The 72089-nt window shown below is 36.6% G+C and overlaps 2 protein-coding genes across 7 annotated transcripts; one reads left to right on the top strand and one right to left on the bottom strand.

Moving 5' to 3' along the window:
• The first annotated feature begins 31561 nt into the window (after positions 1-31561).
• Positions 31562-58759, top strand: LOC114317946 (long chain acyl-CoA synthetase 4). Its single transcript, XM_028264749.2, has 19 exons — positions 31562-32176; positions 33157-33220; positions 33326-33415; positions 33960-34016; positions 35501-35549; positions 37385-37461; positions 37735-37774; positions 37856-37950; positions 47977-48144; positions 48325-48435; positions 48509-48596; positions 53515-53581; positions 54067-54142; positions 54241-54358; positions 55979-56224; positions 56325-56464; positions 57568-57750; positions 57858-57977; positions 58409-58759. The coding sequence occupies exons 1-19, from the start codon at positions 32022-32024 to the stop codon at positions 58442-58444; spliced, it is 1980 nt and encodes a 659-aa protein (XP_028120550.2). The 5' UTR covers positions 31562-32021; the 3' UTR covers positions 58445-58759.
• Positions 58760-60856: 2097 nt separating this feature from the next.
• Positions 60857-67578, bottom strand: LOC114317945 (Leucine-rich repeat (LRR) family protein). 6 transcript variants are annotated; one of them, XM_028264746.2, is made up of 6 exons: positions 67225-67578; positions 66240-66394; positions 64454-64671; positions 62849-63458; positions 61349-61873; positions 60857-61261 (listed from the first exon to the last, which is right to left on the bottom strand). In XM_028264746.2, exons 1-6 carry the CDS (start codon positions 67416-67418, stop codon positions 61164-61166), a joined length of 1800 nt encoding a protein of 599 aa, XP_028120547.2. In that variant the 5' UTR covers positions 67419-67578; the 3' UTR covers positions 60857-61163. The 6 variants fall into 6 exon arrangements, with proteins under 6 accessions (XP_028120547.2, XP_082758737.1, XP_082758738.1 ...); XM_082902611.1 differs by having other exon boundaries at positions 66240-66407; positions 67225-67571; XM_082902612.1 differs by having other exon boundaries at positions 64454-64647; positions 66240-66407; positions 67225-67571.
• Positions 67579-72089: the final 4511 nt, after the last annotated feature.

The following is a 72089-nucleotide window of genomic DNA, read 5'->3' as shown; positions in this document are numbered from 1 at the left end:
TACGCTGAGAAACTTATCTTTTCTCTCTTGCATGTGATGTGCTGAACAGTTTTCTCTTGCGTGTGATACGCTGAGAAATTTATCTTTTCTCTCTTGCATGTGATATGCTGAGCAGTTTTCTCTTGCATGTGATACGCTGAGAAATTTATCTTTTCTCTCTTGCATGTGATATGCTGAGAAGTTTTCTCTTGCGTGTGATACGTTGAGAAACTTATCTTTTCTCTCTTGCATGTGATATGCTGAGAGGTTTTCTCTTGCGTGTGATACGCTGAGAAACTTATCTTTTCTCTCTTGCATGTGATGTGCTGAGCAGTTCTCTCTTGCGTGTGATACGCTGAGAAATCTCCCTTTTCTCTCTTGCATGTGATATGCTGAGCAGTTTTCTCTTGCGTATGATACGCTGAGGAATTTGCCTTTCTTCTCTTACGTGTGATACGCTGAGAAGTTTACCTTCCCTCTTTTGCGTATAATACGCTGAAAGGTTTACCTTCTTCCTCTCCTATGTGTGATACGCAGAGAGATGTTGTGTGTTAGACTCTGGGTATTCTCGGTAGTCGATTTTAGCCTTCTCCACGTGAGACGCAGTGAGAATTGCATAATTTTCTTACATCCTTCTGCATGAAATGTAGTTAGATTTGTATTCGCTTGCTTAAAACTGCTGCATGGTATGCTTCGTTACAGCTCTCTTTGCATAATCATAAGTTATGATCAACTGCTTGCATATCATTTTCATTTTGCCCCTGCCTGCGGGCATGCCTGCGGGCACATCTCTGTTTATCTTGCCTGTTTGTCTAAGTCTTCGGCCTTGTCAAAAATGGGTCGTCTCTTGGCTTTGACATTCACTCCCGTCACTTGTGACTTCCGAGTTCTGTCAAAGAGGGGCAACTGTAGACACCCCATTTTTGACCGACCTTAAGACTCAGACGTCACCGATTGAGCGCTTGGTGATGTTGCATAATGTGCTTGTTCAGAAGCTTCAGAGTTGCGGCCGTGAGCCCTGCCTCCGGACTTCCGAACCCTCTTCTGTGCCTTGTCTCGGTTTGCGAACCAGACTCGGTTTTCTCGGTTTCTTTTCCTGAGGGGAGGGAGAGGTCTAGTAGACCATCTCTCAATGTCCGTAGGCAACATTTGGTGGCCGTACGCCATTTTGCCCTTTTCGGAGCCCGGTTTCCGGTTTTCCGGGACCGTCAGGCCGTGTGCCTCGGTTCGGGACCGCCTAACCATCTCCGTTTGCTCTGATTTTTGGCATACTTCCTATTTGATCCCTTTTGAGGGACACTGGGGTCCCGAAAACCCACTTCGTGGTCGAATGCCACTTTCGGTGCTTAACAGCCCATTTTCGGGACCTCGAACTGCGTGTTTTGGCCCCGGAACATTCGTTTTGCAATGGTTTTCGCTCATTTTTGGCAGGTACCTCTGTTTTATCACAGGGAAGGTCACTGAAGGGTGGGAGGCCAGCAATTGTTGCAGCAACCAGTTATTTCTCTTCCGGAGCCTCCCGGCGCCCGTTTTTCGCACTTCCGGGCTAATGTTGAATACCTTAGAGCTAGTGTTGCCAACTTTCAACCACATATCTGTGATCTACACATCTGGGAGGCCACTAAAAGTTGGTGGCCGGCCATTAAGGTCACCTGACCCTTTTGACCCCTTTCTTCCGGGCTAATGTTGAACCCCTTGGACCTTTTTTCTTGAACTTTGAACCACATATCTGTGATGTACACATCTGAGAGGCCCCTAAAAGTTCATGGCCGGCCAGTAAGTCAACTTGACCCTTTTGACCCCCTCTTTCCGAGCCATTGTTGAACCCCTTGGGCCCACTTTCTTGGAATTTCAATTACATGGTTGTGTTGTACACACATAGGGCTACCTCCCCAATATCTGGCCGGCCAGAAAAGCTCCTTGACCCTTTTGACCCCTAGCCGGCCGGCTAGGGGGTGTGGCCGGCCGGCCACCTCCTGTAAAAGTATGAGGCCGGCCGTATTCTCCTCACTGTACCCTTTCCAGCTGTTGGGCAATATCCCCCAAATATTTTCTGTATCCGGGGGATATTTTGTGGGGGAGTTTTCCTCTCCATTTCCCCCACCTTTTACACCCCCTTTTGGCCCTTTTAACCAGCTGATGGCCTCCTCTACAAGGGTTAGAAAAACTTTTCTTAAAAGCTCCATAGCCACCTCCATCTTCTTCTTCTTCAATTCTTCAAAAAACCCTAAGTCCATAACCTTCATTCCTTCTACACCACCAAGCTCTACCAACACCATCTCATTTCCAGCAGCAAGGAGGGATTCTTGAAGGCTAAAGAAGCTGCAAATCCATCCAAGAAGCAACAAAAATTCGAATCTTCAAGGGTAAGTTACACTTTTACCCTTTTGACCCTTTTTCTTGATCCACTTCTAAGCTTCACTTCCTTTTTGTTTCAAGCTCCGGCCCTAACTGAAAAGGGCCATCTTTTGAGCTCATCTTCACTTCTCATTAAGGGCTCAACCCTGTTTGAGCCCTCCATGATACACTTGCTTCATTGACCACCTTGTATGTCATAGTTTTGCATGCTATTTTTGACCCATGAGCAATTTATTTTCGAGCATGTGGTAAACTGATTTAGGGCTTATTTTGAGCCACTCTTCAACATTGGAGAAGGGCTCAACATTGTTTGGTGTCTCCATGTATCACTTGTAGTTCAATCCCCTATTTGGCCCCATTTTTGCATAAGTTGATAGCCCTCTTGGTTTCTGTTTTTGGACCTTGGTCCGAACTGAAAGTGGCCTTATTTTGGCCTATACTTCATGTTTCATTCACACTTTTTTTCTGTTTGGTGATTATTTTATATACTTCATGTTATAGCACCTTTTGGGCCTTGTTTTGCATCCCATTTTTAGCATATTTGTATACTGATTTTGAGGCTGCCATATACTGTAAATGTTCATATTTTTGGTCCATCTTCATTGTTGTAGAAGGAAATTTTTCAGTTTGGGTTTAGCTTATACCACTTGCTTCATTACCCCTATCTTGGCCCCTATTCTTGTACGCTATTTTTGCCATACCTATATTTGCTGTTTGGCCATGTTTATAACTGGAAAAGTGCTTATTTTGGGGCTGTCTAGCTTCTGTCTTTGCATTGCATGTCCATGTTGTGCATGTTTAGCATGGCTATAGGCCATTTCGGGTGCCTAATGTTGCATTTCAGGACAATTTCATGCATCTGGTATCATTTCGCTACATTTCGGGACTGTTTTTCCCCATATTTTGTTGCTGAAATTCTGTTAGTATGCTTGCATATCATTTGTCATTTCCATGTCATTTTAGCATCGCCTCGGTTTGCGTGCCCGTGTGCACGCATTTCGAGGCACTCCATTTTTATCCGACGGCATCCGATGTGAGTGTGGCTGAGGCTCACTCATGTTGGTATAAGCCCATTTGTCATTTCCATGTCATTTTAGCATCGCCTCGGTTTGCGTGCCCGTGTGCACGCATTTCGAGGCACTCCTTTTTTTATCCGACGGCATCCGATGTGAGTGTGGCTGAGGCTCACTCATGTTGGTATAAGCCCATATCATGTTTCCATATCATTTCATCGCATTCTGCCATTGCCTCGGTTTGCGTGCCCGTGTGCACGCATCTCGAGGCACTTCGTTTTTCATTCATCGGCATCTTATGTGAGTGTGGCTGAGGCTCTCTCATGTTAGTATAAGTCCATTTGTCATTTTCCATGTCATTTGCATTGCGTATGCACCGCCTCGGTTTGCGTGCCTGTGTGCACGCATTTCGAGGCACCTCATTTTCTGCCATCGGCATCTTATGTGAGTGTGGCTGAGGCTCTCTCATGTTAGTATAAGTCCATTTTGCATTTTTCATGTCATTTGCATTGCGTATGCACCGCCTCGGTTTGCGTGCCCGTGTGCACGCATTTCGAGGCACTTCATTTTCTGCCATCGGCATCTTATGTGAGTGTGGCTGAGGCTCTCTCATGTTAGTATAAGTCCATGTTGCATTTTTCATGTCATTCGCATCGCTTTCGCATCACCTCGGTTTGCGTGCCCGTGTGCACGCATTTCGAGGCACTTCATTTTCTGCCATCGGCATCTTATGTGAGTGTGGCTGAGGCTCTCTCATGTTAGTATAAGTCCATGTTGCATTTTTCATGACATTCGCATCGCTTTCGCATCGCCTCGGTTTGCGTGCCAGTGTGCACGCATTTCGAGGCACTTCATTTTTATCCGACGGCATCCCATGTGAGTGTGGCTGAGGCTCACTCATGTTGGTATAAGCCCATTTGTCATTCCCATATCATTTCATCATATCATATCATCGCCTCGGTTTGTGTGCCCGCGTGCACGTATTTCGAGACACATATCATCGCCTCAGTTTGTGTGCCCGCGTGCACGTATTTCGAGACACCTATCATCGCCTCAGTTTGCGTGCCCGCATGCACGTATTTTGAGACACCTATCATCGCCTCGATTTGCGTGCCCGCGTGCACATATTTCGAGGCACCTCATTTTCAGTGCATTCTGTCATTTTCTCGGTTTGCGTGCCCGTGTGCACGCATTTCGAGACATCTCATTTTCATAGCATTGTATATGTTAGGATTGCATCTTAGTTGCATTTCACGCATATCATGCATATTGCATCGTGTCCGGAATATGAGTTAGCCCGGGCACGGGAAACGAGGTATGTTTCGTACTCCGAATGACGGAATGTGTCTCAATTCCCCAGTCACCGACACTCCGGATTATCCATGATGGAGTTAGGTTTTAGCTGTAGTTTCATGTGCATTCATCCTATATTGAGTTGTGCATTTCGACTCCTCTGCCATCATGTCTCGGTATGCGTGATTGGTGGCACGAGGATCGAGACATGCATATATTTGTGCAAATACATTGCTATGCCCCTTTCTTGCTCTCTGTTGCAGCAAAATCAGGAATCAGCAACTTTCCGGGACTTGGCACGCTTTTCAAAAAATAACAGGTGTAAACAGAGGCTAATTGGGGCATTCCGGTGGATTTCCGCGCAAGACAGTCCGGACATGCATCATCCACCAGAAGCAAGGCAGTCCCTGGCTTGCACGCCAGTTTATTTGCTTTCTAGTTAATTCATTAATTAATTAGAATTCTGTAATATTTTGGACTGTAATATTCTTTTATTTTGGGGACTGTAATATTTGGACTGTATTATTTATTCGGACCCTCCGAGTGAGGGCACAACTGTAATAAGTGTGCGTGAGTGTGATGTATGTCTTCCAACCCCACGTCTTTCTCCCTTTTATTTATCCGCTTATGAAGATTAGATTAGGGCATATTTCAATTAGCATACAGTATGACAGCATGTTTGCATTATTCATCTGTTTTGCATGCACCGGGCTCGGCGCATCATACTAACTGCATCATACTTTCAATTTCAAAGTTGAATACATGTTAGTTGTAGCATTTCATATGCCATCTTAGAATAGCCGAGCCTACTATAGTTGCATTTTGCATGTGTTGCATTAAGCATTTTTGCATATTTAGGATCATGCATGATTTCTAATGTAGTTTCTGTTTTTGGCTTGGAGTACTCGGTAAGCTTTATGCTTTAGCATCCTCGCATGCGTGTGAATGAATGCCATGATAGCATGCTTACCATGAGGCTATGTGCTTATCTGATATATCTGCCCGAATGCCTGTGGGTGAAGGTTGGGTTATCTGAATTGGAATGAATCATCAAAATGTTTCAAGCCTACCTGCGGGTAGCAAACCATTTTCAAAAACAAACATGAAATGTTTTATTCCAATTCGGGCGACCCGGTCTATACTTATATGCTGTGAGTATCACATAGTAACCTAGGCTAATAACCGGAATAAGAACTCACAATGTTTTCAAAAATTGATATCATGGTTAGTAGAGGCCGGTCTATGACCGGGCGAGCGGGGGTGCTCACGAAGTGACCTTCCCCAATCGTACCCAAGTTCCCGAGCCGAGGCAACTTTGGTAATGACGGACACGTGGCCTTTTGGCACCGAGTCAGGGTTTCCTAAATTTCCCAAAATAAAATATTTAGGTGGCGACTCTGTATCTGGCAAAGCAGTCCATGTTTGGCACTTCTTTCAAAAATCTGTTTTCTCAAAACGATTTGCCGAATTTGGACTCTTTGGTTCAGACTTAGAACCGTGACTACGAAAAGTCGAGTCCGAGCTGTAGCGAGGTCCCCCCGCGGGCTTGTTACACCAAGTTGCATTTCATATGACATTCTAGAATAGCCGAGCCTATTTTAGTTGCATTCTCGCATGTGTTGCATTAGCCATCTTAACATGAACTAAGATCATGCATGATTTCTAACTAGTTCTCTATTTTGGCACGGAGTACACTGTGAGTGTTTACGCTTTAGCATACTGCATGTGTGTTAATATTGCCCTGAAAGCATGCTTGCCATGAGGCTAACTGCTTTTTTGATATAACTGCCTGCATACTTGTGGGTGAAGGTTATATTACCTGAATTAGAACAATTCATTGAAATTCGTATTTTAGCCTACTCGCGAGTAGCAAACTTCAAACCATTTTTCAAACAAACGGATATGCGATACTTTGTTCCAAATTAGGCGATCTAGTCTATACTTGTTTGCTGAGCGCATCACATAGTAAGATTAGCTAATTAATCGGAATAAGAGTACATGTGTTTTCAAAAATAAAATATCATGTTTAGTATAGGACGATCCCTATCGTACCCAAGTTCCCGAGCCGAGGCAACTTTGGTGATGACGGACACGTGGCCTTAGGCGCGAGTCAGGATTTTCTAAATTCTCCCAAAATAAAATATTTAGGTGGCGACTCTGTATCTGGCAAAGCAGTCCATGTTTGGCACTTCTTTATAAAAATTAATTTTCCAAAACGATTTGCCGGATTTGGACTCTTTGGTGATTTATCGGTCTCACATCGCACATTGGGAGATTAGATTCAAAACCGTGACATTTGAGTCTGAACTGTAGTAGCTCAAGAGAACCAAACGAGGTTCCCTCGGGTAGTTCTCTGGAGCGCGTCTACAGATTCGCATGATGTGTATGAATTGGGCCTGAGACCATTTGATATGCATGATATGTATGAATTCGGCTTGAGGCCGTTTGATATGCATGATATGTATGAATTGGGCCTGAAGACGTTTGATATGTTTGAATTGGGCCTGAGACCGTTTGATACGTTTGGATATTTTGATGGGCCAAAGGCCATTTGAATAAAGTTGATCATGAATATGAAATGTGCATAAAGATAAATACGGAAAATAATGGGCCTGAGGCCATTTGATGAATAATGGGCCAGAGGCTATTTGATATGTTTGATAAGGATCAAAATGGGCCGAGACCGTTTGACATGTACAATAAATAACAGAATGGGCCTAAGGCCGTTTGTATTTGAAATTCACAGGTTCGACGTATTTAAAATGAGTCTCATTCATATAACCCCTTTACTTTGGTATTATTCGCTAGGCGTTAACTCACTCTTATTTATATGTGTGCATGTGAGCAAAGGAACGTTCAACCCCAGTCTTAGTGGAGTTTGAGAAAGGAACCCGAGTTTTGTGGAATCAGCCCAGGTACCTCACGTAAGAGACTTTGTTTATGATCTTTTGTATTTCTTTTGTTACTCCCATTGGTCATGATAGACCATTTATGTGTATAAGCTTTTGGTATAGCTGATTATATGTTTGAATGATTCTAGGTGTAAAAGATGTTAATTTTGGTTTATGGTGTGAGTTATTATCAATATATGGAAAATGTTTTTGTTATGCCATGTAAGCACAACTCATTGAACAAAATTTTTGCAAGTCTGTTTCCATTTAGGCCCTTTTATTACTATTGAGATACGTTTAATCTTGTTTGAGGCCGTAGGGAATCTCATGATTACTGGCTGGCTATGACCTTAATCCATAGGGGCCGGTTCAGGTCATGGTAGATAGGATTAGGATGAAGTTTGAAGAAAATGGTTAATTGTATCATTATGGGATGTCTACTGAGCAAAATAGTGTGTTTGAAATAGTGCTGCTATTAACATCCTAATAAATACTTTGGACTACCCTTTTTTTTTATTACAATAATAACCTTAATTGAAATTACAAAAAAGACATCATAATTAAACCCACACCCACCTTTTCATAACATAAAGTTTACGGGAGCAGCCCACCTCCATCATTACTCAATATTTGAAACATTCAAAACTTACCCACCTTTAAAACCTCCAGCAACTTCCAACACCTCTAGTGGCAATAGCGAAAATAGTGGCAACAGTGGAAACGGTGACAACTAATCCATATCACACACTTCTCTGATAATGACAATGAGTGAAACTTTTTTTTAGCAACTCCAATACCTTGAGAGAAATGGAGTATCACAATGTACGCTTTGGTTAGGTTCACAGTTTAGATGGTGTTCACAACTTGGAAGAGTTTGACAATGTAATGGTAAGTTTTTTTAAAAACACAAAAAATTTGTGTTTTGTTCAGAACTGAATTCTTGAACAAAGGACAAGAATTTGGTAACACAAAGCCGAACATTATTCATAAGTTCAGGACCTTTGATATGAACTTTTATATTTTGTTTGGACCTATTTTACCGAGCACATTTTTAAATTTAATTTGTATTATTGTGTATTTTAAGGTGATGATAGTGAAGAGATTGACGGTGAGACAACAAACAGAAGGGCTATCGAAGAGATGGACGGTGACGAGATTGATGCAGAAGGAGAGATGTCGGCGGTAAGAGTACACTAGTGAGAGTACGTCAATGGAGCAAGTCGAATGAGTAATGGAAGCGAGTTGACAAAGAGATTATTTCAAACCGTGAGACATTGATGGAACAGAGTGTTTGGTTTTGGAAGATGAAAAGGGTTTATGGGGTGTGCTGAGTGGTGTATGTGATGTTTTTTTAATGATAATCTTAGTATTATTTGGAGGGTGGTTAGGCATTATTAGGGTTTTAAAATTTTTAGGTGAGAGTTTAAAGAAATAGGGGGTTCAAAGTCCTTATTAGGGTGTTAATACTGGTACTTATTTAAAACCATTAATTATGTATACTGAGTAAGGATGTGTACATATCTATAGTTATAAAGTTGTGTATTGAGGTTGGGACAACATTTCATAGTCATCATTTTTCCATTTAGGCTATTTGAGATAACTTAAATAAGTTATATTTGTTTTCAAATTTTTTGTCTTTAGTGATAATTTTTTGTATTTTTTCGGTTCATCTTGTGTAGACGAATTTAAAAAGTAATTTAAAAAAAATCTAAAAATTTAAAAATAAATTTTATGTTTTCTATTTTATTTTATTTTTTGGAATATGCCAAAAACAAAAAAAACAAGCATGATTATTTAAGACACATTGGCCGTTTAAATTGTTTCACTTTGGAACTGTACCGAACACTTGCCAAGTGCATTAATTTTTGTACTCCTAAAACTATGTATTTGAATCCAAAACAAACAAGACCATAACATCAATCATAAGGAATTATGCAATTTTGGTTTTTTTTTTTTTTTTTAATCACCCAATATTTGCACCAACTTACTAGCACCTTCATTAATTTTGAAAATTTGAAATTAAAGACTAAATAAATTTTTAATAACTTTTGAAATGACTCGAATTAGAAATCTAAAAGAAATTATATAATTAACAAGAAAAAAAAAATTCAATTATAGTTCATAAAACCCAAGTATATAGATTGTCGACAGAGAAAGCAATTGTCAATTCACAAAAAGAAAGATATCGAAAGCCAATATATATTTTGTACATCCTTTGCTTAAAACCTTTGAATGCATATTTTTGTTTTGAGCATTGCTAGATGTTAGACTTATTTTTCTAAATTTAGTGATATATCAAGAAAATGATTAATAATTATCAATCAATCATCTTCTTGACATATCACTAAATTTAGAAAGTAAGTTTAAAAAAACGACTTTTATATCATTTTATTTTTGTTTTTGCACATATTGTTACTTCATTTTTTTTTAACAGAATATTATTTCTTCGTTTGAAAACATGACTTGGATCAATAAGAATTTTTGGTTTTATTAGCTTTTCAAGTGTAACAAACTATTACTATCAACTTTGAATAAATATAATTTTTTATTTATATTTAACAAAAAAAAAAATGTAAGCAACTTTTTTAAAGGTCTATTTTTATTTTTTAAAAAGATTGTAAATAACTTATTTAAATTTATTAAATTCTTATAACAACAAAAATAATTAATTTTACTTATTTGGAAATAATTTTTCATTCATTTCACAATCTCGTTTCCATGTGATCACTATCCACCACTCATCACTGCAAATCACCACATTAGGTTGCCCATGATTATGACCACCATGGTTGAAAATCATCTCTTTGCCAAATAGTATTTTCAATGGTTGGCCATCATTTCCAAGTGTCAGCATTCACAATTACTTTCGACCGCCTATCTCATTTATGTACAAAATATATGCATATGAAGCGCTAGTTTGGAAAACTAAATAAGTTCATTTATTGACTTTTTATGAATTATGAGTTAGGTTTGGGTTGGGTTTGAAGTGATGTGTTAGAGAGGTGATGTGATTTAAATAAGATGATGTGACTTAAATAGGATAGTGACTTTTTAACTTTTTGTCTTTTTTCAATCATGCCAAACTTGGCCTAAATCTTGTTACTCAAAAGATAACTTACGAGGGAAGTAAATTAGATTTTTACAAATAAAATAATAATATCTTAATAAAAATTATGATTAATATAATAAATAAATATAGTTAATAAAATAAAAATAATTAAAATAAGTGTTCTGCCAACTATATCAATTAATGATTTTAGCAAAATAAAAATATGAAATATAGTTATGGTAATTTAAATAAAATAAAGAGATAAGGGAGAGAGAGACAAACAAATTTATAGTGGTTCGGTTTCAACTCGGCCGACGTCCACTCCTCAAGTTTCACTTGAGATTTTTCACTATTCTCTAGCTTCACATGGTGCTAGCAACCTTTTCACAGATGGAGCAATCCTCCATGGATTTTACACAGTTTCTAAGTCCAAAAAACACTAAGAGTACTACTGTTAGAATTTCCCATCTTTACCTTCACCTACTCCACTACACACTCCACTTCACCTACCTCCACTTCACCACACACTCCACTTCACCTAACCCACTATCACCTCCACTACACCTACTACCACATTTTCTTCTATATATAGATTGTATAGGAATTGTAATAAATCAATCTTGTAATATAACAATCAATACAAATCAATCAATAATACATATACTTTTTCATGGTATCAGAGCTGAGCTAAGACTCTAATAATTTCGCTTCACCGGCGGGCGGCAACCGAATCGTCTTAGGCCGCCCGCCGGACCTCTACACATACCCATCTCAGTCTCATCAGTGGAAGAATTCATCAAGCGCTACTACTACCTCACAAGTTCCGTCTTCTCCGGGCCTCACTGGATCCACTAGATCTCGTCCTCCATCTTTTGTCTGTGCCACCTCTCCATGGAAGGATTCGAATTTGATGCACCATCGCCGTACACGGCGGCCGACGAGACCAATGACTTCTGCAACTCAATCATCACTCGATTCAGCTCCTCCACGGAGGACCACCACCACCGCCTCTGCGCCATCATCGGCGCAATGTCTCAGGAGCTCAAAGACCAACCGATGGCTTAAGGGATAGAAACGAAAAGGATTCATACAATTTCTATCAGGCTGTTGATGGTCAGCACCTAATCCTTCATCCTTTAAACATGAAATGTCTTCTACACCATCATGGGAGCTATGATATGCTTCCACACAGAATCAGTGGAAAGATTTTACAATTGGAGACAGTAACTCAATCAGAGGCCATAAGGAGGCGTTACCGTTTCTTAAGCCATTTTTCTTTGACAACAACATTTCAGCTTTGTGAAATTGATCTCAGTGATTTGTTGCCTCCTGATGCTCTTTCTCCATTTATGGATGAAATTAAGAATCGGGAAAAGCAGAGAAAGCGTCTTGCGAGGAAGGAACGGGAGGAGAAAAACAGGGCTGAGGTTGTTTCAACACATTGTGTGCTCGTACCATCTAATTTTGCACAATGCTCTCGCGATACTTCCCCTACCTTCTCCATGGATGACTTTGAAGCTTTGGGAAGTTCTGTTACTCCTTCTTGTGATTCAACCTTATTCAGATCTAAGGCTCTCAATCCTTCTTTATCGAACAAACCCAGCTGTAGCAACACTTTTACACTATTATAATATATTATCATACACCCAACACACCACTCACACATACACGGTTGAGAGAGAGAGAGAGAGAGAGAGAGCAACACTTTTTATTTTACTACTTTTTTTATTTATTTATTTATTTATTATTATTTTTTTTTTAAGATAAAAAAAAAAAAAAAAAAAAAAATCTTTTTCAAATCATGTCTCCCACCAAAACAATTACTTTCCGACCCACCAACACACATGCTTTCCTCCTTAATATATTATTCTTATTATTATTATTATTATTATTATTAAAACCAAAAAAAAAAATATATATATATATATATACCGAACACCATTACCGATTTCAAATATATTTTTATTATTTCTTTCTTTATTTTTCTTTCCCATTATTTTTAATTTTTTTCACATTCCATTCATACCATATAGCTTTGCACACCACACCATATTTTATTCATCTCAAGGATCAACCCCGATCACAATTTTACACAAAAAAAAAAAAAAAAAAAAAACAAACAAACAAACAAACAAAACAAAACAAAACCAACACAAATCGGAACAGTGAGCTTTTTCTTCTCTACTCTGCCGCCGGTCTTTTCTTCTTGCCTCCGTCCTGGGCAGCCCTTGCCGGTATTGTCTCCATATTTCCCACTCCACTGGGCACGATCACTATTCCCTGCTCCTCCACTGCAGCATATGGCGGCCCTCCAAATCGGAACATCACGGTGGCCTTCCGCTTCAGCTCCTTGTTTTCTGCCCTTAGCACGCTTATCTCTGCTCGCGCATCCTTATACATGCGTTGGAGCAGAGCCAGCTGGGAATTTAAATGCTGCACCTCATTTGTCCTACTCTGCAGCCGGTTCGACAAATTTGTGACCGCCGTCATGGTTTCCACGCATGACTTCAGAGTATACTGATTAGCCTCAATATCAGTTTGCACCGCCATTTTTTGCTCCACCGACCGCATCGGAAAGTTCAATGGAGCAAAACCAGAGGTGTTTGGTTGAGGTTCACTGGCCACCGCACCAGTTATTTCTCTTGTGGGCTCGTTCAGTTCTGGAAAGAGCGTGAGCAGGTTCTGGGTAGCTGGACGGGAAGAAGAGGCCATGTTTTTGGGTTGCTAAGTGTTTCGGAAGGGTTGGTGACAGAATGGCAACAAAGTGTTCCACAGTTTCTCTCTCCGCAGAGGCAGAGTTTTTTTCAGCGAAGGGTTGGTTTCAGAGGTTTCAGAATGGTATGCCTCAGCCTCAGCCTCAGCCTTCGTCTTGGATAAATAGCCGAGGCAGCCACGCGTATCGCGCGCCTCTTGCCGCCCGACAAACTGGCACGCCTTTTCATGGCACATCTTTTGACAAAGTGGACACGCCTTTTGATGGCACGCCTTTTGATGGCACGCCTTTTGATGAATTGGGCACGCCTTTTGATGGCACGCCTTTTGACAAAATTGGGCACACCTTTTGAGGGTGCCACTTTTACAAGGGTCCGACAAGACTCTATAAACTGTCCCGACATTTGATACCGGTTAGCTTTTTCAAGGGTCCGACAAGACTCTGTAAACTGTCCCGACATTGATTCCGGTTAGCTCCTTTATGGGTCCGACAAGACTCTGTAAACTGTCCCGACATAGATTCCGGTTAGTTTCTACAAGGGTCCGACAAGACTCTGTAAACTGTCCCGACATTGATTCCGGTTAGTTTCTACAAGGGTCCAGCAAGACTCCGTAAACTGTCACACCATTGTCTTCTACAACGGTCCGACATGACCCCATAAACTGTCTTCTACAACGGTCCGACATGACCCCATAAACTGTCTTCTACATCGGTCTGACACCACCATACAGTGTCCTCTACAACGTTATGACACCCCATACAGTGTCTTCACCAACGGTCTGACACGATCATACAGTGTCTCCTATCCTTTTTTATTTTTATGTATTTTCTTGTTTTGTTACTCTCTCCAAACTCAAGTTGGTTAGTTTCTCTCCTCCTTGAGTTTGCGGGGGGCTGTTAGAATTTCCCATCTTTACCTTCACCTACTCCACTACACACTCCACTTCACCTACCTCCACTTCACCACACACTCCACTTCACCTAACCCACTATCACCTCCACTACACCTACTACCACATTTTCTTCTATATATAGATTGTATAGGAATTGTAATAAATCAATCTTGTAATATAACAATCAATACAAATCAATCAATAATACATATATTTTTTCAACTACACTTTTACAAGATTGAAAAGAATGTGTTTTTGCTTTCACAGAAAGTTACAAGAATTATCCCTCAAAGATAGATATAAAAATGAGACTCTGATTTTTCTGTAATCCTCGCACAGGAAAGATGGGTTTAAAGCTATACGACTTAATGTATAATCTCTGAGAGAAGATGTAAACAAAAATTGAAGAACACTTCTCAGAAAATTTTTCAGAGAATAGATGAGAGTGATTTTTTATCAAAGAATATTTTCTGGTTTCTGTAACTTGTTTGTAGTTACTGTCACTTGTTCACATAAGAGGTTTTAGTATATATAATAAAACTTATAACCGTTTATAGTCGTTGTATTCATTTGAATATCTGTGACGCCCTCAAAATATTATACAAATCAACCATTCTTAAGGTCTAGAGACATAATAGAAATGTTATATTTTCATTCATCAGAGTTAATATTACAAAAGATATCACGTGCATTACACTTTCATAAATATTCATCTTGAAATCGTAGCATGTAACTCTAGTTTAGAACAACAAAATAAATGCCCTAAGGGCTTACATCTTTCGAAGTAATCACTTGCTTACAACAAAAGAGAGAGTCAGAAACTCTTTACAATTAAAGCCCTCGGCTTAAAAGAAGACATATAAACACAAAAAAATGAAATCACAAAAGTAGAGCCTTTAGCCTCTAAGCCTCCCAAGCTATATCCTTGGAGGTGGCATGTCACCTATACCTGAAAATAGTTTCCAAGTAGGGTAAGCCAAAACTCAGTAGAGATGTGCTTAACCATACATGAGAATTAACTAAAATATGAACATCAGATAAATGTGCAACAGTCTTAACCAACACATATTATTTTCAAGGTCATTCAATATAAATAACCAATATCTCAATTCATTTCCATTCTACCATTTCGAGTAAATCAATTAGCCAAATTCATTATTATCAAGCAACCCATATAAGACTATAACTCAATGGTTTACAATTCAATACATTCATCAAATCCAACACTTTTATTTCTTGTCATTTTACGGAACCACGTCCGAGGGAACCGACACCCATAAATATATAAGATTTTGAGACTTTTACCCTGAATACTCCGGCCAACTTAATTATCAATGGAGTCCATCCCCTATCTCCTCCCAAATAAAGATACATATACAATGTATTTAAACATGTTGTCATATACAATGACCAATCAAATCATATATTCAATGGTTTAATCCAACCGTCATATTTGATGACATAATCCAATCGATTAGATTCAATTTACCTAATCCTCATGCAATTTCTACAACGATCATAGCTATCCTTCACCGATAGCCCAAAGCAGATATTTCTAAACAGCTAAATAAATCTAACAAATAGATAATTTATCATATTTTCCATAGATGAGTGATTTATCAAAATCCAACTACACAACTCACTCATGCATTCTTCCAATTTCATATTTCTCATAACAATTTCATTTTTATACCAATAATTTATTTAACTTATATTAGGGCAAATATCTCCCTTTTCAAACATCAACCCCCTAGACTCAATTTCATCATTTATATGCAAATAACCCCATTTTCAAGACCTCACATACACGTATGGAGCCCCAAATAGAAAACCCCTCTTTCAAAAATTCAAACCCAAACCCTAACTTCACCCAAACTTCCCAACTCCACCATTTATGCAAAAATGACACATAGCTAGGTTAAAACTCATATTAAATAGTAGAACATCCCTGCCTCAAGCTTAGATGAGAGAGAAGAGAGAAAGCTCAAAAGTCGGTGGTGACGAAACCACGTTTTGCTCTGATCAAAACGAAGTCCTTAACAAGCTCTATACTTAATCTCAAAGGAGCAAGGTGAAAAGATCACTCTAGGTGAGTAAATCTAGAGATTTAAGTGAAAAAGTTTGAGTTTTAGAGAGAGAAGAGAGAAATCACTGTTTAAGAGGAAAAAATGGAAGAAAATCAGGAAAGAAAAATGGTTTGGGCCTATTTATAGTAGTAAGAAATAGCCTTAAGGTCAAATAAAATAATAGGCCCAAAAACCCCCTTAGCTAGGGCCCATTCGGACCTCAAAAATCTGGAGAAAAAAAAAACATGCAAGGGTCGACCGGCATGGGGGTCGACCATTTAGGTAGAAAGGACAATCTGCACAAGCAATTGGGGGTCGACCCTTAGACAGGATAGGGTCGACCCTATTTTCCAGCAGCTAACACACAGACATAAGAGGGTCGACCCTCCCCAGTCTGGTGTCTACCCTATTTTTCAGCAACACTTCCAAAAACTTCACCAACAAGTAAGGGTTGACCCTTAGGAAGGCTAGTGTCGACCCTAGAATAAAATTTCTAAGTCTCCAAGGAACTTTTGACAAGAATAAGTACGAACAACCGAACCCAACAAGTTTAAATCGGATTATACTCCTCCAAAACCAACATACACAACATCCAAGATTTCCAAAATAAAAATAAAGGATTCGAATACACTTCCCTAAAAGCTTTGAAGGATATGGGTGCTACAATATATTTCACTCCATCATTACTAATTTGAATATCTTCCACTTTAACCTTTTGGCCTGCTGCTATGCTGGACTATTTGAACCTTTGTTTTGAGCTGTTTGAACCTCTAGTTTGGGCATTTTTTTTTTTTTTGGTTGAAATGAACTCCTAATTTAAGCAAATATTAAATGCATTCAAACAATATTTAGGATAAAAGTTTAGGTGAGAAATAATGGGACAAAATAAATTTTGATTCTACTTTTCTCTTACAAATAAATTAAAAAATAAATTATCAAAATAAATTAAAATATAATTAAATAAATCATCAAAATACATTTTGGATTCTATTTTTCTCTTTCAAATAAATTAAAACATAATTAAATAAATCATCAAAATAAATTAATCTAACAATCTTTCCCTTTTTGATGATGGCACACAATTATGTTTTGATTTGATTTGGGAATAAGAAAGGCTCCCCCTCAAGTCATGCTCCCTGAATTCATTTCTAAATACATAGGTTAGCACATGTGTAATAAATAAGTTTTAATCAACAACATGATATAAGATTAAGATATCAAACTATAAATACATAACATCATATTAGTTTGAAAATAATACCATAATACATATCATAATTTTCTCCCCCTGTGACATTATCAAAAAGAAAATGATGGCTCAGAATCGGGAGGAGGAGAAGGAGGAAAAAGATAGTGATAAATGGTATCAAAAACAAATAATCAAAACAGATATATATATATATATATATATGATTCGCCCGCCTCTTTCTTTTTCATCAAAAATCGCGTCGGACACGCGGCCTTGCTTTTGCGTCAGCTGACCGACAAAAGCGAGACGGGTCAATCAACTGCCTCGGCTCTCTCTCCCTCTTATCTTCTTCTCTTTCGTCTTTTTCTTCTTAATCACTCGCTTCTCATTCTTCTTCCTCATTCGCTTATATCCATTTCTACGTCATCTTGAGAGAGATAGAGCAAAGAGACTAAGCAAAGTAGAAAGTCTACCAAAAACGACCCTCCTTTCGATTACATCTCTCTTGTTGACCACATGGCTTCGCCCCATCCCCTCACTCTCTTTCCAGACCTGAATGACCCCTTAAGCGCTGCAGGGCCGAGTGCCCCGGCGCCTACTCTTCCCAACCTTCCTATGATATCGATTGAGCAAATAATGGCAGCGCAATCAGATATTGAAGCCAATCATTTCACACTGACGTCCTGTATGGAAACGATGACTGCAATCACAAAATTGGCTCATCGACTGCAGAATAGAACGAGTAAGCTCCACCAGGTCAACGCCCAACTCTCTCTGCTCCAGCACATGTACAAGGATGCGTGAGCAGAGATTTGCGTACTGAAGGCTGAAAATAAAGAGCTTAAACAAAAGACCACCTCCATGGTCCGATTTTGAGCAACGTCGTTCTTGGCTTTTGATAGTCGGCGGGGAGTTATCGCTCTCAACGAAAGCACGGGGGCAGGGACGTCAAGGGTCGACCAAGGTGATAAAAAGAAGAAGAGAGCAGTGGAAGAGGCGAGTAAGTGAGGTCTGCCAATGGCCAAAAAAAATGAAGGGAAATTTTTTTTTTTTATGTAAATATGTATATTGTGATTTGTGTTTGTTTTTATGTTTAATGTAATCACTTGAAAATGAAATTAAAGTGCAGAAAATAATAAATAAAAATTAAGTCTCAGGGCAAAACAACAAAAAAATAAAAAATAATGAAAAGAAAAGAAGAAAGAAAAAAATAATAATAAAGGAAATGAAGCCTATTAGTAAAATAAAAAAAAATAAAAAAAAATAAAAGACATTAAGCCTAATAGCAATAAAAATAAAATAAAATAAAATAATACTAGTAGAAATTATACTTAATAAGACGTTGGTGTAGCTGGAAGGGTAATGGAAAAAAATACCATGAGGGTTTTAAAGAAAATCAATGTATGCAAAGTTGCTTTTACCTCAAGATGCAGAACCCAAAAAAAATTATACAGTTGAGAATAGCAAACTGTTAAGAATAATAAATGTATGAAAGACTTGAGAGCATTCAACTGATAGAAATGTTTCCATATCAATGTAGCAATATACATATATCATTTTAATAAAAATTCAAGTTTCACAGCCATAATAATACTTTTTAAGTAGAAACCGACATTCCAAGCTCGCCACAAATAAAATTGAAGCGATCCTCGCTTAGGGGTTTTGTGAAAATATTCGCCAATTGCTTGTCGGTGTTTACAAATTCAAGTACAATATTCCCTTTTTGAACATGATCTCTTAAAAAATGATGTCGAATTTCAATATGTTTTGTTCGTGAGTGTTGAATCGGATTTTTGCTTAAATTGATGGCACTAGTATTATCACATTTAATAGGAATATGATCATAATGCAAATCAAAGTCCTCCAATTGTTATTTCATCCAAAGTATTTTGGCACAACAACTTCCGGAAGCTATATATTCAACTTCGACCATTGATAAAGCAACAAACTTTTACTTTTTGCTAGACCAAGATACTAATGAGTTACCAAGAAAGTGACAAGTGCCACTAGTACTTTTTCTATCAAGTTTGCATCCGGCAAAGTCGGCATCCGAGTAACTAATTAAATCAAATGCAACACCTCTAAGACAAAACATTCCCAAATTTTGAGTGCCAACAAGATATCTAAAAATTCTTTTAACAGCACTGAGATGTGATTCCTTAGGATTTGATTGATATCTAGCACATATACAAACACTAAACATAATATCGGGTCTACTTGCAGTTAAATAAAGAAGTGAGCCAATCATATCTCGATATTTTATTTGATCAATGGACTTATATTTTTCATCCTTGTCTAGCTTAATGGATGTGCTCATAGGTGTTCTAGCTATTTTTGAGTTATGCATACCAAACTTTTTGAGTAGTTCTTTTGTGTACTTAGCTTGGTTGATAAAAATTCCTTCCTTACATTGTTTGATTTGAAGCCCAAGAAAATAATTTAGCTCCCCCATCATGCTCATCTCAAACTCACCTGGCATACACTTAGCAAATTCCTTACACAAGGTTTCATTAGTAGCACCAAATATAATGTTATCTACATATATTTGCACAATAAGTAAATCATCATTTTTAGTTTTAACAAAAAATGTTGTGTTAATCGTCCCTCTAGACAAATTATTTTCAATCAAAAATTTACTTAATCATTCATACCATGCACGGGGTGCTTGTTTCAAACCATATAAAGCTTTTGATAGTTTAAAAACATGATTTGGAAAAGCATGTTCTTCAAAACCTGGGGGTTGTTTAACATAAACTTCCTCATTTATAAAACCATTAAGAAATGCACTTTTTACATCCATTTGATAAAGTTTAAAATCTCTAAAACATGCAAATGCAAATAACATGCGAATGACTTCTAATCGAGCAACCGGAGCAAAGGTTTCATCAAAATCAATACCTTCTTCTTGATTGTATCCTTGTGCAACAAGTCTAACTTTGTTTCTTATAATTGTGCCGGATTCATCAAGCTTGTTTCAAAAGATCCATTTGGTACCAATAATAGTATGATCTTTAGGTTTTGGCACAAGTTCCCACACTTTGTTTATCTTAAATTGGTTAAGCTCTTCATGCATAGCTATCATCCAATGTTCATTGAATTTGGCTTCTTAAAAGTTTTTAGGCTCAATTTGTAAGAGAAAAGCAAAGTTACTAAAAATGTTTCTAAGTGAAGAGCGAGTTTCAATACCTTTTGTAGGGTCACCTAGGATTAAATTCTTAAGGTGATTATGAACAAACTTCCATTCTCTTAGCAAATCATCATTGTTTCCTTCTTCTTCTTGAGGTGGGAGAATAGATTATTTAATCTCTTTGTTCAACTTACATGGTTGGTTCTCTTCTTTGTAGATACTTGAATCATCCACATTTGGTTCCAAATTTATATTATCACTAACAATTTGCTTTTGAGTAAAGATGTTAGTTTCATCAAATGTCACATGTATAGATTCTTTCACAACAAGAGTTCTTTTATTAAAAACACGATAAGTTATACTAATTAAGAAATAGCCAAGAAAAATTACTTCATCAAATTTTGAATCAAATTTACCTAAGTTATCCTTACCATTATTACACACAAAACATTTACAACAAAAAACATGCAAGTGACTAATGTTGGGCTTTCTATCATGCCAAAGTTCATAAGGAGTCTTTTTGAGAATAGGCTTAATTAATGCACGATTTAAAATATAGCATGCAGTGTGAACGGCTTCTGCCCAAAAATATTTAGGAAGATTATTTTTGCAAAACATTGTTCTACTCATCTCTTCTAAAGTTCTATTCTTCCTTTCTACTACACCATTTTGTTGAGGGGTTCTAGGTGCTGAAAGATTATGTCCAATACCATGCTCATCACAAAACAATTCAAATTTCTCATTTTCAAGTTTTCTACCATGGTCGATTCGAATATTTAGCAATAAGAAAGTCTTTTTCGTTTTGAATTCTGCGACAGAGTTTTGTGAAAGAAGAAAAGGTTTCATCTTTGTATGCTAAAAACATAACTCATGTAAATCTTGAATAATCATAACAATAACAAGACAATAATGTTTACCACCTAAACTAGATGTCCTTGAGGGACCAAATAAATCCATATGCAGTAGTTGTAAAGGTTTAGTTGTGGAAATGTGAGATTTTGATTTAAACGATATTTTAGTTTGTTTTCCTTGTTGACAAGCACTACAAAGATGATCTTTTTCAAATTTAATTTTTAGAAATCCAATGACCAAATCCTTTCTCAAAAGTTTAGTAATTAAATCCATATGGGCATGACCAAATCTTCTATGCCATAACTAACTATTTTCATTACTAACATATAGACATTTAACATCATTAGCATAGATATCATTGAGATGAAAAACATAAACATTATCGTGACGATTACCAACGAATAAAGCTTTATGATCATTTGTGCTTTCAATTGTGCGATGTGATTTATAAAAAATAACTCGATTACCTTTATCACATAATTGACTAATACTAAGTAGATTATGCTTAAGTCCATCAACAAGTAAAACATTTTCAATAGAAGGGTTAGGAGAAATACCGATGCTACCAATACTGATGATTTTTCCTTTCTTGTTGTCTAAAAAAGTAACAAAGCCTCCATCTTTGGATGACAGTGTAGTAAAGAAGGATTTATCTCCGGTCATGTGTCTGGAACATCCACTATCAAGGTACCACTTCCTTCTTTAGCTTTGGACTTAAAACAAACCTACAAGATGACAATCAAGTGTTGATTTTTGGTACCCATAGTTTCTTTGGTCCTTCTTGGTTTGTTTTGTTAGATCCTTTAACAATCCAAATCTTTTTAATTCCCATATTTATATTATTTTTGAATTGATAAGAACATATATAATGGCCTTTCTTTCTACAATAATAACAAGTAATATGAGGGTGAGTTGTGAGAGGTGCTTTTTCAAAAATTGTATTGAGATTCTTTTATTTTTTAATAGGGTCATTTCCAATGCCCGTTTTATCGAAAACACATCTTGGATTTCCAAGAAGCATGTTAAGATTATTTCTACTTTTTACAAAAATTTTAAGTGTTTTTGTTAAATCATCAATATTATTTTTTAAAGTAGTTTTCTCATTAGAGATAGTATCAAAATCATTTTTCAGAATAATTTTTTCTTTCTTTAATTCTTCTACATTAATAGATAAAGATGCAATAGATTTCTTCAGCACATTATTTTTGGTACAAACTTTTCTAAATTCATCTTGTAGTTCATGGAATGCACTTTCAAATTTTTCATAAAGAGTAGTTACCTCATCTCGAGTAGAGTCTTCATCTTCAAGAGCCATGAGACATAAGTTAGCTACTTTATTTTCAATTTTATCATTTGAGCTTTCATCTTCACTTTCTCCCCAAGCTGCTACCATGGCCTTTTTGTTTCTTTTGTAGTCTTTTCCACGATTCTTTAATTTTGGACAATCCATTTTCATATGTTCAGGATTTTTGCACTCATAGAAAATAATAGGCTCTTTCTTATTATCTTTGTTGTGCTCTTTCTTGAAAGGTCTTCTTCCTCCATAATTGTTTTTCTTGAAGTGCTTTTTGAGATTTCTACTAAACATGGCATAGCTTTCATCCTCACTGAAGTTCTCATATTCTTCTTCGTTTGATGAGGCTTTGAATGCAATTTCACTTTTCTTTTTGTTTTCAACATCCTCATTTCCTTTCATAGTGATCTCATGAGTCATAAGGGAATCCATAAGCTCATCCAATCCAAGTGTGGAGAGATTTTTGACTTCTATAATGGCTGTGACCTTTGCTTCCCAATTCTTTGGTAAACACCTAAGAATTTTTCTCACCAACTCACTGTTAGTATAAGTTTTACCAAGAGATTTCAAAGAGTTTACAATTTCAGTAAATTTAGTAAACATACTTAAAATAGATTCATTAGAGTTCATTTTAAACAATTCATAACTATGAACAAGCATATCAATACAAGATTCATTCACTTGGTTTGTACCTTTATACGTTACCTCAAGTTTGTCCCAAATTTCGTTTGCCGAATCACAACTTAAAACTCTATTATACTCCTTAAAGTCTAATCCACAAATAAGGGTGAGTTTGGCTTGAGCATTGACTTGCAATAATTTATGATCCCTCTCATCACATTCATCTTCAGTTTTAGGTACACTAATATTGTCTACTAATTTGGTAGGAATTTTTGGATCTTTGGTGACAATAACCATATAGCATAATCAGTGGCTTGTAGGTATAAGGTTATCTTATCCTTCCAATGACTATAGTTGTTTCCGTCAAACAATGGTGGCCAATTTGTGACTTGTCCTTTAGCTAAGATTTCCATGGATCAAAACTCCCAGATGGTTAAATCTAAAACAAGAATTTAGGGTCTGATACCAATTGTTATCCAAAAGATAACCTAAGAGGGGGGTGAATTAGGTTTTTACAAATAAAATAATAATACCCGAATAAAAATTATGACTAACACAGCAGATAAATATAGTTAATGAAATAAAAATAATTAAAACAAGTGTTCTACCAACTATGTCAATTAATGATTTTAGCACAATAAAAATATGAAACATAGCTATGGCAATTTAAATAAAATAAAAAGATAAGAGAGAGAGAGAAGCAAACAAATTTATAGTGGTTCGGCTTCAACTCGGCCTACGTCCATTCCTCAAGTTTCAATTGAGATTTTTCACTATTCTCTAGCTTCATAGGGTGCTAGCAACCTTTTCATACATGGAGCAATCCTCCACGGATTTTACACAGACTTGCTAAGTCCAAAAAACACTGAGAGTACTACACACTTACATGATTGAAAAAAATGTGTTTTTGTTTTCATAGAAAGTTACAAGAATTATCTCTCAAAGATAGATATAAAAATGAGACTCTGATTTTTATGTAATCCTCACACAGGAAAGATGAGTTTAAAGTTATACAACTTAATGTATAATTTCTGAGAGATGATACAAACAAAAATTGAAGAACGCTTCTCAGAAAATTTTTTAGAGAATAGATGAGAGTAATTTTAGATCAAAGAATATTTTCTGATTTCTATAACTTATTTGTAGTTGTTGTCACTTGTTCACATCAGAGGTTTTGGTATATATAATGAAACTTATAGTCATTTATAGCCGTTGTATTCATTTGAATATCTTTCACTTTATCATTACTAATTTGAATATCTTTCACTCCATCATTACTAATTTGAACATCTTCCACTTGAATCTTTTGGCCTGCTGCTGTTCTGGACTGTTTGAACCTCTAGTTTGGGCATTATTTTTGGGTTGAAATGAACTCATGATGTAAGCAAATATTAAATACATTCAAACAATATTTGGGATAACAGTTTAGGTGAGAAATAATGGGACAAAACAAATTTTGATTTTATTTTTCTCTTTCAAATAAATTAAAAAATAAATCATCAAAATAAATTAAAATATAATTAGATATATAATCAAAATAATTTTTGGATTCTATTTTTCTCTTTCAAATAAATTAAAACATAATTAAATAAATCATCAAAATAAATTAGCCTAACAAATGTGTTCTTTGTTTTATTTTTCTAAATTAAATATAAATTTTATATTAATATTTCTATAAATAAAAAATAAATAACTGTAAACAATATAATCGCACCTTAACAATTAGTTCACCTTACAATTCCAATCAATAATTTTTTCAATAAAGTTAAGACGAAGCTTCAATTTGGATGGTAGACAGTGAAAAAATTGAAATAATTATAACTTTTCGTTAAGTGAGAGAAAAACAAAAATAATTGTATTGTTTCACTATTTCCACGTTGAAAAATGGTGATTCGTTTAGTCTTGATGATTTTTTTTTATAAATTAATTAATCTTATTAATTTTAAAAAGATAGATATATTATTTATGAATTAGATTTACAGTTATATCTTTATTTCTATTATGTTTCATTCTTTTTTTTTTGTGTTAGAAATGTAAGATACACAATTTATGAGAATCAGATTTGAGATAAATTTTTATATAAAAATCTTTTTTATTTGGAAAACATTTAAAAAAGAATATAAAAATTACTTGAAATATAGAATTCTTCAAATATTCCAAAAGAATGTGGGACTCTTCAAATATTTCAAAATGAGTGCAAAAACTCCTCAGTAAACTTTGGGCAATACATAATTTCAAACTACAACACTCAAACGTAACACTCTAAAAAAATTTCTTAATGTAACATTCCAATGTAATAGACAAAAATGTTAGATAATGTCTCAATGGGACCACATAATTAAGTGTGGTGTTATCATTTATAAGAAGCCTACAATTTAAGTGATTCAATTTAGTTAATAGACTTAAGGGTATATGTGTTATGGACCTAATGTGTAGATACTAGTTGTATAATTTCTATTTCTATGAGGGGGAGAAATAGAAATTAAAACATATTGGTTAAAGTTGGTTTTCATTCCTTTTGAACTTCCACAACCTTTCAGTTTTGAAAACCAATTATAACTTTTAAAAGGTTATGGTCCCTATTCCTTCCCAGGTGGAAATAAGAACACTGCCATTTTTTTCCTAAATCCTCTCAAGGAGAAACATAAGGCACCAAAGGGGAAAGGATTAGAAGGCAATAACATAATCAATAACAAAGAGTTCATTGATAATCACTCTTCCGTTTAACCGTTCATCAATGGATTCAGGTATGTCATTTTGTCTTGATTCTTGATGATACACATGGTAAATGATCCAAAGTGTAAGATTTATGTTCTGAAATTTATGTTTACAATTGGTATCAGAGCCAGCATATCATGTGTCTTATCAGAATTGATATGCTTTATTCATTCTATTTAGTTTGCTGGAATCAGATTCTGAATTTTCTTATGGATGTAAATTCTGTTTTTTTCCTGTTTTGTTCTGTGAAAATGGCAATCTGTTTTCTAGAATTGTAAAATGATTCGGTGGGCAGTTTTTTTTTTTTTTTTTTTTTCTCTCAAATGGATGAACATCATGTATTTATATATATATAGATATATCTTGCGATTTGATCGGTTTAATTTTGAACATCATAAAAAAAAAATTATTTGTTTTTGGACCCGTCAATTCTATTTATATATGTATATATATAATTGGAATTGCTGCAGATTATATAACATATACGGGGTCACAAATTTAGAAATCTTTAAATTTAATGTAATTTCATACAACATCTACAGAAATTTAATTTTCTAACATTCTCAATATATGTCAATTCAAACAAGATGCCACAAAAGTGATCTCTCTTGTCTAGATTGTTTTATATGGAATGTTTTGAAGTTCATGTCTGTGTATCTCATGCGGGTATTTATCAGTCCAAAGACATGATTAAGACTTGGCAGAATTACACACACATTTTGTGGTGATAAACATGTGCCAATTGTCAAGAAAACCTAATGTGAATAATAAATCCATCAAAAGATAGATTTGTTATTTGACATAACTTATTGTCAATGTTTGATCATTACAACAAGAATACCACTTACAGTTAATATCACTACCCAAAGGCTTGGTATTAATGTTGTGCTAGGTATCTTGAGATGTTATGAGGCATCAAACCAGGGGATATGGCTGCGGAATTTTGTCATTGGGTTGCGTATTTTGGAAGGCACTGCAAGACCACTTAAGTTATATTGTGACAATAAGTCTGCAGTTTTATATTCCAATAACAACAGGAGCTCGACAAAATCAAAGCATATTGATATCAAGTTCCTAGTTGTAAAAGAAAGAGTGCAGAGTGGACAGATTTCCATAGAGCACATTGGGACAAACTCCATGATAGCGGATCCACTTACGAAGGGACTACCACCCAAGGTCTTTCATGAGCACACTGCTCATATGGGTGTTGTTCTATTTGAGAACATTCTGGTTTAGTGGGAGTTTGTATTTATATTACTGCTTTATGTCAGCCTTGAGTTTTATCTATGTAATTAGATTAATTTCTGCAGAAATGAAATATTCAGTTTATTACGCTCTGTTACGTATTGTGAAGTATTGATCTCAATAAAGTTAAGTAGGACCAATTGGAAATAGGCATGTATGGATCACATCACATGTAATTTCCATTCTACGCATCCATGATTGATCTATGTCATTTAACTGTATTAGTATACGTGACCATTGGTGGGTCGAGTTACGATTGATGTAACGAAGACCGCTTTGATCCTATATTAATATAGTTAATGGACAAGATTGTTTGGATACCCTCAAGTTATGATAACAAATTTCTGAGCTCACTAAAGTTAAGCACATTTTTCAGGATACATATGTGGTCCAGTGGGAGATTGTTAGATAATGTCTCAATGGGACCACATAATTAAATGTGGTGTTATCATTTATAAGAAGCCTACAATTTAAGTGATTCAATTTAGTTAATAGGCTTAAGGGTATATGTGTTATGGACCTAATGTGTAGATACTAGTTGTATAATTTCTATTTCTATGAGGGGCAGAAATAGAATTTAAAACATATTGGTTAAAGTTAGTTTTCATTCCTTTTGAACTTCCACAACCTTTCAGTTTTGAAAACCAATTACAACCTTTAAAAGGTTATGGTCCCTATTCCTTCCCAGGTGGAAATAAGAACACTGCCATTTTTTTCCTAAATCCTCTCAAGGAGAAACATAAGGCACCAAAGGGGAAATGATTAGAAGACAATAACATAATCAATAACAAAGAGTTCGTTGATAATCACGCTTCCGTTTAACCGTTCATCAATGGATTCAGGTATGTCATTTTGTCTTGATTTCTTGATAATACACATGGTAAATGATCCAAAGTGTAAGGTTTATGTTCTGAAATTTATGTTTACAAAAAAATCTCTTTAGTGTACTTTTTTCAAATGTATCACTTCAATGTAACATTCTAAAAAAAGTACGTGGGATTCTTGAAACCATTCCAAAAGCATGTGGAATTCTTGAAACCATTCCAAATTGAGTACAAAAATTTCTGAATAAACTTTAGGCCAATATATAATTTCAAATTGTGAGTATTACGTTTGGAAAAAGTACACTAATGAATTTTTTAATATTTTTATATGTGTTACATTGGAGTGTGTTACATTGAAGTGTATTACATGTGAAAAAAGTACATTAAACAGTTTTTTTTTTAAGTATTATATTGTTACGCTCAAGAAAAGTACATTAATGAGTTTTTTAGTATGTTCCAGTAGAGTGCTATGTTTTTGTTCGTAATGTGAGATTTGTTTCAGAAAGAAGGAAAATTCAAAACCTCTATAGTGCGGATTGTCCAAATGTGTAATTTTATATTTGAAAAAATTCATTTTTATTCCTAAAAAATTAAACTCAATCGTGTAATTGACTATTTTTTTATATAATTTTTACTTTAATAAGACCTTTGAATTCATAAAAAAAAAAAAAATTAAACAATTCACAAAATTATATTTTAAGATTTATTAATACCTCACCAAATATATATATATATATATATAGGATTAATATGTGGAATTTCACTTTTTTTTTCTTCATATTTTAATGGTCAATCTCAACTTTAAAAATAATATAAAATTCTCAACTTTAAAAATAATATAAAAATCATCAATTTATTTTATATTAAACCTTATCACTTTTAATGAAAAATATAAATTATAAAATAAAAAGATCCTTTTCGTATAATTTCTTATTTAATTTATTAATTAAATATAAAAAATAATATATATATATATATATATATATATAATTTTATTTTTATTATTTCTGACCAAAGTGACTTCACTCAAACCACTGCAACTCTTTTCAAACAGCCAGGTCATACTGGGTTCCCGAAGTCGACGTTTAAACGACTTTGGCTCAAATCTAATCAAAAAGGATCTCAAAAGTCATATTCTAATGAAAAATGTTTGGGAGTACTAATTAGTGCTCAGGTGGTAGTGGGTTTCGTCATTAATGATGTAATGTTTTGGTCTCAAAGTTATGTTGTTGTTTTTTTTTTTTTACTTTTTTAATGCATTAGTACTATTAGTGGTGATATTTTTAATGGGATGAATCATTGTTGTATTCTAATTGGTTCAGATTCTCATCTTATCATCTCATTTAGTGGCCTTTCTTGGAACGATAGATTTTGTTTTAGTTTTTTCTTTTTAATTTTAAAAAAGATAAGGTTCACATTGTTTTCTGTTTTCAAAATATACTTTTTAAAAAATTATATTTTTTTTATTTTTCATATTTTTTTATTTTCACTGAATTTTTTAATATTTTAAATAATTTTTTAATTTTTAAATACACTTAACGTAAATACACTTTAAAAGTATAATATTTGTCAAAAAATCTTTAAAAATTTTAACAAATATCAAAAATATAAAAACTTTGTGTATTTTTCATATTTTTATGTATTTATTAATTTTTTAAAAATATTTTTCATAAATATTTTACTATTTAGATACATGCATTTAAAAAAGTTTTAAAAAAAATTGCTTACAATTTTAAAAATATTTACTAAAAACAAAAAAAAAATACAAAAATTTTCAAAAAACTAAAATCAAACACACTGATTACTACGTTAGTATAGTTAAATTACAATTGAAGAGTTTGTTGCTACTCTATCAGCTCGAACCTCGACCTTTCACTCATCAGACCTTAAAACGTGACTGCAAAACTATTGGGCCACGCTCCATTGTCTGATAGATTTGCAGTCTAAGAGTTAAAAAATCAATATATGAGTTGTTTTGGATGTAATTTTTAAAATTTTTAGCTAAAATACGAGTTGAAAAAAAATTAATATATTTTTTATTATTTTTTGACTTTTCACAAAAAAAAAGATGTACAAAAAATAAATAAAAAAATAAAATTTTGAGATTTTTACTAAATTATTATATCACTCTCTCTATTTTTTATTTTAATCATTTTAACAAAAAGAAAAATACTTTATCCGCAACATTTCTCCACCTTAAACTCTCAAATGATGCAAATCACACACACACACACACACAAAAAAGGAAATGTTTCGTAACTCGAAACATTTTGTCCCGAATGGCTCGAGGGAGAAGACGCAGAGAGAAGCAGAGGAAGAGGGAGAGAAAGAGAGAAGCAGAAGGGAAGAGAGAGAGAGAGAAGACGATCTTCGCCCCGGCCAGCCGCCGATCGTCGCCCCTTCCAGTCGCCGATCCGCCGATCGTCGCCCAGCCCAGCCCCGCCGCAGCCTCCGGCCGCCGTCGCCCCGCCTCCGCTTCCTCCTCCCCCGAATATTATGCCTCCTCCAGTCCTCCTCCTCTTCCTCCTCCTCCTCCTCCTTTCTTCCTTCTTCTTCCTGGTCTTCGTTCTTCTTCTGCAAAAAAAAAAAAATCGAGCCATTCGGGTTCCCCGTTTTCGAGTTACGTAGCACGATCGCACAAAAAAAAACCTCAAATGATGTAGCTGAAAAAAGGAAAAATAATAAATTAATGAGCCACACTCCTATACTCCTATCAACTCTTAAAACTTTCTAAATAATCTTACGACATGATTCGATGAGTTTAGAAGAAAGTATTATATGAATATAACATTACTTTAATAATAAAAAATTAAAAAATTTATTAGAAATGTCAATTTGGCATTCTCTTTCGGACACCGACCCAAACCTAAACACAGCTCTGCCAATTTTTTTGACTTTTTTTAAAAAAGAAATGTGCAAAAATAAAAAAAATAAAAATAAAAAGATAATATGACAAAAAAAAAAATTAAAATATCAATAAATTACTTTTAACTTTTTTTTTTTTTTTTTTGACACAAGAAATTTCTCACATTAAATGTGATGCGGCGCCTAAATTGAAATCACCAAAATATTCTTATTTGTTTCAGACTAGAGACTATAATCTTTGTATCGACCCCATGGTGGTGTTTGGTGTAGCTGTTAAAACAGATTATAGATTATAGCTTAACAGATTATAGATTATGACTTTAATCAGAAGCGGTTAATCTGTTTGGTATAGCTGTTGGATTATAGATTTAAGTTGCTGAGTAGTGTTTGTTAAATAAGCTGTGAAATAGCTTTTTCAATTAATTTTTATTTTTTATTATTCACTATTTGTCTACATTTTTCATAAAAAATAATAATAATATTTAATAGTCCATTTGAGTCTTTTTCTATTTTTAAAAAAATAAAAAATAAAAAAATCTAAGAGTATAACCGTAAATTAACATGTCCACAGCAGAAGCTGATAATCAGAAGCAAGGGGTGAGCAGCTTCTCAGAATCAACTTTTTTGACTTAAAATAAGTTGTTAGAATCAGAAGCTGTTTGAAATAAGTTTAACCAAACAGTTCAGAATAACTTTTTAAAAGCCAAAAGCCATAAATTAGCTTAAAAAAGCTGCACCAAACACCCCATAAATCCTGCTTAAATCAAAACTAGTTTTAACTTGAGCCCCTCCTAACAAACCGACACTGCACTCATAGTTGCCAAGGCCTCTCTGCAACGGTGTTATAAAACCCCAAACAAACGCCCTTTCCCTCTCTCTCTCTCTCTCTCTCTTGTCTTCTAGTCAAAAGCCAGCGCTGGCCACATGTATACACTTCTCTCTTTCTTCACCAAATAGTCATCAACTTTTTCAACTTCATTAATTCCAGATTCGTTTCAGCAGCGTCGCATCTAGAGAGAGAGAGATTGGAGATGGCGGAGGAGAAGAGGTTCGTGTTTGAGGTGGAGTCGGCGAAGGAGGCCAAGGACGGGAGGCCTTCGATCGGACCTGCCTATCGCAGTGTATTTGCAAAGGATGGATTTCCACCTCCGATTCAAGGATTGGATAGCTGTTGGGATATTTTTCGGTCAGCTTCCATGTCTTCTTTTTCTTCTTCTGAATTTCAATTTCAATTTCAATTTCAATTTCGATGAATCTGAAGCCAAAAATGCCTTGGATTTTGCCATTCTAAACACCAGAAATGAGAAACGTGTTCAGTTTGGTGAAAGTGACATGCTTTACTTCTTACTAGATTATCAACTCTTACTGTTTAGTTTTGCTGAAGTAATTTATTAGTTTCTGGAAATCAAATTCAATATTTGGAGTTTCGATGAATTTGAGGAAGAGATTTGAGTATTCTATACGTACCTACATATGCTTGAATGTTTAAATTTTTTTTTTTTTTTCCAGAATTTTCGTTAATCTTGTGGAATTAAAACAATTATTATTGAGTTGACTATGTGGAATTTGGATAACTATGAGAGCGTCTCCACCGGTTACTCAGATGTTTCATCAAATTTTGTCCCTTTTTTTCTGCTCCAACCATGGCATCAAACCTATATCAAATGAATGTGCGGCCAGATTTTTCATCAAATCAAGGAGCGTGTAACCTTTCATCAATTTTGTAAGCTGACCATTGGTGGACGACCGGGTGGATGACTGGCGGATAACTGGATGGATGACCGGTTTGGGGAAGTTTTGCTGAAAACTTGCTCCAGGCCGGATGACTGGCCACATTTGATGAAACGATTGGAGGGTAACATATCATATCAAATTTTTACTCAAATTTGATGAAAAATTTGAGCAAGCGTTGGAGATGCTCTGATATACACACAATCCATACAAAATAGGCTCATATTTTTGTGAATCAGACTAGTTTATGAAGCTTCATGTGGAGTTTCTACCTAAAAATGGTTTCTGAACCAGCTCTGTGCTCTCTGTTATTGCAAGACACAGTTAATGTGATTTCTGTACAGGCTTTACAGACAGTGTTTCTCAGTTAATGATATTGATGCTAACTTTGTTCTGTTTGCGTTTTATGAATGATAATTAATTTTCCTATTACAGAATGGCTGTGGAGAAATATCCTAATAATCCAATGCTTGGTCGGCGGGAGATTGTGAATGGGGAGGTATTTTTCCCGGAAAACATCTAATGTGCATTTTTTTTTGGGGAGTAATTCTACCTTTTGCAACTTGTTTTGTGTTTTAGCTAATTTATTTCTCTTACTTTGTAGCCTGGTAAATATGTGTGGCAAACCTACAAAGAAGTATATGACTTGGTAATGAAACTTGGGAATTCCGTCCGCAGCTGTGGCATTGAGGAAGTAAGCGACCATCCGTTAGTCTATTAGTAAAATACAGGGGCTTGAAATTTGTCTTCTTTTTTTTTTCTTCTCCCTTTTTGATTGGCACTGGAGTGTCTAGATCAAAGCCTGGCTAATCCCTAGGGGTACGTAGGCCCTTGGATGTGGGCCTATCATGAGTTGAGATTAATTTAAGGCCCTTTCAGAGGAAAATTTTGCATAGCCTAGCTTCTAGCTTATTTATAGTTTAAACAATCGAGTATTGTTTGCCTCGGTTCACTTTTGATGTTGACCTGCTTTAGGCATGGCTGTCATTTATTTATTTTTCTGCGGACAGGATGGGTAAATGGTTGTTACTTTGCTGTTATAATAATGTTTTGAATTTCTTCTTGCTTTTGCTTGCCTGCAGTTTTCTGCATTTCTATGATTGTGGCCTTTGCGCATTTCTCTATTAAAGCCCTCATGCCAATTTGTGTTTATATCTGCCTCAGTGTCGCTTTCTCTATTATCATAAATGTGAACTTTGTGAATCTTACTATTTGAATTTGTTGACTTCTTGTGTTAGGGAGGACGATGTGGTATTTATGGTGCCAATTGTCCGGAGTGGATTATGAGCATGGAGGTATTTATTTTTCCCATGTATGACTGCACATGTTTAAATTTCCTGCTCCTTTCAGTTTCTTTTACTGTTCTTGTATCATGAAAAATTTACATCAATTTAGATCTAACCCGATGTGTTTGGAATTAATGCATGTTGAATTGAGTTGAGTAAAATCAATCTCAGAGACAATAACCTTCTTATCCCATTTTGTTTCACATGTAAATTTATAACGAGAAATTTGATATTGCATTAATCTTAGATCAATCTACAATGTATTAGGAATACAATTAAATAGAGAATCAACTCTAATGACTAAAAGACGACAAAAATACCAGTGCTCTCTTCACCCAAATCTAAAATCTCAATAATACCAAAATTACATCTTCATATTCCACAATGCTATAAGTTTCCCTATGACAATTTTGTCATCTTCATGTGATGTTTTCCTTGTATCAGCCTTTCTTTTGCCAGATAATTAGCATCTTTATTGCATGACATATATACATGAGATGTCTCATCTTCGATATCCTGTTCATTGATTGCATTAAAGGCATTGTTTCATTGCTGCCTACATCCTATAGAGAACTAAGCTTTCCCAACCAAAAAAAATGGTAAAACAATGAAAAATTAACTTTTAAAACTATTTATTTAGGTGGTTGTTAGGAATGAATAACTGCTTGATTCCACTTTTTTTTTACATCAACTGAGACGGAGGGCTAAGCTATATCTTTGAGGGTTGGGTAAAGTGGTCTGCCCTATACCTCTTGTTCTGGCCGTAACTATTTAATATTTCGTTGATTTAACTAAGAAGTTGCTAAGGTTCTTTGGAATTATACCAAGATTAGCTAGAAAGATTCAACTAACTACCCATTGTTGTTAGCATTCATTAAAATGTTTGGTAGGTGATTTGAGCTCGTTCTAATATTATTGTTGGTATTCATAAAATTCAATGATGAAGTATTTACCAATAGCAAGGGATAAAATTTCTTGACTCATTGTAATTTCCATTCCCAAATTTGATTTTTTAGTGCCCATTTGTTTCTCTTAGTCCATACTTCTAATGTTTCACATAGACATCCTTTGAAGAAAACTTTATATTTCATTTCCGTAGTTTTTTAGTTTACTTTGCTTGAAATTTCCTTCCAACGAATCCAACCAATTCATACCTGCTGTTAATGCTTTCTTCTTCTTCTTCTTCTTCTTCTTGTTTTTTTTTTAACCTGTGTTTTTATTTCCTTCGTGAGTAAGTTGTATGCTGGAATCGTTTGTGTGTCACTGCAGAATGTTAGACGAAGGAAAGAAGAAAAAATGGAATGTTACATCTGGTTTTATGAGCTAACATAAAGAGATCAACAAAATACCTTTTTCCTGTCTCTTATTCCAATTCCAACTCATTTTCTTATGATGTTCCTTAATATGTGGACATTTCTTGCCATTATTGTTGTTATGAAACATGCACTGCAGTTCTTTCCGGAATTATCTGCTGACACTGAAAACTAATGCAGGCATGCAATGCTCATGGTCTTTATTGTGTTCCTTTGTATGATACCCTAGGTATGTACCATCTCTTCTTTTGCATAGATGAACAAAAACATATGATTATGTATTCTTTCAGTATGTGTGTAAACTTCTTTTATCCCATATGATAGCTTTGTTTCTGGTATTATATTTTGGGGGAGTAGTGTGATAAATATAATGTTTGATAGAAGGTTGACCAATTGATGGCGCAACCCTGGGAGCTTCTACCACCTCTCTTTCACTTCCAGTCGCCATCCTCACCTCTTCCTCCACCCACTGGCGACATTACTGCGACCCCCACCTCATCCTCTCTCTCTCTCTCTCTAAGTCGCGAAAAGGAGGTTTCGGATATTGATGGCCGAACCAATGTGTTTTGTTCGGATGTTGATGGTCGAACCAAATACATTGGTTCGATGGTTGATTTCTGAATGGAGGCAATTCTTTCGACACTTGTAGTTCGAATGGCAAGAAAATGAGTCTTCTTCCCAGATCTAGGTTCTCTCTCTCTCTCTCTCTCTCTCTATGGATTGTGGATCACGAAGGGGTGGGAGCTACGACGGCAGTGGTGTTGCGTTGCCAAGTGGGGGGTTACGGGGGTGGTGGGGAGGGCGAGTGAGCGATGAGCGATGGGTGGGGAGAGCCTTTGATTTGAGAAGAGGGGGGCTGGGGAGGAGACGATTGAGGGAGGGACTGTGTTGAGGAAGGGGACGACCAAAGGGGGAGGGATTGTGTTGGGTATTAGGGTTGGGGTTAGGGTTTTAGTTGAAGAAAGGGATATGTTGGTAATTTTATTTTAGGATAAAAATGTAATAAAAAAATATATATCATTAAGTGTGTGAAAAGAGGGGAAGTGGTGTGTGCAAATAGAAGCTCCCCGCAACCCTTAACTATTTGGGAGTCCATTTTCCACTTTGGAAGCCTAGGTTGAAGCCCATGGGTTCAATGTGTGGGCTGAAGACTTTTTGGTCCAATAAATGTCATTGGTAGATTTCTATTTTTATTGTTAGTATTATTTAGCTAGGATTTAAATAAATAATGAGCAAACTACATGGACCTCCCCTAACAATTACCCAAATAACTGCGGCCCCCATAAGTATGAGTAGATGACACTGATCTCTCTTAATAGACCTCAAAAGTTAACTCTATTAATAGAAAACATGGAATGACAAAAATACCCTTATCCCTACCAACCCCACTACCATTCTCCCCTCACTCTCTGTTCTGTTCTCCAACTCCTCTCGTCACTCTCTTAAAATCATGACCATATCAATGGAGAAATCAAGTCACAATAAATAAATAAATAAATAAATAAAAAATAATCAAGCTACTATTTCATTGATGATTCTACAAAATACACCCTTGCTTGTGCCACCGACCCCAAAGCCGTTAAATTGCAGAAGAATTCTTTACTGATTAGACGTGTTCCCCTTGCTGATGGGAATTCTTGGTCATGCTCCTAACTCACTGGAGTCGAGTTCTTTTCAGCAAAGGAGAACTGATGCCGTAACACTTAACTATTTAGAGGTCCATTACGTGATTTGGAAGCTTAGGGTGAAGCCTGTGGGTCCATTGCTTGGGCTGAAGGCTTTTTGGTCTAATAAATGTCATTGGTAGATTTCTATTTTTATTATTGGTTATATCTAGCTAAGGTTTAAATAAATAATTGTTTGGAAAAAGTGATTATGTTTCCAAATAATGTTAGGATCTAGGTTCCTAATTTACTTAGGGTTTTGGCCTAAAAATATTAGGCTTTGCTTTGTATTATTTTTGTTTGATGTTGATAATGTGAGAATAGGCTGTGGCCAACTTTGTTTGTTTTCTCTCTCTTTCCCTACTTCGTTCTACATCACCAATGCTCTTCCATGGTTTAGGTGCTGGTGCTGTGAAATTTATAATATGCCATGCAGAGATTACAATAGTTTTTGTGGAAGAAAAAAAGATTCCTGAGGTAAAGATGTTCTATATTTGCATTTGGGTTGCTATGAAATATCTGTAGATAGTTCTTCTTTGTCTGATTTGATAATCACATTGATGTTGACACCAAAATCTAGATGCATTTTCTATGTGAGTTCATATGTAGTTGATATTTGAAAGGTCCATTTTCTGGCAAGTTTGTGGTGGTAGTTTGGTTAGTGCTAAGATGGTGGTGATAGGACAACCTATGATATGCTGTATCTGAATTGTGCACCCTTATCCTTTAACTTTTCTTTTTCTTTTTCAGGTGCTGAAAACCTTTCCTAACACAACACAATACTTGAGAAGTGAGTTGCATTTGATTCAGTATTCAGTTTGCATGTTTGCAAGTGGAATTAAGAAATATAATATATCATTTCTCTGTGTAGCAATTGTGAGCTTTGGCAAGATCACTCCTGAACAAAGAGAAGAAGTTCAGAAGTTTGGTTTGGCTATATATTCTTGGGATGAATTTTTGTTATTGGTAAGCTACTTGTGTTAATCTATGATTCTTTTTATATATCTGGTTGTATTGCTAATAATTGTGTGGTTTGAGTTGAAAATTCCTGTCTTGCAACTCATGAAATTTTATCAAAGGGAAGTTGTTTGGTACATAATTTGTTGAATTCAAACAAGGGATCTCAGTCGTCAATGGTTACAGCACATTTTGCGTTGCAAAATCATTGCATTATGACATTTCATTGCCATTTATGGATCCTACTGTTTATCTATCTATTAATAAACTGATTTGATGATGATAAGATTGTAAAAAAAAAATTGATAGAGAGAGAATAAATTGTATGTATTATTGATTGATGTATGTTATTTATTACAAATGGTGAGGGGCTCCTTATATAGGAGATGTAGTGGAGTAGGTGGTAGTAGGTGGTACTGGTAGGTGTGTAGTAGGTGGTAGTAGGTGGTGGTAGGTGTAGTAGGTGGAGTAGGTGATGGTAGGTTTTAACAGCCCCCCGCAAACTCAAGGGGGATAGGAACTAACCAACTTGAGTTTGGAGAGAGTAACAAAACAAGAAAATAATCTGAAAAATAAAAAATGGATAGGAGACACTGTATGGTCGTGTCAGACCGTTGTAGAAGACTGTATGGTTATGGCAGACCGATGTAGAAGACACTGGCTCGTGTTGGACCGATGTAGAAGACAGTTTATGGGGTCATGTCGGACCGTTGTAGCAGTCAATGTTGTGACAGTTGTTGTGACAGTTTACGGAGTCTTGCTGGACCCTTGTAGAAACTAACCGGAATCAATGTCGGGACAGTTTACAGAGTCTTGTCGGACCCATGAAGGAGCTTACCGGAATCAATGTCGGGATAGTTTACAGAGTCTTGTCGGACCCATGAAGGAGCTAACCGGAATCAATGTCGGGACAGTTTACAGAGTCTTGTCGGACCCTTAAAAAGTCGCACCCTCAAAAGGTGTGCCCAATCTTTCAAAAGGCGTGCCCAATCCATAAAAAGGCGTGCCATCAAAAGGCGAGCCCAAGTCATAAAAAGATGTGCCGGACAGGATGGCGAGGCGCGTCACCACATTGGCTTGCGCGCCCGTTTTGTCGTCTGGCGTCAAGTGGCGCGCGATGCGCGTGTCTGCCTTGGCTATTTAACCAAGACGGATGCTGAGGCTGAGGCTGAGGCTAAGACAAAAAACTGGCTAAAAACCTCTGAGAAACTCTTCGTTGTCTTGAGAGAGATACTCTGTAACACTCTGTAACCAATCCTTCTCTGAAAGTACCAGTCGGAGATCGCTGCTTCGCTGAAACATTCAGCAACCCAAAAACATGGCCTCTTCTTCCCGTCCAGCTACCCAGAACATGGCCTCCTCTTCCCGTGGTCTGCTCACGCTCTTTCCAGACCTGAACGAGTCCACAAGAGAAATAACTGGTGCGGTGGCCAGTGAACCTCAACCAAACACCTCTGGTTTTGCTCCGTTGAACTTTCCGATGCGGTCTGTGGAGCAAAAAATGGCGGTGCAAACTGATATTGAGGCCAATCAGTATACTTTGAAGTCATGTGTGGAGACCATGACGGCGGTCACAAACTTGTCGCACCGGCTTCAGAGTAGGACAAATGAGGTGCAACAGTTAAACGCCCAACTGGCTCTGCTCCGACGCATGTATAAGGATGCGCGAGCAGAGATAAGTGTGCTAAAGGCGGAAAATAAGGAGCTGAAGCGGAAGGCCACCGTGATGTTCCGATTTGGAGGTCCACCGTATGCTGTAGTGGAGGAGCAGGGAGGAGGCAACTTGCTTGGTGATCTAGGAAGCACGGAGGCAACACCGTCAAGGGCCGCCCAGGACATAGGCAAGAAGAAGAGACCGGCGGCAGAGTAGAGAAGAAAAATCCCGCCTGTGGATGTGGTTGTTTTGTTTGTTTTGTGGTTTGTTTGTTTGTTTTTTTTTTTGTTTTTTTTTTTTTTTATGTGTAAAATTGTGATTGGGGTTGATCCCCATCAGGAAGAAAGGACAAGTGTGTGGAATGTTGTTGGTGTCATTTTGTGGTGCTGTTTTGTTTAATAATAAAAATAAAAAATAAAATATTTTTGGATGGGTTATTTGAGAAAGAGATATTATTCTAGAGTGGGTAGTTGAAAGAGATTAAAAGTGGTTTGGATAAAATAAAAATAAGAGATGTTGAAATCACACGGAGGAGAGAGAGGGGACAAGCCCACGTGGGTGTCTTGGCCCACGGTTTTGTTAAAACCTGCGTTTTTTTTTTTTTTTTTTTTTGTGATAAAATATATATATATATATATATTCTATATACTCTAATGGGATGAATGATGGGTTCTGGTAACATCACATTGTGGGGTGTGGAGTCTGACAAAATAAAGAGTGGGAATCATGAGATTGGTTCTACTTTTGTCTGTGTAGAGAGAGGTTTGGTTTTAAAGTAAGGGGAATCATGGATATGATGAAAGTGGGTCTAGTGGAGAGAAAGGGACCAGAGAGAGTGAGAGACTGGGAAAAAGAAATTCAACAGTTTGGTTGTTTGCCTTAAACTGCCAGTCTCTACGGCACATAGGGCAATGTGCTTGAGGTTGCAACCGATGGTTCTGGGAATGGCGAAGTCAAGGCTCAGTAAGAAAACGTACAGATCGCCTCTGGATTTTGCTTCCGATGTGAAATTGAGCACCAACGCAGTTCAATAATATTTCCCCCTCCTCATGCCTGAATCTGTCCTCGATTGAATTCAAAGAGAATAAAAAAATAAAGGGTGAGGAACAGGAGGATATTGTGGCAGATGATGTCTCTCCATTACTGAATCCTGTATCAACAGTCAGATGAACAGGGTTTGTAACTTCTCTGGAATAAAATTCATGAGTCAAAGCACTCCCTCCTGTGACACCAAAGCCTGTTGAAAACCATCCAACAATGACTTCTTTTGGGTTCACCTTCAGGTGGGATTGTAGCATATTATGATGGGATTGTAGCATATTACGAAGAGCTGCTACTTTTTTTACTTCATGGTCTTAAAGAGAGAGAGAGATCGAGAGTGGTCTCAGCGCAGAGGTGGTTCCCATGGCTGTTGCTGCTGCGATGTGGTGCTTCCCGTGGCTGCTGCTACTGTGGCGTGGTCGGCATCAACAGTGACTTTCACGAAGGCCGACGGCAATGGCTTGTGTGGCCTTTGGTTCGGCAGTTATGGAGCTTCGTTGAAGAAGAAAAGAGCTGGGTCTTTGTTGAAGAACAAGAGTGCTGAGTCAGTCTTGGTTTCAGAGAGAGAAAGTCTCCGGATTCAGCTTTATCTACTGATTTTAGAGAGAGAAAGTCTCTGCGAAGAGGACTTCGATTTGGAGAGGGAAACTATTGGTGACCCCCTTGATGCTGGATGATAGCATGTTGTGGGTTAGCAGCCTCATCTCTGTGTGTGTGTCATGCCCATCATTGTTACAGACATGGTGTTCGACGAAATGTCCCAAAGGGATTTTGGGTTTGTTTCGGCAAGGTGGTGAAGCAGAGTGAAGGTATGTGTAGTGCTGGAAATTTGTGTTAATGTATATAATATGATAGTGGTGTTGGTGAAAGATAGTGGCATGTATAGAATATGATAGTGGTGTTGGTGGTAGATAGTGGCATGTATATAATATGATAGTGGTGTTGGTGAAGGATAGTGGCATGTATAGAATATGATAGTGGTGTTGGTGGTAGATAGTGGCATGTATATAATATGATAGTGGTAGATAGTGGTAATTTATAATATGTAAGTGGCATATAATGGGTTATAATGATGTTTGTAATATCTCCTATATAAGGAGTGTCATTTGGTCTTGTAAGATAAGAAGTTTTGAATATAACAGAAATATATTCCTTCTTCCTCATATTTTCGGAGTTCTTCTTCCTCATATTTTCTAAGTTGGTATCAGAGCAACAAAAAACACAGCAGCCCTAAAACCGTCATAGCCATGTCGGAAGTCACGTCCGAAACCACTTCAACCCCTACCGCTGCCATTCCGGTGAAAACGTCCAACTCTCACTCTGTCCAAATCACCACCATCCGCCTAAATGGTGATAATTTTCTCCGCTGGTCACAATCTGTCCGGATGTATATCCGTGGGCAAGGAAAGATCGGTTACATCACTGGTGACAAGAAGGCTCCTGCTGTTAATGATCCGCTGTTCGACAGTTGGGACGCTGAAAACTCCATGGTTATGACATGGTTGGTCAATTCCATGGAGGAGGATATAAGCTCTAATTACATGTGCTATACTACTGCACAAGAATTGTGGGATAATGTTAGTCAGATGTATTCTGACCTAGGAAATCAATCTCAAGTTTTCGAATTAACTTTGAAGTTGGGAGAGATTCGTCAAGGAGATGATTCCGTCACCAAATATTTCAATTCGTTGAAAAGGTTGTGGCAGGATCTTGACATCTTCAACACATACGAATGGAAATCGGTTGACGACTGCAACCACCACAAGAAAACTGTGGAAGACAGCCGTATTTACAAGTTTCTTGCCGGCCTCAACATTGAGTTCGATGAAGTGCGAGGAAGAATTATTGGCAGACCTCCTCTCCCATCCATTGGCGAAGTATTTGCCGAAGTCAGAAGGAAAGAGAGCCGAAGGAGCGTCATGCTTAAGAAAAAAGGTACTGATGAATCAATTGAAATTTCTGCTTTAATTAGCGATGCTGCGGCCAACAAGGCTGCAAATTACCAGCGCAGGTTTGATGATAAGCCACGGGTCTGGTGTGATTTTTGCAACAAGCCTCGCCATACACGCGAAACGTGTTGGAAGATCCATGGCAAACCTGTCAACTGGAAAAGCAGCAAACAAGGAGAGAAAAATCGTGGCTTTCCTACCGCTAATGAAGCCGATTCAGGTCCCTTCAACAAAGAGCAGATTGATCAACTCTTAAAGCTGATAAAATCCAACTCCTCATCCGGTACTCCTAGTGTTTTGTTGGCACAAACAGGTAGAAATCCTAAAGCCTTCTCTTGCCTAAACTTCTCTCCGTGGATCATAGATTCCGGTGCCTCCGATCACATGACTAGTTTTTCCCATTTATTTAGTACCTATTTCCCTTGTTCTGGTCATGACAAAATCAGAATAGCCGATGGTAGTTTTTCACCTATTGCAGGAAAAGGATTTATTAAACTAACTGAGAAAATTAATCTCAATGCTGTTTTTCACGTCCCCAACTTAGCCTGCAACCTTTTGTCTGTCAGTAAACTATCTAAGGATTCTAATTGTCGTGTTACATTTTTTGAATCCCATTGTGAATTTCAGGACCAGAACTCGGGGATGATGATTGGGCGTGCTAGGATGCTTGAAGGTCTTTACTACTTTGATGAAGTACCTGTTAGTAATAAAAAAGCTCAGAGCTTTAATAGTACTAGTTCAATCTCTGTTCAAGAAAAAATAATGCTATGGCACTATAGGCTAGGACATCCTAGTTTTCTTTATCTGAAACATTTATTTCCAGAATTATTTAAAGGGATTGATTGTTCTTCTTTTCATTGTGAAAGTTGCATTTTTGCAAAATTTCATCGCTCTACTTATTTGCCAAAACCTTACCAGGCTTCCAAACCTTTTTATTTGATTCATAGTGATGTTTGGGGCCCTTCTAAAATCACTACTCTTTCTGGTAAAAAATGGTTTGTTACATTTATTGATGACCATACCCGCTTATGTTGGATTTATTTGATGAATAAAAAATCTGACGTGAAAAATTTATTCACAAATTTTTACAATATGATTGAAAACCAATTTCAAATCAAAATTGGTATTTTACATTCTGATAATGGAACAGAATATTTCAATGAGCAGTTGGGTGAGTTTTTGGAAAAAAATGGGATTTTTCATCAATCTACATGTCGGGATACCCCTCAACAAAATGGCATTGCAGAACGAAAAAATAAACATCTACTTGAAGTCGCACGTGCTATAATGTTTTACATGCATGTTCCTAAATATTTATGGGGTGAAGCAATTTTAACAGCCTCTTATTTGATAAACAGGATGCCTACAAAGGTGTTAACATACAAAACACCTTTTGATTGTCTCAAAACTTTTTTTCCTGACACGAGGTTGTTTTCTGATTTACCCGCCAAAGTTTTTGGATGTACTGCCTATGTTCATGTTCCCAGTCAATTTCGTTCAAAACTTGACCCCCGTGCTATAAAATGTGTTTTTTTGGGTTATTCCTCAAACAAAAAGGGGTATAAGTGTTTCGATCCTCAAACCAAGAAATTTCATGTGAGTATGGATGTGTCATTTGTGGAAACAAAATCCTATTTCCCCAACACTTCTCTTCAGGGGGAGACAAGTGGAGTAGAAGACTGTTTTTGGGATATTTCTATCCCGCTCCCCAATGTCATTTATCCTACACAAAAACCACATCTGTCTGATAATGATCACTTAGGAGAACCAAGTTCTATGGTGCCTAGTCAAGAAGATTCTTGTTTAGGGGGAGAAGTACTACAAAATGATCTAAATCCTGAGCTTCAGGTTTATACTAGGAAGCGATTTCATCTGAGGAATAATGACCCGAATGTCCATCCTAATGACCCGAATGTCCGCCCGAGTTCTGGCATCGAAATTTTAGGTAATCCTATTCCTTCTATTTCCGACCTTGATGTTCCTATAGCAATTAGGAAAGGTGTCCGAAATTGCATTAAACATCCTATTGCAAATTACCTCTCCTATCAAAGACTGTCTAAAAACCATAGAGCTTTCACATCTAGGATTTCACACTTGTTTGTTCCAAGGAATATACAGGAAGCATTGGATGATCCGAATTGGAAATTAGCAGTCATGGAGGAGATGAATGCTTTAAGGAGAAGTGGTACTTGGGAGATAGTTGATCTACCCAAAGACAAGAAAACAGTTGGGTGTAAATGGGTGTTTACGATAAAATGTAACGCAGATGGAAGCGTTGAGAGATACAAGGCGAGACTGGTGGCTAAAGGCTTCACTCAAACTTATGGGATCGACTATCAGGAGACGTTTGCTCCTGTTGCTAAAATAAATTCCATCAGAATACTGTTATCTCTTGCAGTAAATTCAGATTGGCCTCTACATCAACTTGACATTAAAAATGCATTTCTCAATGGTGATCTTGAAGAGGAGGTGTTCATGAGCCTACTGCCGGGATTTGAGCAGAGACTTGGAAGCGACAGAGTATGCAGATTGAACAAGTCATTATACGGACTCAAACAATCACCAAGAGCGTGGTTTGAACGCTTTGGGAAGGCAGTTATCAGTTGTGGCTTCTCGCAGAGTCAAGCAGATCACACAATATTTTATAAACATTCAAAAAACAGTAAAATTGCAATTTTGATTGTTTATGTTGATGACATCATTTTAACTGGTAATGATGAAGCAGAGTTAGCAGCCCTCAAAGAGAAACTCGCAAAAGAATTTCACATTAAGGATCTGGGAGCCCTCAAGTATTTCCTCGGAATGGAATTTGCAAGATCCAAGGAAGGTATATTCGTTAATCAGAGAAAATATGTTCTTGATCTCCTTGGAGAAACAGGTATGCTTGGTTGTAAGATGGTGGAGACTCCGATCGAGCCTAACTTGAAGTTACAAGCTGCTAAGGCTGAAGAAGTCAAAGAGAGGGAACAATATCAGCGACTTGTAAGGAAATTGATTTACTTGTCTCATACGCGGCCTGATATTGCCTTTGCAGTCAGCATGGTAAGTCAGTTCATGCACTCACCAGGGACAGAGCACTTTGAGGCCGTTTATAAGATCTTAAGATATTTGAAAGGAACTCTAGGGAGAGGCTTACTGTTCAAGAAACATGGGCATCTTCAAGTTGAAGTATACACAGATGCAGACTGGGCAGGAAGTGTTACAGACAGGAGATCAACATCCGGATACTGCTCCTTTGTAGGTGGGAACCTAGTTACATGGCGGAGTAAAAAACAGAATGTGGTAGCTAGAAGTAGTGCAGAAGCAGAGTTCAGAGCTGTTGCCCATGGAATCTGTGAAGTAATGTGGATTAAAAGAATTCTTGAAGAATTAAAGCTTTCTCACCCGACACCTATGAAGGTCTATTGTGACAACAAAGCAGCTATATCTATAGCTCATAATCCAGTTCTACATGATCGCACAAAACATATAGAAGTGGATAAACATTTCATCAAGGAGAAAATCAATGCTGGCATAATCTGTATGACCTACCTTCCAACAGGTGAACAATTAGCTGATGTGCTAACGAAGGGACTACACAAGAAGCAATTTGATAAGCTGACTAGCAAGCTGGCTATGGAAGATATCTTCAAACCAGCTTGAGGGGGAGTGCTGGAAATTTGTGTTAATGTATATAATATGATAGTGGTGTTGGTGAAAGATAGTGGCATGTATAGAATATGATAGTGGTGTTGGTGGTAGATAGTGGCATGTATATAATATGATAGTGGTGTTGGTGAAGGATAGTGGCATGTATAGAATATGATAGTGGTGTTGGTGGTAGATAGTGACATGTATATAATATGATAGTGGTAGATAGTGGTAATATATAATATGTAAGTGGCATATAATGGGTTATAATGATGTTTGTAATATCTCCTATATAAGGAGTGTCATTTGGTCTTGTAAGATAAGAAGTTTTGAATATAACAGAAATATATTCCTTCTTCCTCATATTTTCGGAGTTCTTCTTCCTCATATTTTCTAAGTTGTAGAAAATTCTAGCGGACTAGGTTGAGGTCCGGCGGGCGGCCAAGGCGAGGTTGCCGCCCGCCGGTGAAGCAAAAAAATACTAAGTTCTTAACCTTGCTCTGATACCATGTAAAAAAAAAAAATTGATAGAGAGAGAATAAATTGTATGTATTATTGATTGATGTATGTTATTTATTACAAATGGTGAGGGGTTACTTATATAGGAGATGTAGTGGAGTAGGTGGTAGTAGGTGGTAGTGGTAGGTGTGTAGTAGGTGGTAGTAGGTGGTGGTAGGTGTAGTAGGTGATGGTAGGTTTTAACAAGATGACATGTTGGAGTTGATTGCTTCAGCATTCTTATATAATGTCTATGAAAATGGGTTTTTGAGGGTGATTAATCTATCCTTCAACCAAATTTTGGATTTTGTAGAGGCATTTGAATATGTTTTTGATGTACAAATGATATAGGTTTTCCTTCGTACATGGGTTGCACCCAATTGGTGCATCTTACATAAATCCTTATAACCAAAAAGAAAAAGAAAGAATATCTGTTACATTCATAGGATACATAGATAGCTTTAAGGTGTTACGAACCCCATAAGAATTAGAACTTCAAAGTAGGAAGTTTTGAAAATTTTGACATGATTGTAGACCTACCATACACCATTTATGAAGACCAATGGCATGGAAAAAGCCCATGGATTATCACTACTGTCCATGGCCAGTAACTGTACATATTGCTTGTATATAATTATAACCCAAACATAACAAAAATGTAGATAAATTTATCACTAGCATATTAAAACTGACCGTAAATAGAGGCTCAATTTAGCACAGAACTTGATTAGGAGAAGTCTCAAGCATGTTCCATGCAAAACTCCTTTTGATAGATTTTATATAGCACATTTGATGCATAAGGAGTTTGGCTAATGAATACTGCTTATGTTGTCTTGGGGACTTGGCTTTTAAAGCAACTGTTAGCAAGTGGAGAAAAATGAGGCTTACAGTAGCTCATTGCATTTCGTATTTTTTGGTCAAATCCTGCATATGAGAAAATCTCAAGGCAAAAACGAAAATTCTACTGTTTTGATTTGTGAATGTGAACCTTTGATCTAGTGGTCATTAGAGGACCACCTTTTTTTTTGTGTGGATAAAATGAGCCTGCTGTCCTAGTTCATTACAGCTTTAACATACTTCTGGAGCGCATCCTTTGAAGAACTAAATCTGGTCCGGACCTGAGTTAACTTGTTTAATGGGAAAATTAGATAAATTAGCAACTTATTATGATGCCAGTTCACCAAGGGGCTACGTATGGATGATACTTCTATAACTGTTGACTGTTTATTACTTTGATTTGAATTCTGCCCATTTGTTTTGCAGGGAGACAATAAACAGTATGATCTTCCAGTAAAAAGGAAAGGTGATATATGTACGATAATGTATACTAGTGGCACGACTGGTGACCCAAAGGGTGTAATGATTCCCAATAATAGCATTGTTACTCTTGTAGCTGGGGTGAAGTGCCTGCTAGAGAGTGTTGATGAAGCGGTAAGCACATAATTCAATTTACTTCCCTACATGTTTTAGGGAGAACATGCTAGAAGTCAAAGTTGGCTTGAGGCTTTATGTTCTCCATTGTAGAGACAAATCTATGGGGCAGGCAATTGGTCGATCTAATTGTTCTGCTTTATGTAAAACTTCTTACCCCTCTATTTGAAAATTTTACAGTTGGTTGTTGAGGATGTATACCTTTCATATCTTCCTCTGGCACACATCTTTGATCGGGTGATTGAGGAGTGTTTTATCAATCATGGTGCCTCAATAGGATTTTGGCGTGGGGTAAGATGACTAACAATTCTTTCTTCCCACATTAGAGTTCGATGTAACAATTAGTTGTTTGTTACATCTTTAGGATGCCAAATTATTGATTGAGGATATTGGTGAGCTGAAACCTACTATTTTCTGTGCTGTTCCCCGAGTATTGGACAAAATTTATTCAGGTATGCCTTTTTATTCCCATAATTATATGCAAATGTGTGTTGATGCTGTGAGAATATATTGTATATATGGCATGTTGTGTATATATGGCATTAGTTTGTAACTAGGAATTAGTTTGTATTTTTGTATTTCCTTTTTTAGTCATAAACTTACAGCTATATAAACTGACGAACTCCTTGTAAATTGCTACAATTGAATATACAGAAAAGCTTTCAGGAATCTTACATGGTATCAAAGCTGGTTGCGAAACCCTAGCACCGTTAGTTGAAGAGTGTCGCAGTCGTTGGCCGTGAGTCTTCTTCTTGGCTCAATCTGGCTCCTCTCTCTCTCTCTATCTCTCGCAGACCTGGTTGTCAATTGAAGCTTCTTGCTTCATTGATCGTCTGGTTTGTCTGGGTTTGGTTCGTCTGATTCAAGGCTCATCTGGTTCAATCAAAGCCCCTTCTCTCTTGTTGACGATTGCTGGTCTTCTCTATTGCTACAAGACTCCCCTCCAACGAGGTTTGTCTCTTCTTTTGTTGGTTCTGCTTCTTCTGAGAGGTGACCCATCTATTCGACATTATCTGGTTCTGCTTCTCTTGGTCAACGTATCTGATTTATTCGAAGTTGACCCACTTTGAGGGTCCTGAAATTATCCAGTTCTCTTTTATTCTTGTTTGGACCAAACAAGTTCCTGTTTATTACAGTTTGACCACTCAACTTTTGAGTATTATCCTTGGTTTAGTTATTTTGTTTGATTGCATTTGAACCCCTCAGTTTTTTGGTTACTATGATGTCTCTGGCTTCTGATGAGTGTGTTTTCTGCCATCATAAAGGCCATTGGAAGTATCATTGTCTCAAGAAGAGATATTTGTTTGCTTCGCTAGTGTCTGCCTCGTCTTCCCAGCAGTTTCCGATCAAGTTTTGCGCTCCTCCTTTGAGTACCGTTCGGCCTCCCGCCGATTCTACTGTATCTGCTCTGGCTCCTAATCTCGACTTGGCTTCCTTGACTGCTCGAATTAGTCAGTTTCAGCATACATTGTCTACCTCCTAGCCATCTTTATCTGTCTTTATTGTTTCCTCTCTTCATTTAGGTTTGTTTGGGTCTTCTTCAGGTATTTCTTCGTCTATTTGGCTTTTTGACTCTGGTGCCTCTCATCATATGACTCCCTATCTCTCTTTACTTCAAAATTGTACTCCCTCTCCCTTTCCTATTATTGTTAATGCTGCTAATGGGTCTGGTATGTCTGTTATATCTGTTGGGTCTGTCCTACCGTCTGCTATTGTCCTTTATGTTCCTCAGTTATCTGTCAGTTTATTATCTATCAGTCAGCTTAATGCCTCTAGTTTTTGATGTTATATTTTCTTCTTCTATCTGTTCTGTGTAAAATCGGATGTCTAAGCAACAGATTGGGACTAACCGTAGAGTTGGAGACCTCTATGTGGTGGAGAGCTTGCATCTGCCTACAGCAACCTCTCTGACTGCCTTTTCCTCTTTTCAGTTAGATTTTCTGTCTAGTCCTTTCTGCTTGTGTCATTCTAGATTAGGGTATTTGTCTGCTGATCGCTTACGGTCTTTAGCTTAGTCTGGTATATTGGGTAAAGTTTCTCTTGGTGAACTTATTGAATGTTGGAGGAGTAAACTTGCCAAAATGACAGCTTTACCTTTTCGTAAAAGTAATTCTATATCTGATACACCGTTTTCTTTAGTTTATACTGATGTTTGGGGCCCTTCTTCTATTCTCACCAAAAGGAGTTTTGCATACTATGTGTCATTTGTTGATAACTGCACCCGTTATACTTGGGTTTATCTTATGACTCATAAGTCTGATTTCTATCAGATATACCGTACCTTTCAGTCTATGATTCTTACTCAGTTTGGGTCTGCAATTAAAGTGTTACGGTCTGACTTTGGGGTGGGGGGGAGGGAATATTTTAAAGATGAGTTTTGTGAGTATTTGGCCAATTTGGGTACCATTTACCAAACTTCCTGTACAGATACACCTACCCAAAATGGTCGAGCCCAGAGTAAACACCGTCATCTCCTTGAGACAGCTAGGTCTCTTCTTCTCTCTACCTCAGTTCCGGCTCCATTCTGGGGGGGAGGTAGTTCTTACTACTGCTTTTCTTCTCAACTGCATGCCTACTTCCCTTCTTTCTAGTCAGTCTCCTTATGAGGCTTTGTTCTCTCAAATTCCTAACTACTCCCTCCGTGTGTTTGGGTCTACCTGTTTTGTCCTTCTTCCCTACAAAGATAGGACCAAACTTAGTGCCCGGTCTTTCCTCTGTGTCTTTTTGGGTTATAATCCTACTAAAAAAGGCTATCGGTGTTACGACCCTGTTTTCTGTCGTCTTTATGTCTCCCGTCATGTTTTTTTTCTCGAACATCTACCTTACTTTCAGCTTCCTCCTCTCACCACCCCAATTTCCAAAAAGGATTTGGTTCGTATTGATCCGTTTCCTTATGAGGTCCCGTCTGATGAGTACATCTCCACAGTTCCTTCTGAGCTTGTTCCATCTTCTTCGCCTGCTTCACCTGTGGTTGTTTCTCCTCCTTCAGCTTCTTCTTCTCCTCCGTTGTTAGTTTATTCTCATCGCAAGGCTCCTCCTTCACCAGTTTCTGCCCCTGCTGTTGATCCTCCTGCTTCTGACAACTCTGATCCTGCTGCACACCGATATCCTACTTGAGCGCATCATCCTCCAAACAGGGTGGGTTGGTCTAATACATGTTTTTCTGCTTCCTATCGTACTTTTTTATCTGCTATTCACTATTTTTCAGAACCTCAGTCTTACAAGGAGGCCTGTCAAGATCCTCATTGGGTTCAAGTTATGGAGGATGAGTTGTCTGCTCTACAGAAAACTAATACTTGAGAGTTGGTTCTTTTGCCTGCTAGTAAGAATCTGGTTGGTTGTAAATGAGTCTACAAAGTCTGGACTCATTCTAATGGTTCTCTTGAGCGCTACAAAGCTCGTCTGGTTGCCAAAGGTTTCTCCCAGGAGTATGGTATTGATTATGAGAAGACATTTGCTCCTGTTGTCAAGATGACTACTGTCCGTACTTTGATCTCTATTGCTGCTATTCGTTCTTGGCCTCTCTATCAGTTAGACGTTAAGAATGTTTTTCTTAATGGTCATCTCATTGAGGAAGTCTATATGCGTTCTCCCCCTGGCCTTCTCTATTCCTCTAGGCAGGTTTGTCATCTTCGACGTGCTCTATATAGTTTGAAGCAATCTCCTCGTGCTTAGTATGATCGCTTTCAGACTGCTGTTACCGAGCTTGGGTGTCATCCTTCTGCTTCCGACTCTGCTTTGTTTCTAAGACATACCTTGGCTGGTTTTGTTGCTCTCTTACTCTATGTGGATGATATGATCATCACTAGCTCTGACTCTTTTGCTATCTCTGAGGTCAAGCAACATCTCTTCCACACCTTCAAAATGAAGGATCTGGGTCCATTGCGGTATTTTCTTGGTATTGAAGTTGTCTCTTCTCCAAAGGGTTATTTTCTGTCTCAGGCCAAGTATGTTAATGAGGTTGTTCACAGTGTCAGTCTTACTGATTCTAAGGTTTCTGATACTCTTATTTAATGTGAAGCTCACCTCTACTGATGGTATTCCTCTGGATGATCTCACTTTTTATCGCGAGTTTGTGGGTTGTTTAGTTTATTTGACTGTCACTTGTCCTGATCTTGCTTATGTTGTTCATGTGGTTAGTCAGTTCGTTTCTGCTCCTCGCTCTACCCATTAGGCTGCTTTGGTTCACATTCTTCACTATCTCCGGGATACTATCTTTCAGGGCTTACTGTTGTCCTCTACTTCCTCTTTAGACTTGGTGGCCTATGCTGATTCCGATTGGGTTGGTAATGTTAATGAATGCAAGTCCACCTCTGGCTTCTGCATGTTTCTTGGCGATTCCTTGATCTCTTGGAAAAGCAAGAAACAAACTGTTGTTGCTCGCTCTACTGCCAAAGCTGAGTATCGTGCTATGGCTCATACTACTGCTGAGCTTGTTTGGCTTCGTTGTCTTCTATCTGATTTGGATGTCCCTCAGTCTTCTCCGACCTCTCTCTATTGTGACAACCGGAGTGCTATTCCGATTGCCCACAATACTGTCTTCCATGAACGGACGAAACGCATTGAGATTGATTGTCACTTTGTCCGACAGCATCTGAAGTCTGGCTCTATTTCGCTTCTTTTCGTCTTCTCGGCTTTTGCAACTTGCGGACTTCTTCACCAAGACTCATACTACTGCTTGGTTTCAGTTTCTTCTTAGCAAACTCTCAGTGTTTTCTGCTAAAACACCTTGAGTTTGAGCGGGGGTGTGAGAATATATTGTATATATGGCATGTTGTGTATATATGGCATTAGTTTGTAAATAGGAATTAGTTTGTATTTTTGTATTTCCTTTTTCAGTCATAGATTTAGAGCTATATAAACTGATGAACTCTTTGTAAATTGCTACAATTGAATATACAGAAAAACTTTCAGGAATCTTACAGATGCACATAATGGAACTGCTTCATATGTATTGTGGCTTTAATCACCTGCACTGGTGTTGATCCACCATACAGTAATCAACTAGATCGGCACCAGGGAAAGATTTAGGGTTAATAACTTACTTTTATGTTTCTTTTTTTTAACTGTAAAATTATCTTCTGATCTAAAAAATATGAAAAAGAACAGTCAAATTGTTGTTTAAGTTTGCTGATTTATAATTTATTTTAAATCCTGCCATAAGACTATTAAAATCTGAATCCTGAACACAAGAAAAGGTGCATTTAGCGAGGGCAAAGTTAAATGTAAATCCAATGGTGCTCATACTGTATGCACACGGTGTCCTTTTGTAATGTTGCAATTATAAAGCCGACTAAGTATATTAGATCTTTCACTCTCCCCTTCAAATTTGTTGCAGGTCACTCTCCTAATTCCCTTTCTTATTTTCAGGTTTGCAACAGAAGATTTCTTCTGGGGGTTTCTTGAAAAATACTTTGTTTAACTTTGCATACTCCTAGTAAGTTCGTCTCAACATCTCTAACCTTTTAGTAAAAGGAAAGAAAAAAGAATAATGAGGATATCTTGTGGAGCCGCTATGCACACAGTTCCTTTGGACACCAAGATTCCACTCTATTTTTAAACCCTGTCAATGAGTCCTTTTCCAGTTCTTGAAGGACATCATTGCATCCATAACTGGATTGGTCAAATTCATGACTAGATATTTAATTTAATGCTTCCAAATGTATGGTCATTTTTTGTCCTTGTTGAAGGATTTCACCTTCCTAATTTTCTTTCTCAGCTTATTATTTAATCTTGATATTACCCTCCAAGATCACCCATGTACATTATGCTTCCTATTTCAATTGGCATGTCATTTATCATGCATATAACTCCGGGAACTAGGACTTTACTCCTGTGTTTGCTTGTAATATAAGGCAAGCTAAGTCGTCGTGGTTTTGCGCTGTCTAATTTTTTTTCTCTTCACGTTAAAAAATGCTGCAGCAAACTTCATAACATGAAGAGTGGGAGTAAACATACAGAGGCATCTCCGCTCTGTGACAAATTTGTTTTCAGTAAGGTGGTGTACATAATCTTGTACCAGCTTCAAAGTATTCTTTTCCTCTTTTACTGTTACAGGTTTTTCCATACACAAATTTGTCTTTCTTCAATCCTCAGGTAAAGCAAGGACTGGGGGGAAATGTACGTGTTATTTTATCTGGAGGAGCACCTCTTGCTACCCATGTAGAAGCTTTTCTGCGAGTGGTCGCATGTGCTCATGTTCTTCAAGGATATGGTATGCAGTCCTTTGAAATTAGGACATATCCATTCATGTTTAAATTGTTTTCTTTAGATATATTGCCATTGGCATACCAATTCACTTACTCTTCTGCTAAACGTGGCCTTCGGTTGTTTCCCAGTCTATTTAAGGCAGCTCGCTGATATTTGTTTCCTTGTTGCTTAAACAGAACTTGGTAATAGAGTTCTGTCACGCTTATCTGCTGTTCTGCCTGTGAAAAATCTGCAGTTCATTGCTTTTTGGATATATTAAATATTCTTAGATGCAGAGTTTGGTGGAATATGCTTGCCACATTTGGTTTCTGGATATCTCTATTTTGTTCAGCTTGAATAAGAGTACATGTACTTTATATATTTATAAGAATTTTTCTCTTTCTGAGAACAATAAATGATTGGCATCCTTATTTAATATGCAGCTTTCTATAAAATTGGGGAGATGTAGTGGCCGGAGAGATTCAGCTTCCTTATTTAACCGTTCTGTTTAATCTGAAAGAGAAATGATATTTATCATGGGATTTATTTCACCTCTTATGTCTATCCATGCAACCAACGCCATGTGTGTCTGTAGGACCCATCAAATTTAATAAATAATGGGACTTTCCATGCCACATGGGAAACTACATAGGAGGTGAAGGTTCCAGTGTAATGTTTGGGCAATATATACCAGCCCTCAATGTGAAAATACAATAAGATGCAGCCTTAAAGAACAACATGATGATACATCTCTTTGATTTGGTGCACTATTTATGCATATCAGAGAGTTAATCAGCCTGGATTCATGTTTCTTGAGGGTTACACATGGAAGTTAAATAAGTATATCGTGCTGCCTCAGTTTTCTGCAGATGAGGCGTGAAGATGTCCCCACACTTGGTGGCTGCACATTGTATGTCATATTGACCTTTTCCAAAACCTTTGGCTATGTATCAGATGGGATAATAGTGGTCTGGTGACTTAGGGTGGCTAGTGATTCGGAGCCTTTAGATTGAAAACGGTGTAGATAATTGTCCAAATTCATGAACTAGATCAAATTGTACAAGTGCACAAGTGATCTCATATGCTCAGGGACATTCACATGTATGGGAAGCCACTAGTAAAATTACATTTGCAGCATTGATTTGGCTGACAAAGTAAATCTACTGTGCCACTTCTATTTCCCTACACCATCATCAGCTGCTGTGAAACAATGTAAGTTAGCGGTGTTAACTGCTATAATGCACCTAAGATCCATTTTCTTGATGCCTGGATGACCTATGTTAAGCTTTCATGTTGAATAACTGTGTTTTGCATCATTGCACTATAACATGACTAATTAGATGTCAATACAACTAATAGAAGCCCAATCTTCATGGCTGAAAACTCATGAGCAGTCTTGTATCGATCTGGGTATCTGTCAAGCATGTAATTGTTGTTTACCATGATTAATTTGACAATCAAGCTGGATTAGACTTTGACAATGTACCTGTGTTCCGGCTAAACAGTGTGTAGCTTTTTGGTGTTAGTAAGTGAATATATTGTTGAGGTCATGCGGTGTTTTTTATTTAAGTAGATAATTTACTGATTCACCAGTTTACATTTTCCAGTGTATCCTATGTGGTTTTATTTACTGACTGTGATGTAGGTCTGACTGAAACCTGTGGTGGAACATTTGTCTCACTGCCAAATGAGCTGGATATGCTTGGTACAGTGGGTCCTCCATTACCCAATGTGGATGTGTGCCTAGAATCTGTTCCTGAAATGGGATATGATGCCCTTTCAAGCACACAACGTGGAGAAATATGTATAAGGGGTGAGACCTTGTTCGCTGGGTACTACAAACGTGAAGACCTCACCAAAGAGGTTCTGGTTGGTGAATGGTTCCACACAGGTTTGCCTGCACCAGTGTCTCTTCTGGAATTAATTTAGAATCCATTAATTCAAGATTATATTTTTACTCAATCCAGCTCCTAACAATTTTTTCCCATCAGGGGATATTGGTGAGTGGCAACCAAATGGGAGCATGAAAATTATAGACCGGAAGAAGAACATTTTCAAGCTCTCACACGGAGAATATGTTGCAGTTGAAAACTTGGAGAATGTTTATGGCAATGTTCCTGATATTGACTCGGTATGGCTTTCAGCTGTTGTGAATAGTATATTATGAATATAATTTTGGTTACAGTGTTGTTTCTGCGAGAATTTCGATTGCCATCATAATGTGACTTTTAGGCTGTGTTTGAATATTGGATTTGTGGACAAAAGATAAGGGAAAAGGGGATGAAATATAAGCTTATTTTTTTCACAAATCCCTTCAATTTTCTCTTCCCTCCAAATTTCCATTCCTTTTTATTCTCTCTACAATTCCAAGATCCAAACACACCATTACAGTATGTAATGGGGAAATGTTATTGATAATGGTTAAGTACATCCCTCAAATGCCTTCATCCTGATCATAGTTCTCAACTGTTATGACTTAAAAGTTGTTTTCTTTTGTTTATATTGTTGGCCCTATTAGGTGTAGCTTATGGGCCTACTTTTTTAAAAATTTGTGTTAGAAATTAGAATGTTTAGTGCAACTTTTGTTTATAGTTTATAAGGAAAAAATATCTTAAATAAGTCAATTATTGGGAACGAGGAGAGGTGCTTTTATTTTTTGTTTTCTGATTATCAGCTTTTAGCTTGTAAAAAGTCTCACCAAAGTGACTGTCAAATACATAGGTCCTTTTGAAATATTCTAGAAACTTTGGCCAATATTTACATAAAGAAGAGAAACATGGAACACTATGGCCAATACATAATGATGGAAATATCGAGATGAATTGGGACTTTCAAGCCTTTTTTTTTTCTTGGGGTGGAGGGAGAGAATTTTATGTATAGAAGTATAGAACAATGTTTTATAACAAGCTGTGTTCTGAATAAGATGGTGCTATTTCCTTCAGAATTTGCATTTGTCTTGTTCATGCAACACGGGATTATAATATAAGTTATATTTTAAGGTGAAAAAAAGATCACATGCTTTTGCCTATACATATGGATCTGCTAAGATTGTACATCTCTCACGTTTGCATACCTTTTTCTATTGGAGACAATTCTTGGAGTGACTTAAATATGGTCAGATCAGATCTATACCTGTACTTTGGGGCATTGAATTTGGGTGTTGTGTTTATTCCTGATTTTATTTGCTTACCGAAGATCGGCTTGTGTTTGATTCTGCCTGTGTTTCAATTTCAGTTATGGATATATGGGAACAGCTTTGAGTCATTCCTTGTTGCTGTTGTTAACCCAAATAAGCAAGCACTCGAACGTTGGGCTGAAGCAAATGGTGTGCCTGGGGATTTTGATTCCCTCTGTGAAATTCCCAAGGCAAAAGAATACATACTTGGCGAGCTTACAAGGGTTGCAAAAGAAAAGCAGGTTAGATTCTTTTACTTTTTTGATTACCTGTCATTACTTTTCTTAGTTCATCGGAAGAAGGATTCATCGAGGATGATTCCTGAAAACATTTGCACTACACTTGGCAGTTGAAAGGTTTTGAATTTATAAGAGCTGTTCACCTTGACCCCGTGCCATTCGACATGGATCGTGACCTTATCACCCCAACATTCAAGAAGAAGAGACCTCAGTTGCTCAAATACTATCAGGTAGCCCTCCTCTTGATTCTCCCAAGAAATCTTATAGCGTGCCTTTGTACTATGTTTATTGACTGACAAGTTGTTTTAACCTGTGATCCAATTCATGGACTGATTCTTAAATTTCATTTGGGATGTGAGTTGGTTTTTTGACTTTTTAGCTATTTTAGCCTAGAGTTAAAAAACCTTATTTGGGATGGACTTTTTAGTTTTTTTTTTTACTTTTGTGAAAGAAAAATGGAAATGATTATAGTTTGGATGTGATATTTTGTCTTATTGACTTTTTAGCCTATTTTGTGTTTTTGTGATTATTTTAGCCCACAAAGTTTATGCCAAACATAGCCTTAGACTTGGAACATGATTTTCGAACCATTTGATTATGTATTCATGAATACTGTTTTTCTAGCGGCCATGGTACTAAAAGCAAATATTTTGTGATGCAGAGCATCATTGACAACATGTACAAGAGTGCAAAGTAAGCCCGTTTCTCTGAGTTTAACAGCCCAAAAGATGATTCCCTTCTGTGATGCCGCTGCATGTTATAATCCCCGTTTATTTGTTTTAATATTCGATTGTACATAATATATATATGGTTACCCAATGACTAAAGTTACGACTTATGTAATGTGGGTTCATGATAAGGCCAGTGTGGAAGTGCATCAAACACCAGCAGTCATACTGGTTATTTCATCATTGATCAGAGCAAGATCAAAGATGATTGTTAGGATCTTTTGTGCACGTTAACGAAGACATTGTTATATCTGGAGGTTATATTAATGGTCACTATTTCACTATCCAGATTTTTCATTCTGTTATTTGTTTTGTATTGGTGAATGGAATTCCAACCCTCTTGGAACTAAAGGGGGGAGGGCAATATTGATGTCGTTACTTGTCTGAAACTAACCGCTAGAATGAGTGGTTGCAACTTCCAACAAATCGTATATGCTAGAAGGGCTTCCAGAATTTCAAAACAACTATTTTTTTTTTTTTTTTTTTTGGTATGGGCTATGAAATAAAATTTATTCCTTTCCCAAAAAGAGAGGGTTCCAAAAAGCATACTAGATTTAAATTGCCCAAATATTTTTTTTATGGGTAAATTACACGGACCTCCCTTTGACTATTGCCCAAATTAGCCCCATCAATTTGGGAAAATTACAGCGGCCTCCCTTTGACATTTGGATCACATTTCACTACACCTTGTCATTAGGGAATCGTTACAGAGTTGGATGGAATATGATGATGTAAGCAATTTTAAGAATGAATTTTTCATTTTGCCCTTGACACATTGGGTTAAGTGGGGCTATTCAATAAAAAGGGGCAAACCCTCTCTCACCATTCCCTCTATCAGCTTGTATTCGTCCCTTTCCTTTGAGGCTTCTTCTTACCCCTTCTCTGAGACTTCCTTCTCTTCTCATACCATGTCACCACCTTTTCCCCACACATTTCTCACTGTACCACCACCACCTACACTTCTTACTACATTGTTGCCTTGAGAGATTTAACCACTACCGCAGTCCAATGATGATCTGCCCAAATCATCATAGTCTACGAAGATTCGGCCACAATTGAATAACGATCTAGAGACACTACAATCACTAAAAGAATCATATGTTGTGTCTCATCCTGTTAAACGACGGCTGTAAATGAGGCAAGTAATGAACTGTTTAAACTTGACTTAAAAACTTAACAAATTTCAAAATATGTATAATGAGTTGATCTCAAATGAGTTGTTAATGAGTCGAACATGAATCGAACTCGAGTAGCTTAATTTTTTGTTGTGTGATTAAGTTCATCGAGCTGAGTAATAGGTTCTTGAAGTTTGGCTTGAAAACTTAATGAACTTAAAATTGTGTTCAAATTTGATTTGTTTTCATAATGAGCCGATCGAGCAAAACATGAGTCAAGCTCGAGTAGCTTGATTCATTTAATAGCCCTACTTGAAGAATTGTTTCCTCTCTCTCTCTCACACACACACACACACACACACACACACACATAGCGCCTTGCTCCCATGTCGCAACTTTGAGTTGCCTCAACTCTGCCCTCTAGATTTGTGTCCATCATTCTCAAGATTTGTACAGTGTCCAAGGCTGCCTCCACCTGGCTGTTCAGTGGGTTGACAACGAAGATGGTGAAAAACTCATTCCTTTCCTCTCTTGATTTCTGGATTTATTTTATTTTATTTTGTTGGGTTGCCAACAACAAAGATGGTGGAAAACCCATTCCCCTCCCTCTCTCTTACTCTTTCCTATCTTTTATGATATTTGATTGTAAGGTAGGAAACCACAACCATGCTGGGGGGTTGTGAGGTGGAGCTCATTGAAATGGTTACGGTTTTGAGATATTTGCTGAGCTTATTTATAGAGAAAGGAAGATCATTTGTAGGCTTGAATTTTTTATTTTTTTTTAAAAAAAATGTTTTTTGGCATGATTTTTATTTATTTTTCTTTGTCTTCTTGATATTTGGTTTGCTATAGGGTGAAAGGGGTGGCAGTGTAGGCGAAATGAGTGGAAGGGTGATGGTAGGCTTGCTGTGTGGTAAACAAAGGGATGAAGAGGTGGCAGTTGTGGTTGGAAGAGAGGGAGATAGTGGTAGGTGTAAGGGTATCTTTGTCATTTTATAAGTTTTGTAGTAGAGTAGACTTTTTTGATGCCCATAAGCGGAAGTTAGCCATTTTTCCATATAGGCGGGACCAACAGTAATTTGGACAATCGTCAAGGCAAGTCACTGTAATCTACCTTTTTTTTTTTTTTAATTGATAATTGCCTGATAATTAAAATTTCCTCTTAATATGATAAATCAATTTTACAAAAAACTAATGAATAGTAATAACGAACTGAAATGAAATAATATGTTTGATAGAATAAAATAGCCACCTAAATTCAACGCATTACTGAAACATTTTTATATTCCTCTCAACAACCAATTTTCTGTCCGATTTACAGAACTAAACAACTCACAATCACAGAGAATTAAAAAAAGACTACAAAATTTACAATCATATATTCCTCTCCATGGCAGCTAACTCTCTTGATGTATGCTCCTTAACATATTTGACAGTAAATCTGAATTAATTGGATTCATTATTGATATTTTGACAACACTTTTAAGTAACTAATGTTGTTTCCCAAAAAAATACAGAAAAATTGATACAGTTTATACAGGACAATATCTTTAAAAGTCATTGCGTTTCCTACTTAGGTATCAACATTACCTCTTTCATGCGGAGAAACACGTGATAAAGACGAAAACTGCAACGCAAGTAGTTCTTCTCTGCTATACTTCAACCTTTGATCTATTTCAGAACCAAGAGAAGAGATTTAAACCGGGTCATAAACAACTGCAGCTTTAGGAAAATAATCACGAAGAAAGCAAAGCTTACCTAAGAAAGCATTGTTATTGAATCTAAGTGGAGACACGGGCATTTTTCCCCGCTTCTGTTTCAATGGCAAGCTCTTGAAAGAGCCCTGTGATGGAGATGAGGAGTTGGAGCTGCCTTGGTCAGATTGAACAAAACGAACGTGCTCATGACTGACTTCAATTTGAGGATGCATTTTGCAAAATGATAAGAGAACGTCCTCTGTTAAGAGCCAACAACCCCTCAGATCCAGTGTTTTCAGCATTGCTGGTGGATTGAAGTAATAAAGCCCAGTATTGGTCAACACAGCATTCTGAAGGCCGAGATTTGTCAGATTAGGGATAGATGACAAGAGGTACAAAGACACATCTGTGAGGAAATAACTTTTGAGAGATAAGTAGCTCAAATTTTGCAACCCTGATAGAGGAGGTAGTGCCGCATCCCCAACTCTGGTCTCCTCCAAATCCAACCTTTCTAAATAAATGAGATTTTGTAGTGCTGTCAGCGAGGGAATCCAATCTGGCTCATTACCTACTTGATGAATCAAACCTGAAAATCCAGAAGAATAATTTATATATCTATAACTATAAACCTCAAAGAAAATAATAATAATAATAATAATAATAATAACAATAATAATAATAACAATAATAATAATAGCATTGCTGTTACAAGAAGGCAATCATGGACTATTCATGGACATGATAAATAATTAGGAATGAAATGTGCATGATACACAGTTTCGCTTATGGGATTTCAGTTTGCAAACTCCACCAAAGTCTACAGGTCAAAAGAAGTGGTCTTCAATTCAAGAAGCAACTGCAAATTCTCCTGCATTGCTACAATTGCAAGCTCAGTCACATTCTGAGAGAAGGGAATTCCCGTGTAAATTTCTTAGATAATAAAAAAAATTCAAGCTTCCATTGTGATGGAGATTCTTTATAGTTCTCCCTCAGGGCATAGGATCCCTTTTGGGCTCATATGGCCATATTATAGCAGATCAATGTAGTTGGCTGCTTGCTTTTCTTTCCTTTGCCAAAATAAATAAATAAATAAATAAAATAGAAGGGGTATGTGGGAAAGAAATTACAGAAAAGGGCTGAGTATAAAAGAAGGGGTGTGTGAGTCCCCACTTAGGTTTGCAAACAAAAATTGATCCTTGGAGAAAAACCATTTAAAAAATAGTTGTTCTCACTTTAGTACATCTTGCCAAATAAAGAACTTAAAAATTGCCACATAGATTGAGAATATAACGGGACATAATACCATATAAGAGCTACATATATATGAATATTATCCTAACAATGAGCAACAGTTGATTTTGAACACCAAATGGAACCATGTCAACGTCATAGTACAATAGGTTATATATGAATGTCATCCTAACATGTTTCAAACTGAAGTCCAGAAAACAAAAAACTTTCTTGGATAGTGGTTTGAAAAGAGCAGCACCCATGGAAATTGAGAAATCGAGAAGTCAATGAAATGCAACAAGAGCTCCAACACTCGCAGGAAAAGTCATACCTTTGACATTCGTATTGCTTAGGTTGATAACCTTCAGCGAAGGGATCATACTGATATATGAGATGGCAAGATCATCTATCTGCGTACAAGATAATGAGATATTTTGAAGATTGGGAACATTTCCAGCCAAAATCCCCACTCCAGCAGAGGTCACTCTTGTCCTGTCGAGGTTTAAAATTCTCAAATTTGATCCAATGCATGCAATCAGCTCAACTGAATTATCGTCAATCAAACTAGAGCTGAGATCCAAATGTTCCAGTGCATTCATGTGAGACAAAAAGCAAAATCTGCCAAGAGAAGAGTTGGACATGTCCAAGAAGGATAGGGAACTGGTTTCAACATATAGAAAGGCTTCAGACACATCTGCATATGTTGCTCCAGAGAGAATAAGCTTCGATATAGGAACTTTATTACCATGCCCTTCAAATATAGAATGAATGTTGCAATTACTCATGTTTAGGCATGTAAGAGAGGACAAATTTGGCAGCTCTGTAACCTTAGTCCAAGCAAGATTCAGAGAGCTCAACATAGGGAACACTTTTAACATAGCAGCCCCTTCGTTCGATATTTCGCTTCCCCAAAGGTCTAGGTACTGTAGTTTTGTCAGAACCTAATGCAATCATAAACCACGACAGTTGTATTAAAGATTTTTATAATCTTACTGAATTCAAATCATTCCAATGTAATTGACAATGAAATTCAGGAAAATAAACTTATGTCTGACAACAAAACACAAAACAAAGAAAATTTCCATAGCACCAGCCATTATATATGATATGAGCACATAGCATAACCAATTCCTTGAATTCAATACAGCAAGATGTATAGGTCAAATATAAAGATTGGAAATAAGTAGAGATATCAAACTAGTATTGCATATGTCCCCTCAGGACCACCTTGTAATAGTGACCACCTAAGATTTTCTTGGCCAGCTCAATCCCAGTCTATAACCATATCAATGTTCCCCATTTCCCAGACACCAAGAAAAAGGACGTGCCAATGCAATGAAAGGAAAAAAAAAGATAGAATATGCCATTAAATAATTATTTCCAGCAGTCATAATTCCACTAGGAACACATGAGTTTGCAATCTAGATTTCTACGTCTGACACACTCCAATTATTTTCAAAGCATGACTTTTTTGCTTTGGTTTTTTTTTTTTTTTTTTACTCAAACCATTCACCTTCCTTTTGGAGGTGAAAGGAAATGCCCCCATGCTAAGAGCTGGTTTAAATTAAGGGATACTTACTAATCAGTCCTATTAACTAGACTTATTTACCTACAGGTGTTATTGATAAATTTTTCACTGTAAATTTATTCATAAAAACAAGAGACTGATAAATTTATCAATATGACTTAATGGGTAATAAGTCCCCAAAGTAGAACCTGTTGGTAATTTACCCTTTAATTAATACTATTTATAATGCTACAAACTCACACAACTATAGCCAGAGCATTAGTCATCTTTTATACCCATTTAAAAATAATAGGTATAAATCATAGAACAAGCATCAATGAAGCAACCATGTTTCAAGAATTACAACAGACGTGAAAATTCAAACCAGGAAAAATGTTAGAAACATATGTAATACTGAAAATTATGTACCTGAAGAGAACTTAGTGCCCAATCAGAGACAGGCAGACCTCCTAAGTCCAATACAGACAGGTGTGTAAGTGAACAGAGAAGTGAGATCCCTTCAGCAGTCGCACCTGTTTCGGAAATATGTAACTTTTCCAAAGTTGAAACCGACAAAAGATGCCTAATACCAGCATCAGTAACCTTTGAGCACCTAGAAATGTCTATCTCCTTTAAATTAGCCATACCTGAAACCAATAAGAAAAACTTGTACAAGAAATATTTTCAAACCCCTTACATTAACAGACTAATTTCAGAAGGGGTCCATGGGCAGTAATTTGACACAATTTTGACTCACCCCAGAAAATACCAGACAGGTTAATCCCCTCAGAGCTCATGCTCCTTTTCTGGGCTGCCCTTGGTGAAATTAATGGAAAAGAAGCACATGTATACCACAAGTTGATTCATAGCATGCCTTAGACACTTTTTCCCATCTTTTAAACTACTGATTTTGCTAGCACAAAATTGTCTGTCTCTTTGTAAGAGGCTATGTCGGTCTCTTCCCGCAAAAATCTCACATGAAAAATTACACTATTTAGATGTTTACAAAACAAACCCACCATGGCGTCAAGGTGAATATGGTTCCTTCATTAAATCAGAAATCAATGAAAATGGAAAAACAAAATTACTTTCTTTTCAAAGCCAATTGCTTGAATATATGTATGTCTCTGTGTGGATCAGTCGGAAGATTTAGGGTTCATTGACATTTGGTAAGGAACAGTTCAAGAAAAAGAATGATGATGAACAATAAAAAGGAAAACCGATAAACATGGCTACTAGCAGCAGGTCTAAGGAATGATTGGCTGTAGATTTTGAAGGTATTTCAGCATGGTGATCTTGGCGGTTGTTGGTGCTAAAAGAGAGTTGTGGGCCTGTTGTTCAGTAATAGAAAAGGGTGGCTCTAGTAATGGGGCCTTTGTGGTGGGCCTAGTGGCTTTGTTGAGGTGCAGAGGTGCGAAGGTGATGATGCGGATTAGCCAATGCGACAGTTCAATGCCATTTTGTTGTGCTGCTCTCTCTCTCTCTCACATGCGCAGACGTGATGTGAGACGAGCATGACGCACGCACAGAAACAAACACACTGGGAGAAAAAGGGGGGTCTCACTAGTAATTGCAACATCCAAGCTGGCAGTCTCTGATTTGGCCAGTAGTGGACAAGAGAAGGGTAAGAATAAAAAGAAAGTTTTCAAAATTTCCATGAATGCCCTTTAGCTAATTTAACTCAAAAAGGAGAGCTCATAATTTTTTAAAGTCCAAGCATATAATTTTACACAGGTTATATAATTCAGGTTGTGTGCCTATTATCTCTTTACTGGAATTAAACAGAGACTCAGCCATGGTCCATGGATATCTAGAAACAAGAAACTAGTTTGTTATAAAAACTATGGTCTCTAAAAGCAATCAAACCATTATTTGAATGCCCTTGTTCATACATGAATCATCTCCACTACTCAAGACCTTCCATTAGAACAGGTGTCTTGCAATGAAAAATCCTTCAATTAGCTTTTTTCTCCTTAGTCAGCTGAAGAACACTTACTTAATCACAAGCAACATGAAACAAGGTAAAGATACGCACAATCACTTGGTAATAAATCTATCACTAAAGGAAATACCCATTTTCTGTTTTTGATTATCAATTCAGTCAGCAAAATCAGGATTCATCTGAGAAACATAACTAACAAGAAGTAGGGGGCAAGAAAAGTAAAAATAGGTAAGTCATCAAATCAATGAAGCTTGTCTGATAAGACTTGTGTACCTGTAATAGGCCATATGGCGGCATTAGTGATTTTGTGGCAATCTGCAATGTTCAGTGAGATCAAATACTGAAATGCACCTAAGTACGCCATCCATTCAGCATCCACAGAGCTCTCACCTCTCAGATCAACCTCCTCTATGCTATGTTTGAAAACTCTACAAGAGAAAACTGAAAATCTACTTCAACAAGTATAAAAGGAAAAATGTAGCACTTCATAAAAGGAATAGTGTAAGTTCATAATATAGAAAGAAATATGAATTCTACTAATAACAACTTTGCAATGATGACTAAATGTTCGACATATTAGTAATACCATCATTCAAAAAAAAGAAGAAGAAAGAAGTAATCATTTCTCGCAAGACTACATGGACATTAAATTAAAACTTCTCCACTGGCTAAAAAAGTTTTAGAACGCATAAGTAGTTAAAATCAAAGACTTTTTGTGTTTCTCATACTATTGTTGCATATATAAAAATTCAACCAAACAAAGTTGAAAATAGAATTGTGAAAAGCCAAATTCAAATCAAATTATAGTTTGTGCAGATTTCAAGCCTAGTATTCAGATTGCAAATAAAATTGCGAAGTCAACAAAACAAAACTGCACATAATACAGCTATGCAAACATGAAATTCAGATAGTTATAATCCAAATTTACATCAAATTAAAGTTCCTACAAATTTCAATCTTACTATTCAGATAGCAAATAAAACTCAGAACAAAGAAATAGCTGTCAAGATCCAAAATTATGTTTTAGCAAAATCAATCCTTCCTCCATCATTATACAATATACATGCATAGATACGCATATACACATCTAAACATCCTAAATAACGCAAAAAGAACAACAAAGAGCTGTAAAATTCCAAAATTATGCGTAACGAATTAAAATAGTCAATACAATTAATGCAAACGCGAACCTCAAAACTTTTAGATCACAGCTCATGAATTCATAGTGAAATTGGAAATGAAAAGTGGAGCGACATACTCGAGGAGAGAAGGAAAGAGGAGGCGACGGCGGAGGAGGCGGCGGAAGAGAGCGGCGGAGAGATGAGAAGGCATACGTTCGAGAGTGCGCCGCTGTCTCCGCCACGATTCGACGGCGTCTCTGCTTTGCGAGGCAGCTTCGAGGCAGAGATGAACCAAATGGCTATCCAATTCGATCATGTCTTCGATCGCCATTCTCTGCAGAGAATTTCTCACTCCGATGATGATGATGAGGAGGAGGAGGATCTGAGAGAGGTTGATCGGAATGCTTTGTGCGGCGATTGACGCCAAGTCTAGGGCAATGAACGCCGAAGACTGATTATTGATTTAAAAAGTTTTAAATACAATGAAACGTGCCAGCGAGTTGGCTTTAAAAACAAAATAAAAAATTTTAATTATACTTTGCACCTTATGTTTGCATATTGTTTCATTTTGACCCATAAATTTTTTTTTTCTTCCCTCATTTCAACCTTTTATGTTTTAAGTTTTTTTTTTTTAATTTACTTCAAAAGTTAATTTATATTTAAATTTAGACAAATAATGACAAATTGACAATCACGAAGTATAAAAATATTTTATTATATATAACTTACACTGTTGATATATACTTAAATTTTAATATAATAATATATTTTTTATGTCATGTGACAGTTAACGTGATACTTTTTATTTAATTTTAAACAAAAATTAGATTTGGAAGTAAATTAGGAAAAAAATTTAAATATGAAGAGTCAAAATAAGAATAAATAAATAAAAAGACCAAAGTGAGGATATAGTGTAATTTACCCATAAAAATATATAAATGTATTTTGAAATATATCATAGTAGCATTATCAAATGCCTCGCTTAAATGTTTTTATTTAACGCTTCTTTTGTTTCGACGGAAAAGGTTGTTCAAAATTTTTTTTTTCATATTTTCTAGTGTTTGGTATAATGAAAAACAAAGTCAATGAAAATTATTTTTCATGGTCAACGGAAAACAAACCTATTTTGACGGAAAATATTTTTAACTTTTAAAAGGTAAAAAAAATATTTTTCAAACTAAAATTTTACCAATGTCACCACATTGCTGTTACTACTACACCACCGATGCTGCTACAACCAGTACCACCACCGCCACCATTATCACTATCACTACCATTTACCCCATCACTACTACCACTACACTGCAACCACCATTGCTACCATCACCACCACTATACCATAACCCATTGCAACCATCACCACTATCACTACCGCTACTGCAACTGCCACCACCACTACTACCGTTACCGCCACCGCAACTGCCACCGCCACCGCCACCGCCACTGCCTCCACCTTCACCATACCGCCACTATTACTACCACCATTGATGCAATTATTAGTGCATTAGTTTCAAAAATAAAAACGTTTTCATATGGAAACCATTGTTTTTAAAAAAAATCATTAAAAAAATATTTTTCCCCGAAACAAACGGAGCATATAAGTAAATGAAACATCTCTTGAAAGCAAGGAAAATTTGGTTAAAATTCCCTCATTATAAATTTTTAATGCATTAAGGATAAGTAGAAAATAATTTTGGCAAATTCTATTTACACACCACTATTACTCTCAGTTCACACCATTACCTTGTATTTTTTTTATTACAATTATGCCCTATCAATGAAATTACCTTTTAGGACAAAACCCTAAATCCCTTCAACACACACCAAACATCACCACCATTAACACTAGCCGCTAGCACCATCAACATTAGCCACTGATCCTCCCTCATTTTCAGCCCCGTCGTTGTAGTCATCGCCGTCTTTCTAGTTTCATTCTTGCCTTCACCACCCTACAACCACTACCATCCACGACGACCCACTACTATTGTAAATCACCTCATTGGCGACCGATCACGCATAGCCTAGAGATAGAGATATGTATTTGAAGAGAGATATGTATTTGAACGATTGTATATCGCAGTTGTGGGGGGCTGTGATGGCTGTGAGATAGTGGCAATAGGGGTTTATGATGGTAGTGAGGTAACTATGGTAGGGGTTGCGATGGTAGTAAAGTAATAGGGATGAAGGGTGGTGATTGAAGGGGCTGGATAAAGGGCACCGGAGTGTTAAAATGATGATGGAAGAAATAGCGGCAACCGACAGTGGACGGTGGGCAAGGGTTAAAGTTAGGGTTTGTTGGCCGAGATGAGGGTAATATGGTATTATATGAAAATTGGTGATGTGTATTGAGACAAAATCAACATATTCAATTTGTGTGGGAGTGTGAACTAAGTAGATAGTGTGTACTAGGACAAATGATGGTGTGCAAATAGAATTTTTCAATTTTTTTTTTTTTTTTTGGAAAAGTCCAGCACACACTATTTTTATTAAAATATTAATGAGTAATTTAATATTTTTAAACTTTAAAATGATATAACTTTTTATCTAGATGTCAATTTTTAATAAAATTGATATTTTTAAAATCCTCTCATCAATATCTATCAAACAAGATTCAAGTTGACTATGAAATTCTTTTTAGAAAAAAAATTCACATCGAAATTGACATAAAAGTGACATTTTACTCTATTTAACAGTAAAATGTTATTCTATTTCACAGTAACATTTTATTCTGATTCACAGTAAAATGTTACTGACTACTAGAGTAACACTTTATTGTCTCCTTGAACAGTACATCCGTAACAAAAAAATAGAGTATGAACTGAAGGACGCTTTTACTAGTTTTTTCACTACAAGTTCACAAACAAATCAACAAATAACAATTCAAATCAATATAACCAATGAGTTCAATTGTCATAAAGCTTATGTGTATCATAGAATTTCTATGAGTGGGTAATATAATTTTACCAGTTTGTTAGGAAAGGAAAAATGACACAAGAACGGTCATTGAGTACAATGATATGATATGATGAATAAGAGCAGCTTGGCGAACTAGTAGAAGCAACAGAGACTACCCCTTCCAACCATCAAAGGAAAACTTTGTGTTAGCTTCCATCTTGTCAACCGAACAACTCACTCATTCGGTTCCTTGCTTCAAACACTTTCTCTCTCTAGTTGAATCCTCTTGGTCTTATTTCCATATTTAGTAAGGAATTCTCCACATTTAGATTCTAAGATATATATATACAGGGGCATGATTGCCCAGAATAAAAAGAAACAATATTAGTTCGTCCTTCATGGAGGAGAGGATTGTTGCTCAGGAGGTTTAGAAAGTAAAATATTTTGGATTATCCTTTACACACTAACATGGGGTGACTCTATTTACACACCTCAATTACTCTTAATTCACACCATTATTCATAATTTTTTAATTACAATTTTATCCTTCAATTAAATATCCAAATTGCCCTCATCTCTATTCCATCTCCTTCATTCACAAACCCTAACCTAACCTATTGACAACCACTGCAGGCTCCTACCACCGCAACCACTGCAGGCTCTTGAACTTCATTGTTGTTATTGCACTTAATCTCAAAGCTTCCTAGGAATGATGATGGGTCAGTAGTAGTAGAAGTTGCACCAATTTGCGCAGCTTTCTGCAATAAAGCTGTCGCAGACATAGTTGCTGAAGAAGATGTTTGATGTGAATGGTGTTGGGTGCTATACAAGGAAGGAACACTAACAAGTGATGAAGAGCTTGTTATTTCTTCTGTATTGATGGAAGAAAGCTTGTTTTCAAACACCCAATTCAACTGATAATCGGATGGTGGAGGAATCGAACATGGAACAAATGGATCACCATAAACTGGGAAAACATCTCAGCTACACAATCAAGAAAAGTAACAAAAGGAATTATTACTTCCAAGACATGCCTAAGACATTGATTAACAGATAAAGAGATACAATACAAATTGGAGAAGAAGAGGGTAATTTGTGTAAGGGTAAGGGTTTGGATTTGGGTTAGGGTTAGGGTTAATTGGAGAAGAAGAGGGTAATTTGGTATTATTCAAAAATTAGTGGTGTATATTGAGATAAAATTAAAAGTTTTAATTTGTGTATGGTGTGAATTGAGTAAGTGGTGTGTATTGAAAAGATTTGTGGTGTGTAAATAGAAGCACCCACTAACATGTTAGGCCCTAAGGGGTTTTGGCTAAATTTCCTAAAAACCAATAATATCTCAATTTTTTGTAGGGTAAGTATAGATTAAGGTATTTGACTAAAATTAAATAAAAATATATTTGCGTGCAAGTCTTTTGTGTGTCTTTCCAAAAAAGGGGGGGGGGGGTCTTTTCTACATAATAAAAAAAATTATCAACAATTATATCTACAATGAGATCTTCTCCATTATATGATTATAAAGAAAGATATCCATTAAATGATCTCAGGGTTGTGAATTTATCATGACAATTTATTAATATTTTAAATTTAAAAAGAATCATTATAAGCCTTTAGATAATGCAATGGAGATCCTCTATTACACTTGGAATGAAGAGAATCACAATTTGCAAATCTTCTCACCTTCGTAATTATTTGCCCCATCCCATTTATTTGTAATTGAATAAGTCTCAGATCTCAGACTTATCCACCTAGATTTTTCAGAGTGAGTGGTTGTATGGTAAAGATTAAATTTGTCTAATGTAAGGTTCATATATAAAATAAATTAGAATCACAATATAATAATTATAATTAATTTTTGAATAGTTAAATGTAAGTTTGTAATATTACTGTTTGTAATTTCCTATTTTTCGTACTTGATGCTCAAGCAATACTCATAATTATATATTTTGTTCTGTCCCTACAAGTTCTGCTGAAGGCAACTTGCCATTGTTGACTTTGTATCCGAGCAAAATTGCTTTGATGTTCAATCCATGCAACTTGCCCTTATTGGTTCTATTTATTTATTTATTTGGTAGTATTAGTTAAGGGAACGGATCCACTGTAGTTG

The sequence above is a fragment of the Camellia sinensis genome, chromosome 13, assembly GCF_055761805.1.
Source record: "Camellia sinensis isolate YWXY chromosome 13, ASM5576180v1, whole genome shotgun sequence".
Taxonomy (NCBI): domain Eukaryota; kingdom Viridiplantae; phylum Streptophyta; class Magnoliopsida; order Ericales; family Theaceae; genus Camellia; species Camellia sinensis.
This window is presented reverse-complemented; position numbering and strand designations above follow the sequence as displayed.

Bases quoted from the DNA above. Each gene is read 5' to 3' on its own strand.
- LOC114317946 (XM_028264749.2), top strand. From the start codon at position 32,022: ATGGCGGAGGAGAAGAGGTTCGTGTTTGAGGTGGAGTCGGCGAAGGAG. The intron at 37,462-37,734 runs GTAAAGATGTTC...TTTCTTTTTCAG, and splicing joins AAGAAAAAAAGATTCCTGAG to GTGCTGAAAACCTTTCCTAA. The intron at 54,143-54,240 runs GTGGTGTACATA...TTCAATCCTCAG, and splicing joins ACAAATTTGTTTTCAGTAAG to GTAAAGCAAGGACTGGGGGG.
- LOC114317945 (XM_028264746.2), bottom strand. From the start codon at position 67,418: ATGGCGATCGAAGACATGATCGAATTGGATAGCCATTTGGTTCATCTC. The intron at 66,395-67,224 runs GTATGTCGCTCC...TTTCTCTTGTAG, and splicing joins CTCTTTCCTTCTCTCCTCGA to AGTTTTCAAACATAGCATAG. The intron at 61,262-61,348 runs GTAAGCTTTGCT...GTTCTGAAATAG, and splicing joins CAATAACAATGCTTTCTTAG to ATCAAAGGTTGAAGTATAGC.